The 72,089-nt window shown below is 42.8% G+C and overlaps 1 long non-coding RNA gene and 3 other non-coding genes across 4 annotated transcripts; 3 read left to right on the top strand and 1 right to left on the bottom strand.

The window, feature by feature from the left end:
* The first annotated feature begins 11,993 nt into the window (after positions 1-11,993).
* Positions 11,994-12,075, top strand: trnal-cag (transfer RNA leucine (anticodon CAG)). The gene has a single exon. It is a non-coding gene; the product is annotated as a tRNA-Leu (tRNA).
* A 3,307-nt stretch (positions 12,076-15,382) lies between these two features.
* On the top strand, positions 15,383-15,464 carry trnal-caa (transfer RNA leucine (anticodon CAA)). Its single transcript has one exon. It is a non-coding gene; the product is annotated as a tRNA-Leu (tRNA).
* Positions 15,465-17,071: 1,607 nt separating this feature from the next.
* Positions 17,072-17,144, top strand: trnav-aac (transfer RNA valine (anticodon AAC)). The gene has a single exon. It is a non-coding gene; the product is annotated as a tRNA-Val (tRNA).
* Positions 17,145-23,870: 6,726 nt separating this feature from the next.
* Positions 23,871-64,932, bottom strand: LOC140456807 (uncharacterized). Its single transcript, XR_011953143.1, has 9 exons — positions 64,832-64,932; positions 61,978-62,060; positions 59,373-59,480; positions 56,156-56,264; positions 51,015-51,121; positions 26,222-26,291; positions 25,040-25,125; positions 24,286-24,346; positions 23,871-24,012 (listed from the first exon to the last, which is right to left on the bottom strand). It is a non-coding gene; the product is annotated as an uncharacterized lncRNA (long non-coding RNA).
* Positions 64,933-72,089: the final 7,157 nt, after the last annotated feature.

Genomic DNA, 72,089 nt, shown 5'->3' with positions numbered 1-72,089 from the left:
AAAACAGAGCGGGTAACAAACGTGTGTACACCTTCGTTCTGTCTGTAAGCAAAAAAGACCTTGAGCCTCCAGATTCCTGTCACTGCAACTTCCAATGTGTTCCCATGCCTCCATTTCAGTTTGGTCTGCTGCAGAGCTCCCGCAGAGCACAGCGCGATTTGGAAGAGCGGCACGTCATTTCCTGCTGAGACACAGTGCAATCTTCGATACCCAGAATCGAGTTCAATCATTTTAGACCCTGTCCACCTTCTTTCACGTTCCTGCCCCACCTAAACATACCATTCGTTCCAAAGGCGGATCGTTTGGCTCGAAAATCTCTCCCCAGATGTACTCGACCTGCTGGTTTTGTTCCGTTATTTCTGCTTTTCTTTTGATAACTTTATTTTGTTCTGTTTGCCAGCCTTCAGGAACCGTGTGTTTGCACTGCAGGGTGGTCAGAGGAAATTTACCAACGTGGTGCTTGAGCTCGACCATTCGCCCTGCGAAGATAAGTGAAAGTGAGGGCTGCAGGTGCCGGAGCTCAGAGTCGAGAGTGTAGTGCTGGAAAAGCACAGCAGGTCAGACAGTATGTGAGGAGAAGAGAATCGATGCTTCGGGCACAAGCCACCGCCATTGCATTACCAGCCGATGCCTGGAGGAAGAAAGTCTCATATTCCACCTTAGGATCTTGCAACCACATGGGACAAATTTGTATTTTAATAGCTTCCTCATTTCACCTCCCCCCACATTATCACAGTCCAAAGCCTCCAACTAGGCACTGCTCTCTGGACCCCGCCAACAATCCCCCCTCTGAACTATCACATTCTCCCTCACCTTCATCCACCTATCACTTTCCCAGCTACCTGACCGCCAATCCCATTCCCCTACCTAAACCCCGACTCATAAGCCTCATTCCTGATGAAGGGTTTATGCCCGATACATCGATTCTCCTGCTCCTCGGATGCTGCCTGACCTGCTGTGCTCTTAAAGCACTACACTCTCGCCACTGCAAAGATAGATGAGCTGGACTGGGGCTCTTTATCTGAGAGCGGAGAAAGCTGAGAGAGGAAATGATTAACGTGCACAGAATGGGGATAGATATGTGTGACAGGAATAAACTTCTTGTGGGAAGGGTCAATAACCAGGGATATAGATAAAACGCGCGAGAGAGGATGTTCAGGGAAGATTTAGGAAGAATGTTTACATCCTGAGAGTGTTGTTTGTCTGGAACTCACTATGTGAACGTGTGGTAAAGCTAAGGGTCATCAAAACACTTCAGGAGTATTTAGCCGAACACTTGAGGAGCTAGAGCATGCACAGATAAGGATCAGAAACTGTAAGCTGGGGCGAGGATAAACAGATGTTTGATGAAAGACTTGAACACCGTAACGTTGGGTGCAGTAAAATGGAGGCTCCGTGACACAATGAAAGACGTGTTGGACTTTTACTGCACTATTAAGATTGCGTTTCAAAGTTTTTGGATTTCAGTTACACCAGAATCGGAGTTTCGTTCAGATTCAGCTGAATGAATGATTGTTCTGCTAATTCATCATTAGTTCCCGTCGTCTGGTGTTCTTGTCCATGCTACTGACCAGAGAAGATTCCTGGGAAATGAGTTTTATGGGAATCATATCATTTGAAACATGATCAGCCCAGAATCGACTTCTCACTCACAAAACCTACTGCAGAAGCCCACTGACACTAGACACATTTCCCTCGCACAGTCGCACAGCGTTTTTCGGTTGATTCAGTGTCTTTTTCCCTTTGTGCGACAGGTTGATGTAAATGCTGGGAAAAGGCATCGATGTGTTCGGTCAGCCATGGTGACATCAAATGGCGGGGTCGCGCTGGTGGGCAAAATGCCTTCCTCCTATTCCTCTCTGTCTGTGCTGTTTCTGACAGAGGGTTTTAAACGATAACATGATGAGGACCCTGTGAATCTACACCACGGAATACCAAGGACCTCCCTTTTAACCCACTGCTCTCACAGCTGGAATACACAGCTCCTGTTGCAGCTTAAGATCAGACAGTGGAGGATTCTCGCAGGCGCTCTATCAGACTGCATTCTTCTTCACACAGGTTTCCAACTGGACACATGGAGCAAACGGCAGTGTGGATATTGGGGATTCAGGGAAAAAATTCCCCTTTGTCTGGCTACAGTTCTGGCCACGGTAATAAACATGAATTTGGGACATTCAGTACCTCACTCTGGATTCTTATCACTTTACAATTTGAACTGAAATTCAATTTACTCTTACATGACATTCCTATAACTTCAGTATTCATGAAAACATGTCCTTGGACGTAGCCCTGGTGAAATTGATGATGAGTGCAGTATGTTTCATGTTGCAGAAGAAAGTTAGTGAAGAGTCATTGAATCGTATTCTGCGCCAAATTGAAGCCGACCAAACGAGAAGCCCTGTGACAGCGATAATATAACATTGTCTGTAAACAACGTAGTGACCCATGAAAACCCAGTTTTCAATCAAGTCTAATTTGCGCAGGATTTTTCTGTGTCCCTTTTCCTGAACCTGATGCTCGAATAGTCACAGGTCCATATCAGTTCCTACTCCATTTGCTTCGATTAAATTTCAGAGCCACTGCAAATGTAGAACAGGCGGGTCGATGGTCCCAGAGGTACTTTGTAGGCTTGCTGCCGGCGGCTCCAGTGGAGCAACTGATCAGCGCTTGGTGCTTAACAGCGTGTAAACATGCCGCAGTAGTATTTTCGATCCTTATCTAAAGCTGCTTTTACTGACGTTAATCAGGAATTCTTGGAGAACTGGACTGAAGCGTAGTTGAAGCATAATTTCGAATAAAGCAACATCTATTCTAAAACTCCAACTTCCGATTTGTGGGATTGTTCTGTCTTTGCGAAAGGTATCAGTTACTAACCGTAAAACTGCACATACTCCCCGGATGATTATCCATCTGTGGTGCGAGAAACAGAGGTGATATTTTTGCTTGATGACCTTTTTCAAATCTCTGACACTGACATTCTTGGAAAGGCTGTTAAACTCGTTTCATATAATCTTGTTTGCTGCAAACTCACACAGCTCATTATATCGTTCGAAAAGAATTAGATTTATAAATTTGGGTAGACTGAATGTTGTTAGTGAATCTGGTAAAGTCATGACAAATAGTTTTGTTGCTGTGCAGGACAGAGGGTTCCAACAGGAATAAGGACGAATCTTGTCGCTGGACTTTTGGGAGGAGATCAGTGAGTATTAAATGGACTCAGTCCAGTTCCTTGTCATTGTGAACAAGTGTTCAAGGCAACAGATGACAATGATAATGATGCTTGACATCGACAGGTCCATTACTACTCACTAGAGTCCCCATTGTATTCCAGATTACGTGAGCGGTGGAAATTATGATCCTTATGGCAACCTGAGACAGTGCAAAAATTAATCCCATGTTGTTCGTCTCACTCTATACCATAAACCAGTTAGCCAGCGGATTGAGCAAACCTGCCTCCATTCAATGCAAAGCTAAAACAAATAGCTCAGTACAGTAACAGTTTGTAGTAGTTCACGCAAAACCAGCGGCTACACTTTTCAAACACCAACAATTCTTCTTACATTTAACATGTTCAGTTGCCAGTGTTATGCAATTTCTTTCCAATGCATGTTAAGCCATTCTTGAGTATGTCACTTTTGCCTCCCCATCCAGGCAGCCCAGAATCCCTGTACCTGTTAAATTCGCTCCTTGTGTGTCTGCACGTGGCCTTTCAAATGGGCTGGAATCATCTTCGGAAATGTTTTTTTTCTTTCTGAAAAACCATCTCTGATTTCAATAACTCTCAGAATGAAAATTACCTGATGTAAACTTCTTTGACGTTCCTCGCTGGATTTAAAGCTCCAATCTTTAGTTATACACGCACCGGTACGAGGGAATTTCCCTCCTATTTGCCCTTACCAACCTCACATCAGCTGGAAAACCTCCATTAGGATGCAACTCAGTCATTCCTGATTTGTGTCATGTGATTCTACATCTATTCCATCATCCCATTGAATCCCTTCTTTTCTTTTCTCGTGGCTTAATCTCGCAGTAAATCTCATTCCGTCTTCTCTAACGATTTTGTGTCAAGGGAACTCTGACCATATCCTTCCTTACCATAGTCCATCCCGCTCCCACCCCCAACGCCCGTGTATTTCATCATGTCTTTATAACGCAGTAAATTTCGTCCTGAGATATGATGTTGGGTCTAATTCATCTCATGAATACTTACGACATTATTGGTACAGGAAAGGTGTGGGCTATTTCACTTACTGCCGAATCGGTTGGCTGCAGCAACATTGGGTCAAATCGCAGTCACATGGGTGATTGTTCTTAATTTTATTTCTTCTCAACGTCTGCTGAAGTAACACTGTGAGGAATCAATTAATATTGTAAGGCATTCATAAGGGGGCGTGTTAAATCTGAGGTTATAGGAATACAGCAGTTTTGTTTAACATAGACCAGAGATGGTTCAAATCTCGGCACATGAGATTGACAGAGACCGATGTTGAGCGAAATCGACTGTCTTGACAAATGCCAGTGTTTTGAAGTTTTGGGTGTAATGTACTTTTAATGGTGCTGAAATGTCTGGCTAGCACAAGGAGTCCAGAACAAGGGAACAACATAACATTTGATCGAAACAACTAAGAGCTGTGTTACATGGATACAAAAAACAAATTCGAATTCGGCCAATCAGTTTCAATTATGCCCCAATCAAGTTTGAATGTGGTATTCTTTACAATGTTAAAACCATTAAAACGATCCGACGTTTTGTGGGACAAGTATAGGACATTTTGAACAGTTATCCAGAGCGGCAAAGAACAGCAAAGAGAGCAGCTCAAAGACCAACAGATGTAGAATCTTAGTAAAATCTCCAAGAGGTGACTATCTGGAGAAATAGATAGCATAGAAAAAAAGCATCAACACCGACCTGAACAAATAAATCTACAGATGAAGATACAAAGAGAAGATTCGACAAATGGTTGGTTTATAAATTTGAAATGTTTTGTAAATGTTAATGGGGTCGTGGATGGGGAAGGTGTTGTAGACCAGAAGGTTAAAGACCGGTTCAGAGAAAGGAGTTGTAAGTAGTTTTAAGTTGTATTTTCTCTGTCAAATGTTTAAAAAATAAAGTTTTTATTTTTAACTTTAAATCGTGATTTTTGGGATAGTTCTTTGCCTCTTGAATTTTAACAGAATACAGCACGGGGTGAATTCTTCCTGTTTTGCTGGTTTACATTAGCAGAGGGGGTTTACCCCGTCACGTAACACCAGATTGTGTGGTTGCTTTGGTATTTCGCTCATTCGTGCATTTTGTCTCATTACCGATTTTCAAGTTGTCCCGTCTACACAAAAGGTCTGTGCTTTTGCACCATTGTACAAAAGATGCAGTGTGTCTAAGCGACAGGCCTCCCTACAATAACATTCGACGCTGATTCAATCTATCTATCCTGATATTGACCCATGGAAACAGCAGTGCCCACTCTCCTCCAGTCAGGAAAACAATCCCTTCACAGTTAATGTTACATCCCGCTCTCAAGGGGCTTTTCATTCCATTGCTTTCAATTCTTCAAATAATCCGTTTCAACAGATTTTGTCACTGAGTCACTTCTTTGTTTGTGTTCAACTCCTGTGAGCAGAGGGTCCTAGTTGGAGCATGATAAGCCCAAAACACAGAGGGCTGACCATACTCTGCACTGTACTCTGCTATTCATCCTTTCACTAACAGCAGGTAGACGTATTTATGCTCTGCAAATTTTCACGCCTGTTTTAAGAAGTAAGATAAACAGTTCCTGGTTCCTGCTTTTGTTGTCACGCAGACCAAGATTATAAATGCTGGGCACATGCACTGGTCGAGACTGTTTGCTCTCCCACATCCGTTTTCTCCCCAGGAGGTATTCAGATGATGGTCTGAATCGCTTTATTCTGTTCCCTGTCACTCTGGGATGATGTGAGCTGTGAAATCTACTCTCTGAGCTGGCGGTAACGTGATAAAGCTTATACATCTCAGGTGCAACGTACCTGAGAGACAGGACTCGCTGCAGTAACATTCCATGCAGATTCAGACAGCCGAGCCCTCGCTGTGACTTTGAGAAGGACACAGACACAGATGACTGGGAGAGATTCTCTCTTTCCCTGCAGTTCTTCGCACTTCTATCTGTCTCAGATGGCATTATTTGCACAAGGTTTCCAAAAGAATATTAAGTCCTGTGCATGCGCGATCTCTCTTTTGTACAGCTTTCGAGAATTTCCATAACTCTCACTACATCTAACCCTCTCCCGCGCTTCACAACCCTGTGTTTGGTAGTGGGCTGAAAAGCTCCTTCATGTTTCTGTCCCACAACACTAGTTGCCAATTGAAGATGAGTTCGTCCAGCTGCCAATGATGGGAGCCCACTCGCAAAAGAAGTGGCTAGCACAGCCTCCGGGGAACCGGAAATCAGAATGGAAAGGAGCTGTTATTAAAACTCAGGGTGGCCTTCACTCCGAAACAACAGAAAAAACCCTTTTTTTTAACACAAGGAAACTCACCTGATTTATGGATCATGCTTCTGTTGCGGTTCTGGCTTGTTAGTCTTGGGTGTGATATCGCCTCGGGTGGGTGATGTACGTGTAAGAAGCCACACTTGAGCACTGGAGCTTTGAATTTGGTTCTATTTTTGACCGACAAGGTATAATTTTGATGAGCTCGAGTTAAGAACAAGGTACTGAAGCTTAAAAACACACAACAGCAACTTCTTGGAGGTCGTTACAAGACTGAGAAATAGATTCCCTAATTTCAAATGATGCTGATCCTGTTAATGTGGATTTTGCCGAGTGCACATCCTGTGCGGAGTAACCTGAAACCCTTAATCTGTCCAAAATTTTGTTTTACTTATGCTGTGATCTGCATGTCCTTGATTAGTATGATCTGCCTTTACCAATCGCAAACAAAAGTTTTCACTGTACTGAGGTTCATGTAACAATCAATCAATCAAAAAAAGTGAATCAGTCCACCGCCATAGGCATTTCCTTATTGTCTGAGGGCTGCATGGCCTCACTTTGTACTGTGACATATTTTGTTATTCTGAGTGAAATCACAGTTAAACCAACAGAATGTGGCAAGTTAGTCAGAGGTTATATTGACACAGCCGATACACATCTGCACCACAGAGTGTCACACAATAATAGTGAAGACCTTTTGAAATCATCCTCTGAGAAACATGCCACAAAGCCAGGAGAAATGCTGAAGACTGAGTGAAACTGCTATGGTCAGCGCGAACAGTGCGGCCCAGAGGGTGCGTATTGGGCTCATAACCGTGAAATTAATGGATTGAAAACATCCTCTACTCGTTGACAATTCCATGTTTCAGTGTGTGTACTGTACCCGCCAGTGTTTCTTTATAATAGACCTCCATTCTACGCATTACATGTTGTTTCACTTTCCGCTTCCTTTCATTCAATGTATCTGAAATGAATATTTCATACCGATACACACGGGAAATTTACACAAATGAGGAAACACACTTGTGAAGTTCTGGAAGCTCTTTACCTGTTCTCTGTCGGTGTGCTCTGATCTGATTCGCAAAATCTCTTGCCAGAGCTGGGAATAAATGGTGAAGGTGAGACACATCAGTTGTAGAGTGCTCTATGCGCATGACACCCTGCAGTTATTCCCCACGCCGTTTCACACAGCATTGTTCTCCCTGTGAAATGAAAAGCTGTGAATTATAATTTGATCAATTGTCAGAGACAGAATTGTGGTACAGGGACAGCTCTGCATTTTTAAGACATTCATCATCAACTGTGAATAACCACAGGGATATACAAGCGTCAGAGAGTCGTGAAAGACTCGATGGGCTGAACAGCTTCTGTCGGCGCGTGAGTGACTCCACACATTGATGCTGCCCCTCTTCCTGTCTCTGGAACAGAGTGGCTGATGGTGAAACAAAGTATCATTGTTAACCCTACCTTCTGCGTTAAACTGTCTGCAGCCCCGCAGCTCAGGGACGTGGGGTTGGCTGTCAGTGAGTGAGACTTTCAATCGGATTTTCTTTATCTGGGAAAGTTGAGGCTCAGATGATAACTGCTGCCCGAATGCAGCAAAGAAGCCGATGCTATTGTTACAAATGCCTTTCTGCAAGATTGCTGTGTGAAGATGGATTTTGAACAGCAAACAGGCTGTACAAAAATGCCCTCACATGAATTTACTTGAGGGTAGAGAGTCCGGAGTCCATTTGTGTCTTACCCGCCAGCTCAACATCTTTATCGCTTCTCAGATAAATGATATTTGCAGGAAGCTCCCAATCAAACTTGATGATTCCCAGCACTTGAGGGAACTGGCTGTGCCGATAAGAGCGAGGTTTCGAGTGTGTCCGCGCTTACCTCCCCTCACACTGCTTGTCGGTGGAGGGAAATAGCTGAATGCTCTGCCGATGGAGAAAACTTAGTGCAAACGGAAGGGATAAACAGAACTGTCCCGTGAACAAGGAGATGGAATGACAAGGCGATATTCTTTAAATACTTGGATGCTTAGAAATCTGAGAACAAATTGGGATGTAGTTGGACCTGAACGAATCTCAGCTGGTTTGGTGTTGGCAATGTAAGAGTGTCTCGGGCATGATCTTCACTTAAAAGTTTGTGTTAATACTGGCATGGGAGAATTTCTTACTTCAAATCGCCATCGAGACTTGGTTGTTTGATTTCACTTTTGCTCGTTCGTCCTATCAACTGTTTGATAAAAAGATGTAAATCATTAAGTTGCACCCTTTGAAATACCTTTGAGTTTTGGGGTCAGAAGTGTCATTGCAGTGGACATGGCACAGTATCACATGTGGTGAAAGTGAAACAAGTGTTAGAGGATGTTCACCCACAGAACCTCACTCTGAGTAAATCCACCATCTGGATATTCACACAGTTCTGGGGGTGAAACTTCAGGAAGTGGGGACGTGAAATGATTGAAAACAGCGCGGAACAGGTTGATGAGAATGGTGCTGTGTACGAGGAATGTCAACAATAAAGGTCATTTGGAAAGTTGGGACAGGTCTCCTTGGAGAGCAGAAGGCCAAAACCTGGCCTGGTTAAACCTTTCCAAGACATGAGTGGGTTAGACAGAGGGAATAAGGAAGGGGGAATGATCCCTCCGTCTGAAAGGATCGAGAACGGTTCGGCAGAGTTTTAAAGACATTAGTAAAAGAAGAAAAATGTACATGAGGAGAAATGTTTTCACAGAGGGAATGGTTAGAGTCTGACATTGACAAAGACGCAGTTTCAATCGATTTGCTGAAAAGCGAATTCAATGTTCATGTTGAAAGTAAAAATGTGTAGAGTTACAGGGAGAAGGCAAGAGAATGATACAAAAAGAGAAGGACATTTATCTCTGTAGAGAGCCACCACAGCTAAGGTGTTTTGTTACACATTTGTGATTCTGACTGGAATCAAAGTTCGACCAACAGGATGGAACGGTGATATTGGCAAAGCCGGGACACATGACACAACAGAATGTTATCCAGCACGTACATGTCACAGGGAGGATGGCGCTGTCTGAAAATCCTGCAGGATATCCTGCGGATCAGACACAGGAAATTTCACTATTCGAACCGAATCAGCCCGATGAAGGGGAGCCAAGGAGCCGGAGGCTCCTGCTTCAGAACTCAATGACGAAAGACGCTTCGGCTCGAGTCCCCCCACTGCAGTTTCTGTGGCTGCGGCGTGTTCAAATAAAAAGCAAAACCGGGAGTTTGCTTTGTGGAGACAGGCGTCAGTGTCCATCTTGTCATGATCGTGTTTGCCTCCCACACGGTAAATCGCGGGCTCATGCTGCTTCAGGTTCCAGGCAGGTTGAGGTATTAACAAATTGGGGACGATTCCTGGAGAGTTAACTGTGGTGTGGGAGAGTACAGATTTTCTCAAAGTGTCTGTGCTGTCATGGTAGTGCTCGACTCCCGCAGGGAAAATCGCAAACAGATATACTGCTGCATTATGTTCCAGGCAGGTTAAGTATTTACTGGAACCGAATGGAGACTGTTATTTCATTGCTGTTGTGAAACAAAGTCCAGTCGCAGCCGTTACGCTGCAGGGAATGTCGTCCCAGCTTATTCCAGCTCGCCCGACGGTCCAAACATTGACGACATCCTTGTCTATATTTTGTGATCAATTTCAAATCTTTTTTTTCACGTTTTCAAGATGTTAATGACGCTGGAAAACAACAAGCTATTGGAAACAGAAAGTTGAAACGTAGAATTGCTTCAACTTTCAGTGCTGGATGCGACTGAGCGGCAGTTGGGAGGCCTCGGCTGGTTTCTGTAGTGTAGTGGTCATCACGTTCGCCTAACACGCGAAAAGTCCCGAGTTCGAAACTGGGCAGAAACTGCCTCGTTCTTCAACTGCAGCCTTTCACATGCACAAAAACTCAGCTTCCTTGCTTGCTTTCCCATCTGCAAACCTGCCTTCGAATTTGCTTGAACGAATCAGCTCTCGTAGTGAAATGTAAAGCAACTCCATTTAATTACTGTGCAAAGCATTATAACGTTTTTCTCCAACCTGATTCTGATCATATGCCATTCTGTTTGAGAGTGTAGATGCCGCGTTCTGATCCTTCCACGAAAAGCAGTACCGCATTTGCATTCCTTGCGCAGGCGGCCCGGTTCAAAGGCAGGGAAGAAGCTGCTGCGCTGGTGTCACAGCGCACCACGAATTCCTGAACTTGTCTGTCTGTCAAACGTACCACAAAGTCGTCTCTGATAGGCCTCATTTGGAAGCTGTCTGTCGTTATTCGACGCGCGAGAGTTGGCACCAGAGGTCCTGAATCATATTTTGGAGCAGTTCGCACGTTAGTGGCTCATTCAATCAGCAACAGCAATGAAACAAACATACACTCTGAGAGGAACCTCCGGACCTGTGCTGTCATAGCGTCGCTAGTATTAAGGTGCGACCCGAGATCTAAGCCATGTTGGAACTGAAACGGAGGAATCGACAGAGAGGCTACAGAATGACATCGCATCCATTTAATTTTCTTTGAATCACTGACGAGCAGGAAAATGTTCACGGGGAGGGCGAGTGGAGAAGTGTGGCAATTGAAGCTCTGGTGAAACTCCTTCTTTGTGATTCACTCAGCAAACAGAGACGTGAAGGTGACTCAGGCGTGAGAGCTCTTCACATCGAGAACAAAAAGCAATCAAGGGCAATTAGCACCTCTTCCGGAGTGGCGGTGGGGTGAGGTAATTACCTTTTGAGTTCTGTTACTATGTTCAGAAACTGCCTTTTAGATTGAGGTGAACAGAAACTCCATTTCTAATAAGCACCATGGAAGTTAGCAAAATGTATTGAGTCGCTTCTCGTCGATTCCCGCACAGGTTTCCGACTCACTTGGTATCCATGTGGCTCATGTCCAGGAGTGAACATCTCTGCAGCAAATTGCCCGTTTAAGGTAAAAGGCACGGAAAGTGTCATCTCGAACAGGCTCCGAGGTCAGAGCATCCTCACAATGTGATCTGTCGCTCTCGGAATGTAATGCGACTTCCGGTTTTAGGGTAGAGAACTTTCTTTGGGACCCTTATTCTGCAAAACAGACACAGTGACTGAATAAATGCTGCACGGTATGATTTGGAACACGGCCTGCTCAGCTTTGTGCATTTTCCCTGTAGTCCGGCGTGTTTCGTGTTCCGTGTAAACGTGAAAGTCGTCCTGTTTCGAGCAATGGGTGAAATCATTTAGCAGAGCAAGAATCGAAATTGCAGTAATGTCAAGCAGCTCATGGTAATTTGACCAAATCATAAGCGAACATATATTGTCACGCACTCACAGATACATATGTAGCTGAAAAGAGTCCGAGAAGATAGACTCAGCTTACCATTGATTTTTGTCTGGATTGATGGGCTATCATTATCTGCTGCGAAATTGACATTGGAGCCGGGCACATCCCAGCAGCTGTGCGAGTCGGAGAGGGATCATGGAACCCTTTTCATGTGACTTTGCATCTGTTGTTATGCAGGGGCACAATTGGAAATGCAAGACAACGGGCAGTTTGGCTGGCTGGTAGTGTGGCCGAGCGGTCTAAGGCGCTGGATCCAGGTTCCAGTCTTGAAAGGGGCGCGGGTTCGAATCCCGCCACTGCCATTTCTGCTGTTTAGCTGCAGCTTGTCAAAATGCTGTTTCGGTCCCCACTGTATTGATGTTGAAAACAAAAGTAAAATGCGTTTGCTTCCCGGGGAATTAACTGTGTTGTGGGATAGTGCCACGCGGAAAATCGCAAAAAGCTCTGCTGTTCCATGCAATTTGTGCGTTTACTGGAACCGAATGGAGACTGTTATTTCATCGCTGTTGTGATGAAACACTGCAGAAACGAACGAATTCCTTACTTTTGCTCCGACTGACCATACTCCGTGAAATTTTCCCAGACCCTCAGTTGAGGATTTTTGCTGCTGGAAGTTACCTCAGAAACCCTGTTAACTCATAATGTGGTGACTCGACTCGTCGTTATTTGGTTTTCTGGCCAATGGGAAAATCGATCCAATGAATTTCGATGTAATATGTTATTGAATTTCTCCCATTTCCTTTATTTCCGTCCTGGAGATATCGGAAGGGAAAGGTAATCTAATCGAGACTGTGATTGGTGAAATTCACTTTTTATGGCCCGTTCTTATTATGTTCTTTCTTTCTCTCTTTCCAGCATTGTCTGGGAAGTGTTGTTGCACTAAGGCTGCAGTATGTTTGAAAGAGTAGTTTGGAATTGCCCTGTTGTTAGTTGTGAGATAACTTTATGACTCATGCCCTCGGACTGTCTCACATTTAGCATTCATGCATCTCTCTGTCTGAAAATGCATTCGGCATGCCAGTTTTGTTTTTTTTTCTTTGTTAAATGCTTTCTGTTTTGCGATTCGCTCAGTACATTACGAGTTAACAGGGTTTCCGAGGTAACTTCCAGCAGCAAAAATCCCCAACTGGGAAAATTTCACGGAGTATGGTCAGTCGGAGCAAAAGTAAGGAAGACGTTCGTTTCTGCAGTGTTTCACAATACTACCTTTCCCGTGAGCAGTCGAACAGACTAAACGATTGTGCCAAAGACTGCGACGGCAAGCTCTGCTAAAAAGTAATCCTTTAAAGCCGGTGTAAGCAACACGACGGTACTGGGGTACACCGCGTGGAAACAGATACTTCGGTGTATCTCGTCCATGCTCACCACATAGCCAAAATTAAACAAGTCCCGTTCCCCAGCATTTGGCCCCTATCCCGCTAAACCCATCCTATCCAGAAACTCATCCGATTACCTTTGCAATTTTCTGAGTGGAATCGCCTCCTCCACTTCCTCTGGTAGCTCATTCCAAACACGCACAACCTTCTGTGTCGGAAATGTGCCTCAGGTCCTTTGTCAATTTCAGCCCACTCACCTTAAACCGATGCTCTCGATCTTTCAACTCACCCCAACTTGGGTAAAACACATAAATACTCAGTTTACAACCCTTCCGTAAGATCATGTCGCAGCCGTTATGCTGCGGGGAAAGTCGTCCCAGCTTATTCCACCTCGCCCTACGGTCCAAACATTGACGACATCCTTGTCTATATTTTGTCATCAATTTCACGTGGTTTTTTTTACGTTTTCAAGATGTTAATTACGCTGGACAATAACAAGCTATTGGAAACAGAAAGGTGAAACGTAGAATTGCTTCAACTTTCAGTGCTGGATGCCACTGAGCTGCAGTGCGGTAGCCTCCGCTGGTTTCTGTAGTGTCGTGGTCATCACGTTCGCCTAACACGCGTAAGGTCCCCTGTTCGAAACTGGGCGGAAACTGCTTTCTTTTTCAAGTGCAGCCTTTCACATGCACAAGAACGGAGCTTCCTTGCTTGCTTTCCCATCTTCAAACCTGCCTTCGAATTTGTTGAACGAATCTGCTCTCGTAGTGAAATGCAAGGCAACTCCATTTAATTACTGTGCAAAGCATTATAAAGTTTTTCTCCAACCTGGTTCTGATCATATGCCATTCTGATTGAGAGTGTTGTTGCCGCGTTCTGATCCTTCCACGAAAAGCAGTACCGCATTTGCATTCCTTGCGCAGGCGGCCCGGTTCAAAGGCAGGGAAGAAGCTGATGCGCTGGTGTCACAGCGCACCACGAATTCCTGAACTTGTCTGTCTGTCAAACGTACCCCAAAGTCGTCTCTGAAAGGCTTCATTTGAAGCTGTCTGTCGTTTTTCAACGCGCGAGAGTTGGCACCGGAGGTCCTGAATCATGTTTTGGAGCAGTTCGCACGTTAGTGGCTCATTCAATCAGCAACAGCAATGAAACAAACATACACTCTGAGAAAAACCTCCGGACCTGTGCTGTCATAGCGTCGCTAGTATTAAGGTGCGCCCCGAGATCTAAGCCATGTTGGAACTGAAACGGAGGAATCGACAGAGAGGCTACAGAATGACATCGCATCCATTTAATTTTCTTTAAATCACTGACGAGCAGGAAAATGTTCACGGGGAGGGCGAGTGGAGAAGTGTGGCAATTGAAGCTCTGGTGAAACTCCTTCAAACAGAGACGTGAAGGTGACTCAGGCGTGAGAGCTCTTCACATCGAGAACAAAAAGCAATCAAGGGCAGTTAGCACCTCTTCCGGAGTGGGGGTGGGGTTGAGGTAATTACCTTTTGAGTTCTGTTACTATGTTCAGAAACTGCCTTTTAGATTGAGGTGAACAGAAACTCCATTTCTAAGAAGCACCATGGAAGTTAGCAAAATGTATTGAGTCGCTTCTCGTCGATTCCCGCACAGGTTTCCGGCTCACTTGGTATCCATGTGGCTCATGTCCAGGAGTGAACATCTCTGCAGCAAATTGCCCGTTTAAGGTAAAAGGCACGGAAAGTGTCATCTCGAACTGGCTCCGAGGTCAGAGCATTCTCACAATGTGATCTGTCGCTCTCGGAATGTAATGCGACCTCCGGTTTTAGAGTAGAGAACTTTCTTTGGGACCCTTATTCTGCAAAACAGACACAGTGACTGAATAAATGCTGCACGGTATGATTTGGAACACGGCCTGCTCAGCTTTGTGCATTTTCCCTGTAGTCCGGTGTGTTTCGTGTTCCGTGTAAACGTGAAAGTCGTCCTGTTTCGAGCAATGGGTGAAATCATTTAGCAAAGCAAGAATCGAAATTGCAGTAATGTCAAGCAGCTCATGGTTATTTGACCAAATCATAAGCGAACATATATTGTCACGCACTCACAGATACATTTGTAGCTGAAAAGAGTCTGAGAAGATAGACTCAGCTTTTGTCTGGATTGATGGGCTATCATTATCTGCTGCGAAATTGACATTGTAGCCGGGCACATCCCAGCAGCTGTGCGAGTCGGAGAGGGATCATGGAACCCTTTTCATGTGACTTTGCGTCTGTTGTTATGCAGGGGCACAATTGGAAATGCAAGACAACGGGCAACTTGGCCGGCTGGTAGTGTGGCCGAGCGGTCTAAGGCGCTGGATCCAAGTTCCAGTCTTGAAAGGGGCGCGGATTCGAATCCCGCCACTGTCATTTCTGCTGTTTAACTGCAATGCTGCAGCTTGTCAAAATGCTGTTTCGGTCCCCACTGTATTGATGTTGAAAACAAAAGTAAAATGCGTTTGCTTCCCGGGGAATTAACTGTGGTGTGGGATAGTGCCACGCGGAAAATCGCTAGAAGCTCTGCTGTTCCAGGCAATTTGTGCGTTTACTGGAACCGAATGGAGACTGTTATTTCATCGCTGTTGTGATGAAACACTGCAGAAACGAACGAATTCCTTACTTTTGCTCCGACTGACCATACTCCGTGAAATTTTCCCAGACCCTCAGTTGAGGATTTTTGCTGCTGGAAGTTACCTCAGAAACCCTGTTAACTCATAATGTGGTGACTCGACTCGTCGTTATTTGGTTTTCTGGCCAATGGGAAAATCGATCCAATGAATTTCGATGTCACATTTTATTTAATTTCTCCCATTTCCTTTATTTCCGTCCTGGAGACATCGGAAGGGAAAGGTAATCTAATCGAGACTGTGATTGGTGAAATTCACTTTTTATGGCCCGTTCTTATTATGTTCTTTCTTTCTCTCTTTCCAGCATTGTCTGGGAAGTGTAGGTGCACTAAGGCTGCAGTATGTTTGAAAGAGTAGTTTGGAATTGCCCTGTTGTTAGTTGTGAGATTACTTTATGACTCATGCCGTCGGACTGTCTCACATTTAGCATTCATGCATCTCTCTGTCTGAAAATGCATTCGGCATGCCAGTTTTGTTTTTTTTTCTTTGTTACATGCTTTCTGTTTTGCGATTCGCTCAGTACATTACGAGTTAACAGGGTTTCCGAGGTAACTTCCAGCAGCAAAAATCCCCAACTGGGAAAATTTCACGGAGTATGGTCAGTCGGAGCAAAAGTAAGGAAGTCGTTCGTTTCTGCAGTGTTTCACAATACTACCTTTCCCGTGAGCAGTCGAACAGACTAAACGATTGTGCCACAGACTGCGACGGCAAGCTCTGCTAAAAAGTAATCCTTTAAAGCCGGTGTAAGCAACACGACGGTATTGGGGTACACCGCGTGGAATCAGATACTTCGGTGTATCTCGTCCATGCTCACCACATAGCCAAAGTTAAACAAGTCCCGTTCCCCAGCATTTGGCCCCAATCCCGCTAAACCCATCCTATCCAGAAACTCATCCGATTACCTTTGCAATTTTCTGAGTGGAATCGCCTCCTCCACTTCATCTAGCAGCTCATTCCAAACACGCACAACCTTCTGTGTGGGAAATGTGCCTCAGGTCCTTTGTCAATTTCAGCCCACTCACCTTAAACCGATGCTCTCGATTTTTCAACTCACCCCAACTTGGGTAAAACACATAAATACTCAGTTTACAACCCTTCCATAAGATCATGTCGCAGCCGTTATGCTGCGGGGAAAGTCGTCCCAGCTTATTCCACCTCGCCCTACGGTCCAAACATTGACGACTTCCTTGTCTATATTTTGTCATCAATTTCACGTGGTTTTTTTTACGTTTTCAAGATGTTAATTACGCTGGACAATAACAAGCTATTGGAAACAGAAAGGTGAAACGTAGAATTGCTTCAACTTTCAGTGCTGAATGCCACTGAGCTGCAGTGCGGTAGCCACCGCGGGTTTCTGTAGTGTAGTGGTCATCACGTTCGCCTAACACGCGAAAGGTCCCCAGTTCGAAACTGGGCAGAAACTGCTTTCTTTTTCAAGTGCAGCCTTTCACATGCACAAGAACGGAGCTTCCTTGCTTGCTTTCCCATCTGCAAACCTGCCTTCGAATTTGCTTGAACGAATCTGCTCTCGTAGTGAAATGCAAGGCAACTCCGTTTAATTACTGTGCAAAGCATTATAAAGTTTTTCTCCAACCTGGTTCTGATCATATGCCATTCTGTTTGAGAGTGTAGTTGCCGCGTTCTGATCCTTCCACGAAAAGCAGTACCGCATTTGCATTCCTTGCGCAGGCGGCCCGGTTCAAAGGCAGGGAAGAAGCTGATGCGCTGGTGTCACAGCGCACCACGAATTCCTGAACTTGTCTGTCTGTCAAACGTACCCCAAAGTCGTCTCTGAAAGGCTTCATTTGGAAGCTGTCTGTCGTTATTCAACGCGCGAGAGTTGGCACCGGAGGTCCTGAATCATGTTTTGGAGCAGTTCGCACGTTAGTGGCTCATTCAATCAGCAACAGCAATGAAATAATTTACACTCTCAGAGCTGCAACTGCCTCACTTCTCCACTCGCCCTCCCCGTTTACATTTTCCTGCTCGGCAGTGATTTAAAGAAAATTAAATGGATGCGATGTCATTCTGTAGCCTCTCTGTCGCTTCCTCCGTTTCAGTTCCAACATGGCTTAGATCTCGGGGCGCACCTTAATACTCGCGACGCTATGAAACACAGCGTGGTAACAGGCCATTTGTTTGAAAAAAATGACCCTCTAAAGAGTAACCCACCCAAACACTTTTCCCGATCATATTTCTTCACATTTATTTCTGACTAATACACATATCCCTGAACACAACGTGCGGTTTAGCATGGCCAGCTCACCTAACCTGCATATGTTCGGATTGTGGGAGGACACCACAGCAAAGTCACATGCACTTGGGGAGAACGTGCAAAGTCCCCACAGTCACCCGAGGAGGGAATCAAACCAATGTCCCTGGCGCTGTGAGGCAGCATTGTTAAACACTGAGGTACCATGTAATCTTATGCAATAAGTAAAATCAGTGAAAGATACGAAAAAATAAGTTTCAAATGAACACTCTCCGATAATGTCAAAGTATGTCAATCTTACATTCAATACGAATAGGTGTATGGAAATAAAAAAAAATCCCGGCAATTCATGTATAAACAATAATTAAAAGTTTAATTTGATCAAAGGTCATAACAATATTTAGATGAATTGCAATTTTTAATAACAAATGTCGGTAATTAGCTGACTAATGAACACTTCAAAGTGGCATATATTTACTTAACGCTGAAGAAAGCGACTTGTTTTCCCCCTTGTTACACAGCAGAATAACAATGTGTGTGTGTGTTCGAAATGTTTGAATCAAGCTCTTTCTAACAAAATGACTGATGACTTACGATCACTTAGACTTGTCACCTTTAAAACCACAACATTCTCAAATATTTTCCAGGAATTTACAATCAGAAGAACTAGCTAATTCCTTTTCATAGGAACCCAAAGAGAATAAGTAGCGGATATTGTGAATTAGTGAGTCAACGCAAGAATTCAACTGAAGACAATATCCCTTCTTTTCAAAAATGTTCAAAATTTTAAAAAATCAAAATTTATTGCCATTGTTGAATGAAAGAAAAAAGAGATGCTAATTCTTTTTCATTTGATTTTGTTGCATGAAACATCCGTAAATCGTACTATAATTACAAACACAATAAATGTGAGCATTGAAGTTAAATATAATTAATTGAATTCAACTATGTTTCAACAGGTAAAATAAAAATTGATACTTACAATGATTGACAGATTGTGCACTGCAATCTCTTTACAGTGGTTCATGTACTGTGCCGTAAATCCACATTTGCGCAACCTACTAGATTGAATAATTATTATTTTTTATTATAAATCAGCAACGATTGAATTATCAAAGTCTGTCAATGCATTAATGAATAATGAAAAATCTCTTTTTGCAAGTGATTGAGCAATGTCTGGAAATGAACTGGAATTAATTCAGTGAAAAGTAATTACATTTTCCTGAATTTTAAGGCTGAGATTACCGTGATCATTCAAATGAGCAAACATCAGATATTTGCAATAACGTTGGATGGGAAGTCATTGGTTCCTTTGTGGGGTAGGTGACCTGAAAAATAAAGGTATTTTCATACTGTACTATTAGCACTAAGACATAATGAATTAAATCTAAATGTGAATCTCACTATACTTGTTCAAAAGACTTTTTTTTATAAATAATTGTGCCATTATTGTAATGGCAATGACTTGATAATGAATGCTGTCTTTTGAAGAATTAAAATGAATCAATATTTCAAAAGCACTTTGCTGTGATGTTGATTGGATATTTATTAAGATCAGTAAACTGAGGAATAAAACATTGTACCTAGCTTTATGGATTGAAGAAAAATGTGCCATTCAGTGATTATGGAGCAAAAATATTTTTTTAAGTAAAAAATGTACGTAATACAAGAATTGTGAATTTCCATACACTGGATTCCTTGTAGAGATATGTTACATCAATTTATATGATCAATATTATGATCAATGTTTAAAGACTTGTGTCAGAATTAGGAAGAGAATTAGTAAGTCATGAAAGTGAGCTTGAAACTGAACAATGTAGTCAATGATATGTGCGATTTTAATAATATTGTCATTTTTGTACAATGATGAATAATGTTGGAATAGAAATGACAAAAAATCAACATGGTCAAAGCAGTTCTTTTCTTACAATGAAATGAAAACAATAATCATTTTGTAGCACGCATGATTTGAACTAGCAGTTTTTTAATGTGACATATACAGTGAAGACTAACCCTTTTGCAAAAATGTGGGAAGTTCACAAATTTAAAATGCAGTATTTGTTCAATTTGTAATAAAAATGGTTATAATTTGAATTGTCTCTTGTACACACACAACAAAAAAGGAGCTTAAAGATTGTTATATTGACAAAGATTTGCTTCCCAACATTATTGTAGTATAGTCAATATCCGGGATAAAGTAGAATTATTGGTTTAAACAATACAAATCAACATTAACGACTGAGCTGAAATATAGCACATCAATTGCATTAACTGCATAGAATAGTAAATAAATGCTTACTGTTGTCATTTGTCCTAGAAACAATAAGATACTCACTCAGGTTATTCCACTGAATAGTAATCAGCTGATGATGAATATCTTTATGTCGCTTTATGTGCACTGTTTTGTGTGAACATTGATTTCAATAAATTTAGATATTTACATGAATTAGGAACAGACTGATAACTGGGTGTGAAAGATCTTATTTAAGATGAGACAATTTTTATGTATTCATGAGGTTTGCTGAACAAAACAGTGTTAAGTCATCATGCAATAAACTGGATTAGAGAGAAATATGCAAATTCAATTTTCAAATGAATGCACTCGGATATTTTCACAACATTTCAATCTTACATTCAATATAAATAGATGAATGGAAAACTAAAAGCAAATTTCAGACAACTCATAAACAGATCAATAACTAAAAATTGATATATAGTAGGAAGTGGCATTTGTTTATTTAACTGAAGGAGAACTTAATTTTTTTTCTCATACTTATCCCTTTGAAGCATCAAGTTCTATGTGCAGTCTGAACTCAGTTCTTCAGAACAAAAGAAAATCAAGGAATATCTTTACTTTGTATATTTCATCTTTGTGAGTGCAACATTATCAAATATTTTGCAAAGAATATTGATTGAGTGGAATTTGATACATTCTGTTATTAGCGGACTGAAGAAAATATATAGCAGATACAGTGATTATTGGAATGAACAACAAATGAAAACATATCTAATGTTGAATTGAAAGGCAATTCATTCGATTCTTAGATATTTTCTTCTCGCATTCAGAGCTGCTCTGGCACAGCTCTGTGCAAGATGGGAATTGAAATTGTATCCTCTGGTCTGGTAACAGAGACACGACCAGAGTTGCACAAGATTCCTTCATAACATTCCCAACCAGGCTGGGCAGGGCTGAAAACTAATCAGATGTTTATTGTGATAACTGGATTGGAATTAAATGGTTGGATACTGTGTGCAATCTTCTGAAAATTCAGTAGTAATTTACAATAATGATGGGTGTTAACAAATGTCTTAATTTAACATGATTTTTATGATCACTTGTGGAACGACAACTTGACAGAATTGTGTGATTACTGTGCATTATAAATAAAAATGAATATAATTATTCTATATGTTCATAGGTTCCACATTTTCTGAAATGTAAATTACAATGTTTTTGATCTACACGTAAATTGGAACAAAATGATGAATTGGTCAATCAATGTGCCTATTCAACTTTCATTCTTTCTGAAATATACGATTTCTAAGAAGTCACCATTTCCTGTGGTTGTTTAATGAAAGAAGAGAGATGCCAACCCTTTTTTGTGTGCTTCAAAAAATTCATGTGGATTTCAATGATTTTGCACGTGAAAAATATTCAATTGTTATTGTGATTAAAAACACAATAAATGTTAATATTGAAATGATTTCCAATCAAATCAATTCAAAAGTGTTTCCAAGTTTAAAATGAAAAGCAATATTCAGAATGATTGAGTGATTGTGCATTGCAATGTCCTTGCATTAGTTATTATATGAAATCATAGTTCCACATGTACACCCCTTACTGAATTGAACAATTATTAGGTTTTGGCAACAAATCAATTTGAAATATTTTATTAATGAATTTAAGAATAATGAGGTATCTCCTCTTACTATTCCACTGAGTAATGTTAAGAAATGAAGAGAAATATTGCAGTGTAAATGAACTGGTGTTCTCTGAATTTCAATGGCTGAGAAGACTGTGATCTTTCAAATGAGCAAAAGTCAGATATTTACAAATGATGTTGCAATGGCAATTATTGGTCTTTTGTGGGTGTATTGGCCTTATCAAACAAGTTTTAATGTTGTAGCACTCACACTAAGAAATATGCAAGATATTAAAAGCACATTGTACTTGTTATAAAGCCTAAGTTAAAGTATTGCGTAATTATTGTAATTGACAATTGTTTCTAAAATCCTGATAGATAAATTGCTTAATATTTTGAATGCACTTTGCTCTGATGTCGATTGTATATTCATTAAGATTAATAAACTGAAAATTAAAATATAAAACGTGGTTTTAATAATTAAAAAATCTCAGCAACAATTGAACATCGTTCGACTTTTGTTTGGTCGGTTCGTGTCTATTTTATTAATGTAAATGTTTAGATAAATGTCAGAACGAGGAAGAAAATAATGAGGATGGGAAAGTGAGCATTATTATGAACTAAACATCGAGTTAATGACATTTGGTACAGGAAGTCATTTTGTAGCAAAAAACTAATAATTGTGATTATTGTTCATTGACAACTAATGTTGGAAGAAAATAAAACTACCTCAAAATGAAATTAAAATAAATATCATTTTGGAGGTCACATGATTTGAAAAACGGAAATTGTCACTTAATGTGACATTTGAGCTGAAGAATCGTTCTTCCCCCCGCCACCCACATGTGTAGTCCTTTCAATAATTTAAAATTTAGTATAAGTTGAACTAAATAACAAATGGATGTTCCTCCATTGTTTTCTTGAAAACAAAAATTAAAAAAATTAACATGAAAATGATATCGCTCTGCAAGGAATAATTTCACAGATAATAAGTGTTTGTATTGAATTTAAACGTCACCATAGCAGTCGGAGTGATTTCCCCTGACAGGGAATGAAGACTGAGGAGATAGGCCGAACTCAGGCAAGTGGAACTCATGCTGCAATCAGTTAATGCAGGGATCATCCCCCGAGGCCAATCTAGGAAGGGAGGTCCATGACACAATGTAACGTGTACAGGAAAAAGCAGTATTTTTACACACCTTCTGTATTACAATGTCCACATGCAATGTGGTTACAGTCCTTCCCTCATGATACAGACACCCGATCCTGTAGAACATCTAATCTTGGATGAACATCGCTATGGATAGCCTGAGCTTCCTATTGCTTCATGGTGTTTTACAGGTGCTATAATCTCCAGGCCTTGGGATCTCTGTGCATTTTATTTCCTCACATTACAAAATTAATTGCTGCAGTCCTTTGGGCCTCTCACTATGCCTTATTCACGATTCTCAAGAATATGTAATTAGAAATTTTTTAAATGTTCTGAGCAACTTTAAAATAGTAACTATTTCTGACAATCAAACCCTGTCTGTTTCCCTGACAGCCGCTGTGGAAGTTAGCTGGGCTCTATCCTGCAGTTGGTGTTTATTCATTCACTGGGACAATTATTCTTTCATTTATGAAAGTCAGGGTTGGTCATTTTTCGGTGTGCCTGCATTCTCTTATCACTATCTGGAATATGACTGTCTGGAATAGCATACTTATGGACTTGGAGTAGGATTGTACAAAATGTTCTTTTTTTAACTTAAGACTGAAACAGACTGTTCGTCTTATTTATCTCCCCTCCACCATTTTGTGTTTTAATTCCAAGGCAGGCTGCTCGGGGCTTCCCTACAGCAGCAAATCAATGAGGATTTCAGCATTAAAATAAAAATCAACATTCGCAACCATTAGGAAACAGTACCATTCAATATGCTTACGTCACTGAGACTTAATTCCACACTTAAAGCCGACTATACTGATTTGATCAATGATTACATATTAGATATAAGTAACAATTAGTGTTAAACCTAGTCATTGTAATCTTAAAATGATTAGAAATGTCATATTACAATCTGCAACATGTAGAATTGGAGTCTAAAACAATCAGACGTATCTTCATTTGTAAGGCTGAATATGAATCCAATGCTTTCTGTGAACATTCAAATGAGAAGATATCAGATATTTCCTGTCAGTGTTGGATGAGGAATCATTGCTTGGTTTGTGGTTGTGTTGACCTGGAATAAAAGATAATGTTTTCTTTGTAAAATTGGCACTACGAAACAATGATTTAAATTAAAATGTGAATCTCACGATATTTGTTACAAAACCTACATTAAATTACTGTGTGATTGTTGAACTAACAATGAATTAGTAATCTATTTTAGAACACTGACACATTAAGTGATTCAATATTTCCAAACGGGTTTGCTGTGATATGGTACTAAGCACATATGCTCTTACTTAAAAATTAAAATCATGGCAATTGAAAGAAAGATAAATACACATACCATGCGCTTATTGTAAATTCATGCAAAATTCAACTGCGGAATATGTTTAAAGCAGTTTTTCCTGAAATGAAAAGATAACTAGAATGATTAGCAGCAGGATGTAATCGCAAAAAAAAATATTCAATGTGACTATTCAGCTGCAGGCAGCTCCCCTTCCTTACACACATGTAAAACTTCCAACAATTCAAAATTTACTGATAAAGAAAAGAACATACGCATGTAAATTCTTTTTTCTTGTTGACAAAAAAGTCACAAATTTGAATTTATTTTAGCTTTAAAATATTTAACTATTACTTTGATCAGAAATACAATAAATCTTCATGTTGAAGAAAAATCAAATCAAATCAAATCAAAATACACATCGATATTCACAATAATTGGGAGAGTGAACACAACAATATCTTTCCATCAGTTAATGTACTGAGCCATAATTCCACTTTATATCCCTTACTGGATTGATCAATTATTAGATATTAACCATAACTAAATTATTAATATGCTATCATTGAACTGAATATTAATGAGAAATCTCATTAATGTTTGAACGAGCAATGTGTCAACATAAACAGTAATTATTAGTGAAATGTGTAAGATATCTCTTCATCGATGAGGCTGAGATTACTTTGATTGTTGAAACGAGTATCATTCAGATATTTATAATGAGCATTGGCTGGAAATCAATGCTTTTTGGTGTAGACCTGAAAGATTTTGTTATTGTAGTATAGGCAGTAAGAAATTATGATGTGCATCTCACCTTGCTGAATATTTTCAAGTTTTCTAACAGGTTTCTGGTCCAATCTTCAGTTTAACATGGGTAATGTTGGGTCAGAACATCAATAACTGCAAACATTTTAAACACATCTCCATCAAAGTTGCTAATCTGATAATTCAGAACAAATATCAAAAAATTACCTCTGTAAATTTAATTGACTATATTTTTAGTTTGTAGTCAAGTTCGTTATCTACTTATTTCCTTCCTATTTCTGACACCAGTGGCTAAATATTGATTAGATGAAATGTCATATGAGATAGACATTAGCTTTCTCTCAAAGATCTGTACAGCACAGGAATGGGCCATTTGGCCCAGAACGTTGTGCTGAACATAATGTAAAAGAAACTCATCCCTTCTGCCTACCCTTGGTCCATACCCTTCCAAATTATCGAAATGAACGTTAAAGAGCCTTAATGTATCTGCTTCCACCACCAACCCTCGAAGTTCATTCCAGACACCAATCACTCCCTGTGTACAAAACAAATTGCCCCTTACATGCCCCTTGAACTTTCCCTCCTAACCTTAAACACATGTCACATAGTTTTTGATGCTTCAACTCTGGGAAAAACTTTCTGACCGTCAACCCTATCTACGTATCTAATGATTGTACAGACTTCCATCAAGTCTTCCCCCAGTCTCTGCCACTTCACAAAAAAGCAATCTGAATTTTTCTCGCCTCTCCAAATCCAGGCAGCATCCTGATAAACACCCTATGTACCCTCTCCAAAGCCTCCATACCCTTCCTGGAACATGGCGAACAAAAGTGAATACAATACTTTAAGTATGCCTTAACCAAAGTGTTAAAATGTTACAACATGACTTCCTGACTCTTGTAACCAGTTCCCTGACCAATAAAGGCAAGCATGCCATTTGCCTTCCTAACCACCTAATTACTTGCATGGTCACTTTCAGGGAACCATGGTCTTGAACGCCAAGATCCCTTTGAATAATAAAGCTGTCAGGGTCCTGCCATTAACTATCTACTTTTTTTTAACATTTGAGCTTCCAAAGTGAAACACCTCACACTTGTATGGATTAAACTTCACCTTTAATTACTCTGCCCATATCTGCAATTTATCTTTTTCCTGCTGCATTATTTGACAACACTCTACATTGTCCCCAACTGCACTGAACGTTATATCATCTGCAAACTTATTAACTCACCCAATTAGATTTTAATCCATGTCACTTCTATATAATTGCATCGCAAACAGAAGGGTTCCAGTACAGATCCCTGTGGAAAAAAAGACAGAAAATGAGGGAAATGCAGAATTCTTGAAGAAATGAGGTTTTTTCAAAGACAGAATAATTCTGATGAATAATCTTCTAAAGTGTGATTTTTTAAAAAATTAACCCAATATTTTAATTCTGAGTTTATTGATCTTAATGAACATCCAGTACAAACTGCTTTGAAAATATTGTATCATTTTAAGTGTTGCGTTCTCACATTAAATATTATTTAATTGTTATTTCAATTATCACACGATCACGAGATTAACATTTTCGTTGAATCCATTATTTATTAGAGCCAGTATCATATTGAAATACTGACATTCTTTTCAGGTCAACACACCTGCAATCAACCAAAGTTCTCTCACCCAACACTCATTCTAACTCTCTCATTCTCTTTCATTTGAATTCTCGTATTAATGGAAGGATCATTAACCAGTCTTATCAATTAAGAGATTGCTAACTATTTTTTACATAAATATTTCATTTTTTTCCCAACATATTGCACAATTACATTGCAATAAGAGTTTTCTCATCATTCTTAATTTTGTTATCAGCCATTTTAAAACTAATTATTACCAAAATCTAACCGGTAATCATTGTTGAAATCCAATATCTCCAGCTGTATATGTGGAACTATGTTTCAGTACATCAACTGATACAAACAATATTGCACTCTACAATCTCTTAATCTTAGCAAAAATAATTTTCAGTGTCGAATCTTAGCTGGATTGAATTGGTTGTAAGAAAAAGTGCAGTCTGAAGAAAGGTCTCTCGGCCCAAGTGTTAACTCTCTCCACAGATGCTGCCAGACCTGCTGAGTTATTTTCCAGCAATTCCTGAGTTTGTTTGTGATTTCCAGCATCCACAGTTTTGTTTACGTTCTTGTATTGATTGTATTTCACTTCAATTCCAACATTGCTACATTTCTGATTATTACAATAAGAGCTAAGTATTTTTCATGTGAAGCATTATTTAAATTCACGTGTTCCTTGTGTAAATAAACCAGATTTAACAAATGTTTGTTCTATGCTTTTACAATAAATCTTGAATTCTTAGAAATCACATTATTTTGAAAATGAGGGAAGTTGTTTTTCGCTGAGTAGTCACATTGAATGACTAATGCTTTATTTCCAATTCATGTGCAATAAAAAGCAGGTTAATTTTAATTTATGCAGATGAATAACTGCTTCAAACAAATTGACTTACTTGATTATCATGAGATTTATGTTTAATTAAGACCATTGCTGCTTCGTTCCATCATTATTAGAAATTACTAATTCTTTTTATCGGTCCATTACACAATGGAACTGTCTAATACAATCCGAGTCCAATTATAACAATAAATATCTGAGCAGTTTGCCCTGTGAATAAACACAGTAAGTATGTGCCCTTCCTGCATGTGAATATTATGGAGGGCTCTGGTAATGTGTGTACTAGTAGACCAGGAGCCATGGGTTCAATTCCCACCTTCAACAGAGATGTGTCAAAACACCTCAGAGTTGATTAGAAAATACCTAAGTGTCGACTGAATTGCTTTTCAATCAACATTGTCTCAACTTGCAACTGTTGTTCATTATAATGATCACAACATCTTGAATTTATTTGCTTCACATCACTGATGAAAGTATGAATGTTATTACGCTGCTTCTAAATACCTCTCAACTTTTAATAACTTTGCAGTCTTAAAGATTCTACGCTGTAAATAATATTTAAGGTGAGGGGGAAAGATTTAAAAGGGGTCTGAGGGGCAACTTTTCCACACAGTGTGTTTCACATATTGGGATGAGCTGTGAGAGGAAGGGCAGTGGCTGGTACAATTACAACATCTAAAAGACTTTTGGACAGTTTATTGGATAGAAAACGTCCAAAGGGGTATGGGATAAACACAGGGAAATGGGACTAGTTTAGTTGAGGAAACCTGGCCGGAATGCCAAGTTAGGCTGAATGGCCTGTTTCCCTGCTGTATCAATCTAGCATTCTACAATTCAAACTTCACTGTGATTGGTAAAGGAAAGAACAACCGGGTGTTAATTCTATTTTGTATCCATAAAAAAGTGACATGAATTTTAAATAATTTTGTCACATGAAATAGTTTGCTCTTATTGTGATTAGAAATACAATGAATGTGAGCATTGAAGTGAAATATAATTTAATCAATTCAACTGTGTTTCCATGGTTAAAATAAAAATTGATATTCACAATCATTGTGAGTTTGTACATTGCAATATCTTCACATTACTTCATGTACTGAGCCATTATTACACATTTATACCCCCTACTGAACTGAACAATAATTAGATATTAGCAACACTTAGATTTTCGAAAATCTATCAGTGCACTTGTAAGAAGGAGAAATTTAATTTTGCTACATGACTGTGTAATGTGCAGACATGAACAGGAATTATTGCAGTGAAAAGTCGTTACAGTTTTCTGAATTCATAAGGCTGAGATTACTGTGATTATTCAAATGAGCAAAAGTCAGTTTACAAAGCGTGTTGCATGCAAAATGATTGGTTCCATTGTGGGATAGTTGACCTGAAAACAATAGTATTGTTTCAATTGATTAAATTAAAATATGGATTAAAATAATGTATGGTTCTGACGATACACGTTAGAAAGACAAACAAATTATTCTGCCATTATTATAAGGATAGTGAATTCCTAATAAATGTTGTATTCTGAACAAATAAATTGACTCAATATTTTAAAAACACTTTGCTCTGATGTTGATTAGATGTACATTAAGATCGGTAAACTGAAGACTGAAATATAATACCTCGATTGATGGATTGAGGACAATAAATGAGCCATTCAATAGTTATTGAAGAGAATTCTTTTTTGTCAAAATGCAGACAATACAGAAGTAATGTATTTCATTCAATTAGTTTACTTGTAGAAACATGTGATGTGATTTTAATTTATGTAATTTTATACTGATCGATGTTCAAACATTTGTGCCTGAATTAAGAAGAAAATAAAAAGATAATGAAAGTGAATATGAGAGTGACCACAAGATACAGTCCATGATATTTGATAGAAAAAGGAATTTGCATAATCTCATGACTATTTAATGTTAATAAATAATTTACTTCTCAGGTACTGAAGCAGTCCAAGTCCAAGTACAACAAGATCTGGACAATATCCAGGCTTGGGCTTACAGGTGGCAAGTAACATACATGCCACACAAATGCAGGCTATCACATATAAGACATAACCTAACCACCATCCCTTGACACTCGATGGTGTTACCATGACTGAACACCCACTATCAACATTATCCAGTGGATAATCATTGATCAGGAAAGGAATTGGTCTCACCACATAAACACAGTGGCTACAAGAGTAATTTAACTCCTGGCTCCTGCAATCCTGTCCACCACATAAACACAGTGGTTACAAGAGTAATTTAACTCATGGCTCCTGAAATCCTGTCCAAACGCTACCAGGCACAAGTCAGGAGTGTGACGGAATACTCCCCACTTGCCTGGATGAGTGCAGCCCTAACAACACTCAAGAAACTTGATACCATCCGGAATAAAGCAGCCCGCTTGATTGGCACTGCTGCTACTGAGCATCAGTGATGGTGAGGGTGGATGATTGTGGATGTCCTAGCTACAATCTCTGCCTCTTCTTATTAACAAAGATAAAAGAATCTTACATTGCTCAACTTTCTCATCAACAGCCCTCTTTTATATCAACCAGCAGCATTTCCACCAAGAGCAGCTTCTCTTAAAATATTTTGACAGTAACTTGTAATTAACTGGTTACTACAATTACAACTGAAAATGTGTTGCTGGAAAAGCACAGCAGGTCAGGCAGCATCAAAGGAGCAGGTGAATCGACATTTCGGGCATAAGCCCTTCTTCAGGAAGGTCCTGAAGAGGCAGTGAACCACATTTTGAAATGATCTTCCTGAACATAATATAGATCAGGTTAAAACTGAAGTAGGTGTCTTACACAACTTGCTGCAAGAACACAGACAGTAGAATCTGAGGTGATCATGAGTATGTGGAGGTGAATGTGGGAGACAAGCTGGGACTGTATTGGATTAGTCACGGTGAGAGGGGACAAATGCTGGATGCAGGGTTTCAGCAGCTGATGGACTGAAGCTCAGGTGAGCCATCGGAAACTGAGCAAGTGACCACCATCTAATAGGACAGAGAAACTGATCCATCAGCCTGAAACTGACTGATCACGTGGCTGTCAGTGACTCCAACACAAGGGAATGGAAACATTGCTCAGAGCCTGTTTCTGTAACATTCAACACAACCAGGAAATGGAAAGTGAATAATGAGCTGAAAACAAGGCCACTGCTCTGTTAGAGTCAAAATCATTTAATGTTCAGTTATTGAACATTATTGACTCTCAGACTATTCTAACCTGCAGAATCACAGGAAAAGGGGAAAGTAAACAACATTCTTGGCAAAGACAGAATGAACCAACTGCTTGTATAAACATGCGATGTGGTGGTGGGCGGCACAGTGGTTAGCACTGCTGCCTCACAGCGCCAGAGACCCGGGTTCAATTCCCGCCTCAGACTGTGTGGAGTTTGTACATTCTCCCCGTGTCTGCGTGGGTTTCCTCCGTATGCTCTGGTTTCCTCCCACAGTCCAAAAATGTGTAGGTTAGGTGAATTGGCCATGCTAAAATTGTCTGTAGTGTTAAATGTAGGGGAATGGGTATGGGGTGGGTGCACTTCGGCGGTTCGGTGTGGACTTGTTGGGCCAAAGGGCCTGTTTCCACACTGTAAGTAATCTAATTTAATCTAAAGGGCCTGAATCCTCCACATACTGACAAACACAGGTACCATCAATTTTCGATAGACAATGAAATTCTTCAGAAAAACCCTTCCCTGCTGATGGTGTGTGGTAGAAAACATTCTCAGTGAGAACTGTCACTTATTTCCTTTGAAAAGAATCTCAGTTTCCCCTCAGAAAAGCAGGTGTGTCCCTCACTTACAGACTGATTTACAGACAAAGGAAACCTGATCAGGGACTCGCAGGTTAATTAAGCTGTTAGTGACAGTCCATTGCACACAACAAGAGCTTAGACCACAACAGATTCTATGAAACCAACAATGCAATGAAAAAGGTGAATTAGTCTTTATAATCATGCAGCCTCTCTCAATCAAATAATTCCAGTCAACTTCTAAATATTTTAAAACTATTAATACCAATGTATACATATTTATTTCCTTTCCTAATTTCCTCCAAAACATCTGATTATTCTCTTCAAAATATATTTTAAATGGTCAATTCATAATCACAATTCATTTCCGATTATTCTTAGTGCAAAACAACTTGCAAACTAAAATAATTTTCATATCAATAATGACACTGGAAACTTTGTTATGTAGTTCAACCATATTTCCAAATATTGTTTTGGTTCATTATTGCAGTGAAGCTAAAATTAAAGTCTATTTATTTTCTCTGATATCCTTCCATTACTTTATTCCCTAATAACAATGCCCATGGTGTAATGGGTGACAAGCATTAAATAAAATTGAATTTTCAATGCAAAACCTGTACAAATAATCACATATTATTCAGTTCATTCATTATCGTTGATTATGAGGGTTATTTTCACTGTATGATCACGTTAAATTCACTTAAATAATCACAGTAGAATTTTCCCCTTTAAAAATATGTAAAGTGAATGTCAAATTATTAATGTTTCAAGTCAAACCAAATTCACATTTTGTTCTGTTTTATTCCAGGAATGACGGAATATGTTACATTATTATGGGAAACAGGAACAAGTGAAGGTGGTGGCTCTCAGACATGAGGCCTTAAAGCCAAAGGGCCAGGTGGTAGTTACAGTGGGGGGAGGTACCTAGTGCCCCACTCTCCTCAGAAGGCAGTGAGGATGGTGACACTGACTGGAACGGGTTAGATGACAAAGCACCCACGTGTGGACAGAGGGATGGCAATGGGTGGGATGACCCACCGCCCTGTAAGGCCCAGAAGGCCGTGTCTATGGCACCACTGGACATCAAAGCTCAAACTTGGACAGACAGGAGGGGGACAAGAAAGCGAACTGACAGAAAACCAAACTGAACCGTTTACCTGGCTATACGATAGATGTTGGTGTCTGAACACCCAGCCTGATAGAGAAATGGTTATAATGGGCCTTATTGGGAGAATATGGATGAATTAGTTGAGGTACAGTCTCACCGATGATGGTGTTAGGCCAAAATCTTTTAGGCCAAGATGCCCGGACGTGTACAGCAGAACCTGTCTCTGCAATGAGAGGGTGAGGGTGTGAGCCGACACCGCCCAATCACAGCTGATCAGTGCCTCCAGGCATTTACAGATATTGCAGGGACACACTAGGGAGGGGACAGACTGAATGGGCTAAAATAACCTTGGTGACTCAGGGACCCAAGGGTAATATCGAGGATCATACAGAGAGGAAGCTTGAGGTGTGTAAGGACCATGGGGGATTACCAAACCCCAATCTGTGATGATGACATCAGTTTGTTGTTTTTAAACTGGGACCCGATTTAACTGTAATTATAAACATGGGACTCCCAGTGGGAGATAATTCTAACCACATTCTGAATTGGGCCTTGAGAGCTGAGGCAAACTCAGAAACACAGGGGAATAGCTGCAGTACAAGGAGGGGAACCAGACCCACAATGTTACAAGGGAAGCAGGAAAGGGCACATAGCCAAGGAACGTAGGCAGAGAGAGGGAGATAGATGTTCACATTGTGTGTGTGCATGTGTTCACTTAGGCACATGAATATGCATTGACGCTGTGTTTGGGAACCAGCAGAACAAAGATTAATACAGGAGTATCTATATCAGTTACTGACACGGATTTGCCCCTCACCCCTCAATTACTAAAATGAGAGCAGTTGGACAGGGAATCGAGGAAGCTGGATGAAATGAACCTCTCCCGACGCAGATCACGGATATGGCAAAATATATTCAAATATGGGAGTGTGAAACTGAGGAAGGGACCATTCTGGGAGTTGTCAGTTTCGAACAGTTAGGACCAACTATTGATGCGGAGACACAAACTCTAATATGGGAACAACCTGGCCAGGCCCGGGACAGGAAGCAAAGGAGAGGTGACATCTCCAGAGTAGTTACCTTGCAGGGAGACTGGAACAGTCAGGGAATCTGGGGAGTTATAGCTATGACCCAAACAGCAGTGTAGGTAACTCAAACAGGAATGTGGGTTATTATCTGTAGATCCTGTAAAGATCGAGGGCCCTCTCACTCCCCACACAAACCGGATTCCATGAAAGCTGGGGCTGAGGAGGCAATCATTGTGACAGTTACAGATTGAGAGAAGCAGGGAATAGTCAGACCAACAGTATCCCAGACTAACTCACAGAAGCCAAACGGCTCATCCCACCTCACTATTGATTATACCTCCCTCAGTAAATCTGCCACTAAAGAGTATCCTACAGTGGTGAACCACACCACTTTATTTAGTGGATTAAAATTGCAACAGGATACAGTCTCAGCCCTTGATATCGTGAACGGGTTCCTGTGGACCTAGAACGGTCAGAATTAGCTCGTATTTACTGTCTGAGGAAAGCAGTAGACCTGGATCCAGTTACCTCAGGGACCTCAAAATATTCCAGTATATCCCACCGATACATGGCTGATGGAGTTCGTCGATTTAATCTTACCAACACCTCATTACCTCAGTTGGAGAGAAAGAACATATCCGGATATTACACAGAGTATTGGGTCAGGTCAGGCAGGCCAGGCTTAAAATTAACCCATAGAGCGTGGGAAGGTAGGGAGAGATGTACCTGGGACATCACATCAGGAAGATCAAATCAGGAAGGGAGGGGGACAATCCCAGTGGAACAAAAGACCATGATTTCAAAACTATCTACCTGCACACCATGAAGGGGATAAGGCAAACTTTAGGATTGTTTAATTATTGGAGGACTTTTTTGGAGAATTACCCAGAAATGGCAGAACCATCACGAGCCCTGACAGAAGCACGGACATTAGCCAGGTGTCAGGGAGTCAGCATATACACAGATAGACAGCATGCCTTTGGTATAGTTCATGACCAAGTGATAGCCTGGGCTCGGTGAGGGTACATCACCCTGTCTGTGGGCACGTAGAGCATGAAGGATAGGTCAGAGACTTAGTGGAAGCAGCTAACTTTCCCAGTGAAGCAGCAATAATGAAGATTATAGCTCAAGGAAAGTAGAAACCTCACACCAACGGAGCAGTGAGTATGTGGGTAAGGCAGGTGAATAGACAATAGACAATAGGTGTAGGAGTAGGCCCTTCTGCCCTTCGAGACAGCACCATCATTCATTATGATGATGACTGATCATCCTCAATCAGTATCCTGCTCCTGCCTTATGCCCATAACCCCTGATTCCACTATTCTTAATAACTCTATCCAATTCTTTCTTGAAAGCATCCAGAGACTTGGCCTCCACAGCCTTCTGGGGCAGAGCATTCCATACACCCACCATTCTCTGGGTGAAGAAGTTTATCCTCAACTCTGTTCTAAGTGGCCTACACCTTATTTTAATCTGTGTCCTCTGGTTCAGGACTCACCCATCAGCGGAAACATGCTTCCTGCCTCCAGAGTGTCCAATCCTTTAATAATCTTAGATGTGAAATACTGACTGAAACAATGCAGACATTTGAGGAGATGGCAATGGCCGTAGCTACAGAAGTGAGAGAGGAAGGTTTAATGATATTCCCAGAAACAGTCCTACAACAGGAGAAACAGGAATGGGAAAAAGGTGCGGCAGTAATAGGACACAACAGAGTCTGGATGATCCAGCAGTGCCACTACACTGTATAAGACAAACATTATTAAAACATATCATGGGCTGGCCCATATTGGGGAGGATAAAATGCAATATCAGATGATCCACGACAATCCTTGCCTGGAACAGGGAGAAATACAGCAAGGTTTTGTTGAAGGTGTGTAGTCTGTTCACAGTGTGAGCCAGGGAAAACAATAAAATGGAGGCAGCAGCAGGGACCCAGGGGCCCACGGGAACAATTACAAATGGATTTTACACACACACCCATCCCAATCCCAGGGAAGGAAATCCTGCTGGGTTTTAATAAATAGGTTTACTCAGTGGGTGGAAGCATTCCCCTGCAGATCCTGACCACGGGACAAATGTTACAGGGAACATAGCTAAAGAGCTATGTGCCCTGTTTGGTACTGAACAGAAATCCCATCCCCCATACCACCCCCAGAGCTCTGGGACAGTAGAAGGAATGACGCAGACACTGAAAGCTAGTCTGGCTAAGGCTCTCTCAGAGACAGGACAGCGATGGGTTAGAGTACTCCCCACCAGCCTAATGAAACTAAGGACAACCCCAGCAAAGCGGACGGGACTGTCCCCCTTTGAATTAGTGACTGGATGGACTATGCAGATGCCACAGGGTATGGTAGTGGGAGGGCCGGAGATGTGTGGTAGTGGGAGGGCTGGAGATGTGCAATGACAAGGATAGGGTTAAACCATTTGTGAAAGAACTGGCAAAGCAGCTGCATGAGCTGAGAGAATCAGAGACTGGCAAAGGAAACATGGAAATATCCGAGCTGACATTCCAAACCCTGGAGTTCAGGTCAGGAGGAAAATATTACTGGAACATATGAAGTAAACACATCAAAATGCTGGACTTACCTGGGGGAGACAGAGAGGGACCCCTCCCATCATGTATTAGTAAGGAGCTCTGAATAAACGTTGGTCATGCTGCTCAACACAGAACTCAAGGCTCCTCTTTGATATTTCTCCCAGCAACAGTTGTGCAGAGGCATGTTGCTGGCTGGAGCTCTATGGCTAGTGCTGTTCCACAAGGATCAGAACTAGGACATCTGTTGTTTGTAATGTATATAAATGAAAAGTTTGAAAATGTAAACGATTTAATTAGCAAGTTTGTAGATGGCACAAACTTGAAGTTGTGAATCGTGAAGAATGATGGCAAAGGGTACAGCAAGAAAGAGATGAGTCAGAAAGTTTTGTGGAGAAATTGCAGATATATTTTAATTCAGACAAGTGTGAGGTGATGCGTTTTGGAAGACACAAAGCAAGAGGAATGTATACAATAAACGGAAAGGTCCTGAGCAGCCCTGATATACAGAGGGATCTTCAGTTGCAAGCTGAAAGATCCCTGAAGGTGGTGAAGGTGGTGAATGGCAGGCTTGCCTTCTTCTGTCAGGGGAGTGAATATAAAACTATAATCAGGCCACCTTTGGGGTATTGTGTGCCGTTTTGATCACCACATTATAGGAAGAAGGTGAAGGCTTTTGGGAAGGTGGAAACAGGTTTACCAGGATGTTGCCTAGATTGGGAGAGGTTTGAAAATCTTGGATTGTTCTCTTTGGAAAGTCAATGTCTGTGGGGTGACCCAACTGGCACAGACAGAGTTTGTAAATCATGGTTTACTACAGAAATTGTATCTCTTGTTAAAAAGAAGAAAGAGGCTTATGTGTTGATAAGGCAAAATGGTACAGGTGAAGCAATAGAGAGTTACAGATCAGCTAGGAAGGATTAAAAGAGAGAGTTAAGAAAAGCAAAGGGAGGACACGAGTCATCTTTAGCAAACAGAATAAAGGATAACCCTGAAAGTTTCTCTACGTATGTGAAGAATAAAAGGATGATTAGAGTAGGAATAGGGCTAATCAAAGACAGAAGTGGGAAGTTGAGTGTGGACCCTGCAGAGATCGGAGAAGTGCTAAATAAATATTTCTCATCGGTGTTTAGACAGGAAAAGGAGGATATTGTAGAGGACAAAAATGAGGTACGAGATATTAGACTAGAAAGGATTGAGGTTAGTTACGCACAGGTGTTATCAATTCTAGAAGGAGTGAAAGTAGACAAGTTCCCAGGACGGATGGGGTTTATCCATGGATTCTCTGGGAAGCTAGGGAGGAGATAACAGAGCCTTTGGCTTTGATATTTGAGTCATCATTGTCTATGTGTTTAGTACCCGGGGACTGGAGGATTGCAAATGTTGTGCCCTTGTTCAAGAAGGGTAGCAGAGATGACCCAGGTAATTATAGACCAGTGAGCCTTATTTCCATTGTAGGAAAGGTTTTGGAAAGGATTATAAGAGATAACAGTTAGAATCATCTAACAAGCAACAATTTGATTTCTTATAGTCAACATGGTTTCGTCAAGGGCAGGTTGTGTCTCACAAACCTCATTGAGTTTTTTGAGAAGGTGACCAAGCATTTCGATGAGACTCGGGCAGTTGACGTGGTATACATGGACTTCAGTAAAGCCTTTGATAAGGTTCCACATGGTAGGCCGATGGAGAAAATGCAGAGGCATGGAGTTGAGGGTGATTTAGCAGTTTGGATTAGACACTGGCTTTCTGAAAGAAGGCAGCGAGTGGTGGGATATGGAAAATATTCAGTCTGGAGCCCAGTTACTTGTGGTGTTCCACAAGGATCTGTTTTGGGACCACTGCTGTTTGTCATTTTTATAAATGACTTAGACGCAGGCATAGGTGGATGGATTAGTAAATTTGCATTCGACACTAAAGTCTGTGGAGTAGTAGACAGTTTGGAAGAATGTTACAGGTTTCAGGGGGATTTAGATAAACTGCAGAATTGGGCTGAGAGGTGCAAGTGCAGTTCAATGCAGCTAAATGTGAGGTGATGCACTTTGAGAAGAATAACAGGAAGGCAGAGTACTGGGTCAATGGAAAGATTCTTGGTAGTGTGGGTGTGCAGAGGGATGTTGGAGTCCATGTACATAGATCCCTGAAGGTTGCCACCAAGGTGGATAGTGATGTTAAGGCAGCATACGGTGTGTTAGGTTTCATTGGTAGAGGGATTGAGTTCTGGAACCGCAATATCATGCTGCAACTATACAAAATGTTGGTGTGGCCACAGTTTTAATATTGTGCACAGTTCTGGTCGCCCCATGACAAAAAGGATGTGGAAGCATTGGAAAAGGTGCAGAAGAGATTTATCAGGATCATGCCTGGTGTGGAGGGAAGTTCTTATGAGGAACGGCTGAGAGACTTGGATCTGTTCTCATTGGAAAGAAGGCAGCTAAGGGGGGGGATTTGATAGAGACATGCAAGATGATCAGAGGATTAGATATGGTAGACAGGGATAGTCTTTTTCTTAGGATATTGATGACAGCTTGCACAAGAGGGCACAATTACAAATTGAGGGGTGATAGATTTAAGACAGATGTCAGAGGCAAATTCTTTACACAGAGAGTGTGGTAAGTGTGTGGAATGCCCTACCAGCTAAGGTAGTCAACTCAGCCACATTGGGGAGTTTTAAACAATCCTTAGATAAGCTCATGGATGATTTTGGGATAGTGCAGGGGACGAGTTGAGAAAATTCCACAGGTCGGTGCAATATTGAGGGCCGAAGGGCCTGTTCTGCACTGATATGCCTTTGTCTAATTCCTATTAAATATACTGTCTTTTTTTGGTAAGGCAGAGATTTGTGAAGAAGAGTCTCTACAAGTAGACACTCAGCTACTTTAGAGACACTTTGAAACTCTCGCCGGCTGTCCAATAATAAAGCTACTGCTGTTGTGCAGAAAACTTGCATCGTCTGGATTTGTGGAACAAAATAGGCATCAACAATGAAGGATATGAGTGATGTTCAGACTGTGGCGTACAGACTTACTGGAGTGGTTCACTGATGAAGAAAATGCCGTCACTGGATTGATTTGAAGAAATTGCGATTTTCTTTGAAGTGAAGAAGTTGGATATATATTTGGTAGAGCTGCATAAGATTATAACAGACCTAGATATAGCAGACAAAAATATCTGCATTCGATAGGTGATGGCACAAGAGTTAAGGTCAGGTGTAAGGTTTTGAGACAGCGGGAGATGAGCAAGTGTTTCTGCTGACTGTATTGGCTGGGATTATGCAGAACATGTTGCCTATTATGGTGGTGCAAGGAGAGAAGATCAATGATTGATATAAACAATTAGATCAGTTCTGAGGGAAATAACCTTGCAGAGTTTGGGGTACGTATGGGAATGAGAATATTGGATTCTGCAACAGAGAGCCAGCTTGGATTTGATGGGTCTCTTTCTGTGCTATAATCTATTTTATTTGGACTTGCTTAACTTGCTCTGATCACCGATGAAGTTGTCATTTAGGTAAATCTGCTCAGTGTTCCTACTCAGACCAATACAGGCTGTCCCTCCACAGCAGGAGATAATGTTTACTGTTTTATACTGGGTCTTTGGGGGGGGGGGGGGGGGGGGGGTGAGGAGGCAGGCTAACGGTGTGTGTAACAGTCTGCCAACATTTATCTGAAATGGCAAAACCCCAGTGCAGCCACACCAGGGATCGACTCTGGAAATGTGGGGAATGCCAGAAGGGAATTTTTTACCCATCCCACCTGCACATTGGCCAAACCAGTCAGACTGGGGAGTTGTTCACCTGCTGTGGGTGGGTGGGGGGTGGGGGGGGGAAGAAGGGGAGATGGGATTCACTCAGGCATCTATCCTGCTGAGACACCAGTCAATGTACTGATAGCCACAGTTGAAGGATTTTTTTTCTCTTTTTCACGCCATGTAATGAACAATGGCTTTGGCAGCTCATAAAGTTGTGCACTGGGTACAGATTTTTATTTTCCTTTATTCATTCACAGGATGAGGGTGTCGCTGGCCCGGCAGCATTTACTGCCCATCCCTAATTGCCCAGAGCGCAGGTAAGAGTCAACCACATTGCTGTAGGTCTGAGGACACAACGTAGGCCAGACCAGGTAAGGATGGCAGCTTCCTTCCTGAAAGGGCATTAGTGATCCAGATGGGTTTATCTGACAATCGATTAATGGTCATCATTGGACTCTGAATTCACAAGTATTTTTTTTTATTGAATTCAAATCCCCCCCATCTGCTGCAGTAGGCTTTGAACCCAGGTCTCCAGAACACTATCTGGGGTTTTAGATCAACTGTCTCACGACAATACTACTCGGCCAATACTTCCCCACATCGCTGTCCATCTGCACAGAGTGAACCGTGATTGTCTGGTTCATCAGAACCGATTAATCACACATACGTTTGCTCAATGATTGCAGGAGTTGGATGTTGATTGGCTGTTGACATCCATCTCTGAACCATGTATTCTGGGGTTTGTTTCTGATGATGATTAGAAGCATCATCAGTCTTGTTATCTTTTGGGGATAGCTTTCTGTTAAATGCATAGCAATCAATTCTATCTCACAACTCTCAGGCAGATTAGTTTTTGTAGAAGAACTCTCCTTCCCCCCAACCTCCTCCATCCTCACCTCCAACAGTACAATAATCTCAGAGTCTCTTTATGATTATGAATGAGACAATCTGATCAGCCGCTTCTTTCCCTACTCCTCTGTCAACTTGGATCTTAAACTCCCCTTACTGCAGGTGTGATCCTGCATCATTGTACAGTGTTGCTCGTATTTCATGTCTTGGCCTATCAGTGTTCATGATATTGCATGTAGTATATGGGGCCAACAGTGTAAGAGTTTAGCTCTTTCTTTCCAACAACAGCAGTAAAATTGTACTCCAACAAAACTTACAGAATCACGGCCAAGCATATCCCCCAACTTACCTCTTACCATCAAACCAGAGTATCAATCCTCAGTCAACTGAGAGAATTCAGGAGGGCATGTCAGTAACAGCAGCATGAATACCTAAAAATGAGGTGGTAACCTGATGAAGTTCCCAAAGAAGACTACTTGTGTGCATAACAGCATAAGCAGCAAGTGATAGACAGAGTGAAGCAATCCAGGAAACAACAGAACAGATCTTAAATCTGCAGTCCAACCAAATCCAGTTGTGAATGAAGTCAGAGCACAGCTGGAGTTCTGAGGACAGGTCTCTTCAAGATATTAACCAACAAGAATGTTAGACTGGATTAATTATCATAAAACTCAAGTCCGTTTGATATTCATATATTTACAATCAGTGTTCAATTCACCAAATGTAGCTGAATGTAAAGATAATCTTCAAGTGACTGTAACAGTGGAGACATCTGAATACTTGATCAGCAAATTAAAGCCTGTTGTGTTTAGATAGTAATAATTTTAAAGAGATTTTATAAAGTAAGGTGACTTGAGAATAATGGAAGAAGTTGATTGGTGGGTAGCTGATAAAGTTGCTTTAATCTGAAGTTAATTTAGGATTAGTTAACAAATAAACACATGGTAGGGAATCTCAGCCCCGTGGAGTGCACATCCAGTTCCATGTGGGAAAACCAGGACACTTCTTGTGTGAGTGACAACCACAGGAACACGGAGGTGACACTGGAAATGTCAGGATCACTCGTTTGACCACGGTTAAAGTACTGCACACACTTCTGATCCCCTTATTCCAGGGTTAATGTGATCACACCAGAGAGGGTACACAGGAGATTGATCAGAATGTTTCTACAATTGGAAAATTTCTGCTCTGAGGAAAGGTTGGATAGGCTGGGGGTGATTTCGAAGGAGGATGAGCTGAGATTTAATTGAAGTGATAAAATGCTGAGGAATTCAGATCGAGTCGATAGGAAGGAGCTATTCATTAACTGAGAGGTCAGAAACTGGAGGTTTTAGATTGAAACTAATTCCCAGAAAGAAGGGGACGGGAGAATTCATTTCGCTCGGAGATGGTGGGCAGCAGGAACTCATTGATGGGGTGGCAGAGGCAGTAACCAACATCACATTAGAATAAAAGGACATGGATCTAACTGAGATGCTGGAACATGCAGGGCTGTGGACTAAAGTCTGCAGAATGGGATCATTGTGATTGATTTAACATTTCTCCAGAATATTAAAGTCAAGTCCAATTTGTGAATTTATGAACATCATCCGACCTGAATTCCAAATGTCAGAATAAATTTATCAGAAATTTACAGTACAGATCAAGGCCACTTGGCCCATCCTGCATGTGTTGGCTGTAATAGAATGACCCAGGCTTTACAGCGTTCTGTACTCACCAATGAGAGCAACAATTTCAGACTGTGAACTCTGCCCTCTATGTTGTTATAATCTGTTTTTTCAATGTATTTCTTTGACAGCTGCTCACCTTGTTTCTTGGTTTCTTTCCCAGCCCTAACTCCATTCCCCATGGCCTTGAGGGACTACCATTTCTGCAATTTAATCTCTCCTGCCTTCCCCCGTGTGACAGACTGTCTTTTTGTCCTTGTCTCACCCCCACCTTGCACACAACTTGTTACATTTCTGATGGTTCCCAGACCTCTGTGACTTCACTGCGCACCCTGGGTCAGGGGCACGAATTTTGAATTCTCTTCCTCATGAGATAATTGGAAATCTTTCTGGCTGCAGTTTCCCCCAGATTTTATTTTGAAAATAAAAGAGGATTTGCGTCAGACTCAAGTATTTGTGAGCCTTCATCCACAATCCTGAGCACTTAGACATAATATGTGACCCTCCCACAGATGTGCAGGTTTGATGGATTGGCCGTGCTAACATGGCCTGTAGTGTGTAGGTTAGGTGGGTTGGGTTAGCTATGCTAAATGTGGGGTTATGGAGGTAGGGTGGGACAGCAGGTCATTGCAGACTCGATGGACCGAATAGTCTCTTTGTGCGCCTAAGGGATTCTGTAATTCTAACTAGCTGTGATTGTTGTCACATTTTCCTAAGTCCAGGTTCATTCAACCCAGGTACACATGCTGCCTTTTGTGTTTCTGTGTGTGCCCATAGTGTTAGGTAAGGGGTAAATGTAGGGGTATGGGTAGGTTGCGCTTCCGCGGGTCGGTGTGGACTTGTCCACAGTCTCCATGATTGTGCAGATTCAGTGGATCAGCCATGGGAAATGCAGTGTTAAAAGGATGGAGTGCTTCAGGTGGGATGCTCTTTGGATGGTTGATGGGGTTTGATGGGCCAATGCTCTCCTGCCACACTGGTGGGATTCTATTCTATGATTGTGGATAAAGGCTATTCTATGATTGAGGATAAAGCAGGGTGTCCTTGGAGAGGTGGTAATAACTGGAAAGCTGAATCCAAAAATCACCACCTTCACCAAAGGAGATTTTGGGAAAATGACAGATAGTCAGGTGGATTAGCATTCCAATCTTAGATAGTGAGGAAGCGTGTAGGAGATAATGATTTTGCAATTTTAAACTGAGGGGAGACAGTGATTTATGGTTTTAGATTGCGTCGTACATTCGCAGTGTCCAGAGTACGCTGTTGTGAATATCCATCCTGTACTTTATTACAAAGCCAAGGTCACTGACAATGAAAACCAAAACACCCAGGAAACATCGCCTCCCCTCGTCATCTGATAAAAGAATTCTGATAAGTCTGGTTGACCATAGAACAAAGATGGAAAGTTGGAAGATTAAATCCAATCCCAAGATCCAGTGCTTAAACAAAAGGAGACTACAATAGGATGAGGCAGGAGTTGGCTAATGTAGACTGGAAACAAAGACTTTTTGGTGGGAAAGTTGACGGACAGTGCGGGAATATCAAAGCAATTTTTTGAAGTGCTCAGCAAAATTATATATCAGGGAAAAGGAAGGACTGTAGGAAAAGGAATAATCTGCCATGGGTGGCTCAGGAAATAAGGGAGTCTATCAAACTGAAATAGAATGCATACAGATTGGCAAAGACCAAGGAGATAAGAAAAACTTTAAAGATCAACAGAAAGCTAGATGGGATTGGGGGAGAAAAGTGATTAAGAGCTATCCCCAGGGCTGGAATAACAGTTTATACTGCAAGAGGGAAACATATTGTTTGGGGAATATATGGCCTCTGTAATTGTTGAAGCACTTACATGTTACCATAGAGATAATCCTGATCAAGTTAAAAATCACAGCAGACTCCAAAAGCTTGTACTTCCAAATAATCCTGTTGGACTATAACCTGGTGATGTGTGGTTTTTAACTTTGTCCACCCCACCCCAACCCCAGCTCCTGCACATCAGAATCCTGATAGATACCCCACTGAAACTGAAGTGCCTGTCAGATACTTGAGGGAGCCACGGGGGCATGGGGGAGGTGTGTGTGATTTAACCACAATGTGCTGAACTGAACTAGACTTTCTAACTGCCGTTGCCAATGAGATAATACTGAGAGACAGTCTCTATTCAAAGTCTCAAACCACAAAGGTATAAGAGTGGGAGCGGGGGGGGGGGGGGGGAAAGAGTTAACTGATGCTGCCTGAAGGCGTTTTGTATGTACACTATCCCTGTAACTGCAATGTCTCATCAATAAAGACTCAAAGAAGACCTCTCAGAGTTCTGGACCTATTTATTCCTATCCAGCAGGGTTCAGGAATATGAGGACACAGCAGTCAGTCTTCACAGTGAAGGATACGAAGAACATGCCAGTAATTGATAAGGAGACTGAGGAAGGTGAGGACCCAGATAATAACCATTATCGTGAAAGAGTTACAGCTGGGAAAGTTAATGGAGCTAAAGGTAAACAAGTCTCATTGTCCTGATGGAATACATCCCAGGATACCAACAGAGTTAGGGGGTGAAATAGCAAATGCACTTGGAGTCATAGAGTCTGACAGCAGAGACAGGTCCTTTGGCCCAAACTGGCCCATGCCGACCAGAATGTCCATCCACACTAACCCCATTTCACTGCACTTGGCCCATTTGCTTCTGACCCTTTCCTATCCATGTATTTGTCCAAATGTCTTTTACCTGTTGAGTGTTCCTGCCTCAACCACTTCCACTGGCAGCTCATTCCATATACATACCACCCTCTGTAAAACAGTTGCCCCTCAGCTTCCCTTTTATTCTTTCTCCTCCAACCTTAAACTGATCTAATCAATCCGTCCAATCCTTGAGTTCCTGGGAAAAAGACTGAGTGCATTCTCCTTATCCATGCTTCTCATGGTCTTATATACTTCTAGAAAAGAACCCCCTCAGTTTCCTCTGCTCTAAAAATAAAATCCTCACTTGTCCAACCTCTCCCTATAACTCAGACCCCTGAGACCTGGCAACTTCCTTGTAAATTGTTCTGCACTTTTTACAGTTTAATAACTGAAACCTACATTACATTCATCATATTTCCAGTGTTTCCCCACGGTGCTGGAACCGACGTGACAATGCCAATGGATTACAATCCATGATCGAGAATGAACTCCTTTACAACAATCCCGTTTTCATAGTGTTCCCCATGGTGCAGGTATCCTTGTGTCTTTCTGGTTGCATGGTCAATTAAAGACTTGTCCTTCTACAAAGCAAAGTTGTGGCTTAATTGTTCCTGGGAAATGTGCCAGGATTTTCCAGACTTTCACAGACAAATGAAATCTCTCTCCACACTCACCATGCTGACATGGACTTGGCTGTGTCTCAGTACTTTTGCAGTCACACCGAGATTTGAAATATTCGCCCACGGACTGAATGCACACCTTTCCTTCCAGATGAAAAGGCCAATGATATTCAGATCAGCACGGATCAAGTAACTATCAGATCTGAACATGAAGTTCAATTTGTATTTCTCATCCGCAAATCCACCCTTTCAATACAATACAACAGAGCACACAAGTTACCACTGTTAATACAGGATGGAAATTCAAAAGCCAATTGTAGTATTAAACTGTAGTTTCCTTGTTCCCCCAAAGCTTTAAACCTCAGTCTCACTATTTCTCTCTTCTGTGAACTGAAATCCAAACCAATCCCCCCACTCCTTTCCTCCACACCCAGTTCTCACACACTCTCTCTTCGAATTCAGTTTCCGAGCTCCTGATGAGAACCATCCTGCATACACTGCTTCCTGCACACTCTGGCTATCTGACTAAAATCTGACTAAAATGAGCCAAATTAGAATTCTAATTGCAGGCCCATCCTTGTCCCTTTCCATAACAACCCTGAATCTTCACAACAGAGTTCTGATAACTTTCTGCAAAACGCTGCACCACTGATAGTCTGATCACATGTCAGGGTAGCAAGAGAAGGGCCATTCCCCAGGGTCCTGCTCCCAGAGGGATGAAGCTGCTAATGATAGATTAATCCCTCACACCCACAGCCTAATAACTGACCCAGGCACTGACCGATGCTGCACATAGTCCCACAATTGGCCTCCACTGCATTTGTCTCCCCTCCTACAGCACGTGCTCCCGATCATACACGAGTCCAGGTGATTGACAGCAGTTGCTGCCCAATATATGAGAATCCCTACAGTATGGAAACAGGCCCTTTGGCCAAACAAGTCCTTACTGACCCTCCAAACAGTAACTTACACAGACCCATTCCCCCTAACTAATGTAACTAATACTATGGGCAATTTAGAATGGACAATTCACCTGCCCTGCACATCTTTGTGATTGTGGGAGGAAATCGGAACACCCGGAGGAAACCCGCTCAGACACGGGGAGAATGAGCAAATTCCACACAGACAGTCGCTGTGGCCGGAATTGAACCCGGGTACCTGGTGCTGTGAGGCATCATTGCTAATCACTGAACCGTCTCTATCGACGGGAGGGGGCGGGGAGGGAGGACTGGGATAACGGGATTGTAAACCATGAATGAATGTGGTGAACACTGGGGGATGGACAGGTCAGTGAGAGACAGGATCAATGCAGCAGCAGGAGGGGATCCTGGACAAACTGAGCAATGGGAGAGTCTGACAGGAGAGAAACTACAGGAAGGTTCTGTTTGGAGGCTCAGGCAGGGACAGCTGGGAGACAGTATGGCCTGGTGGCTTGGGCAGGTTTACTAATCAGCCTCTTCAAAGATGCTGTTACTCAACTCTGAGCCTGATCCTCCTAGTCCAGAGGTAAGGACACTTACATTATTTCCTGGTGGGCAAGGGATACAGGGACTGCCTTTCAAAAGGAACTCACCTGTGTTGGTGACATGAACAAGACTCAATACAGACTCACTGACAAAATGCTGGCGTACTTGAACTCCATCCAGAATATTAACACCTATAATTCGGCAACGCAGACCCCAATGTACAGAGTTAAATCCTGGATACTAATAACAGCTTTGTGCATGGGAAACGATATCTCATGAATTTGACTCAGATTTTTTGAAGAAGTAACAAAGAGGATTGCTGAGGTCAGAGCATGGACATGATCTACATGGACTTCAGTAACATGTTTGACAAGGTTCCTCATGGGAGACTGGTCAGCAAGGTTAGATCGCATGGAGTACAGAACTGGCTCGAAGGTAGAAGGCAGAGGGTGCTTTTCAGGCTGGAGGCCTGTGACCAGTGGAGTCTCACAAGGATCGGTGCTGGATCCACTACTTTTCGTCATTTATATCCATGATTTGGATGTGAACATAAGAGGTATTGCTAGTAAGTTTGCAGATGATACCAAAATGGGAGGGGTAGTAGACAGTGAAAAAGATTACCTCAGAGTACAAGAGGATCTGGATCACATGGGTGAATGGGCTGAGGAGTTCAGTTTAGAAAAATGCGAGCTGCTGCATTTTGGAAAAGCAAACTTTAGCAGGACTTATACAGTTAATAGTAAGTTCCTGGGGAGTGCTGCTAAACAGAGACATTGGAATGCAGGTTCATAGTTCCTTAACAGTAGAGTAGCAAGTAGATAGGATAGTGAAGGCCACAGTTGGTCTGCTTGTCTTTACTGGTCAGAGCATTGAGTATAGAGGTTGGGAGGTCATATTGCGGCTGTACAGGACATTGCAAAAGTTGCCGAAACAATATTCCATAGAATTCTGTTCTCCCTCCTATCAGATGGATGTTCTTAAACTTTAAAGAGATCAGAAAAGAATTATAGCATGTTGCCAGGGTTGAATAGGCTGTTTTCCCTGGAGCGTCAGAGGCTGAGTGGTGACCTGAAAGAGATTTTTAAAATCAGGCTGGGCATTGATACGGTAAATAAACAAGATATTTGCCCTGCAGTGGGGGAGTACAGAACTAGGGGACTGGGAGGGAGGGTAGGCAGATCGAGAGGGGTGGGACCGAAATGGATGCGGAAAGAGGGGGGGATAGAGAGGGGTGGCACAGAGACGGGTCGGGACAGAAAGTGGGATTAGAGAGGAGGGGAACGCGGGAGGAGGAGGGGAACGTGGGGGTGGGGTGGGGGAGGTTGCGACTGACAGAAAGGGTGAAGGGAACAGACTGGCGGGGAACAGGCCGATTGGGGGGGGGGGTGAAGAGACAGGCCGGTGGGGAAAGGCCGACAGAGGGAGGGGGACAGGCCAACAGGGGCTGGATGAGCTTTGGGTAATGGTAGGTTACAGAGTTAGGGTGGAATGCTGTTCCGATGGTTGGTATGGTCTCATGGGCCGAAAGGCTTGCTTCCACACTGTAGGGATTCTGTCACTGAGTATAGGGATTAGGAGGGCACGTTGTGGCTGAGTAGGGCATTGGGGAGGCCAGTTTTAGAATACTGCATTCAATTGTGGTCTCCCTGATTTCAGAAAGATGTTACCAGAATAGGACTTAACCTCTTAATGACAAGTTCCTGGGAAGTGTTGACAGACAAACAGACCGTGCAGTGTGGGTTGATAGTTCCTTGAAAGTGTGGTTGAAGGTAGACAGGTCGGTGAAGGTGGTGTGCGGTATGCTAGCTGTCATTGAACAGTGCATTGAGTATAGGAGTTGGGACATCATGTTTCGGTTGTACAGCGTATTAGCTCGGCCACTTTTGGAATCCCCAGACTGCTTTCAAATCCAGTCTCCCTGTTCCAGGAAAGATGTTGGGAAACTTGGAAGAGTTCAGAAAAGTTTTTCCAAGGTGTTGCCAGTATTGGAACATTTGAACCATAGGGAGAGGCTGAATAGGCTGAGGCTATTTCCCTGCAGCACTGGACACTTTCGGTGGCTTTATCGAACTTTATAAAATTATGAGGAGCAATGATAGGGTGACTAGTCATGGTTTCTTTTTTTCTCAGGGTAGGGGAGTCCAAACAAATGTGAATCTTTTTTCCAAGGAGGAAATGACAAATTCTAGAAGAGAGATGGCAAGTTTAAAGGATATGAAAACCGAACCAACTGAAGATGCTGTAAACCAGGAAGAGAAACAGAAGTTTCTGGAAAAGCTCAGCAGGTCTAGCAGCATCTGTGAAAAGAAATTAGAGTTAACGTATCTGAGGAAGGGTGACCAGACCGAAACTTTAACTGATTTTTCTTCACGGATGCTGCATGACCTACTGAGCATTTCCAACAACATCTGTGCAAGTTTAAAGGGAGTTGTTTGGAGTATATACCTGAGACGAACTTTATAAAGTGCGAGTGAGACCACATCTGGAGTAATGACAGAAGTTTTGGTACCTTTATTTAAGGAAATACATCATTCCATCAGAGGCATTTCACAGACGATTGACTGGGATGAATCCTGGTTTGCAGGGATTATCTTTAAAGAAAAGGCTGAAGAAGTTGGGACTTTACTCACTGGATTTGGGAAGAACGAGAGGGGATCTCATTGTAACATGTAGGATTCTTAAGGAGTTTGACAGGGTAAACAATGGGAGGATGTTTCCCAACATGAGGGAGTCTGGAACCAGATTCTGGGTCAGTCACAGAATCACGGGTTCTGTTTTGGATACATCAAGTTTAAGGCAACACCGACACGGGTCAGGGGTTTCAGTAGCAATGGAGCTGGGGTGAGGTGGAGACAAGCAACATTTTAAGAGATTGTAATTCCTGGTGTTTGTAATTGTGTAGATGTCTGATCAGAAGGTCACCTTGGGGTCAGATATGACAGCAATAGTGTCAAGAGTGTGGTTCTGTCTCAGACAGTTCCCAGGGAGAGGGAGGGGCTCAGCAGTCAGGGAAAGTAATTTGTAATAGCAACTGAAGGCAATGGGTTTAACCATTACAACGTTCCGTTGCAGGAAATTGCAGCCAATCCCGTAGTGGGAGTGTGATGAGCAGTTTGATAACTGAGTAATGGAGAGGGATGATGGGGAGGGAGAGCTGGGCATTGTCAGTGTCCATGTGAAACCTAACACGGTGCTTTTGGACAATGTCACCTCCTGGCAGTATGTAGGTGAGAAACAGGAGGGACCGAGGAGAGATCCTTAAGGGACACCAAATACAAGGAATTCAGAAAGGAAAGGGAGAGTCAGGATGGAGTAGGTTTTTCAAACAATGTTGGGTTCAAATATTAGTTTGTAGCAGAATGGGAGAGACGGACATAACTAGAAAAGACAGACAGGTAGAACAAGGAACAATATCTGTGAATTGGGGAGGGGGGGTGATGAGGAGGAGGAGCAGCCCAACTCCAAAAGCACTATTCCTACATCAGTGACATCACCCAACTCCACCCTAGTCTCAGCTCATTTACTGAAACACTCGTCCATCCCTGTGTTATCTCCAGACTTCATTATCCAAACACACTCCTGGCCAGCCTCCCACATTCAACTTACATGTAATCTCGAGAGTTATCTAAAACCCTACTGCCCAAGTGCTCACTTGTACCAAAACTTGTTGATCTATCAAAAGGCTCCTATTAACAAGCAACAATTTAAAATTCTCACCCTTGATGTAATTCCTGGCTGTGAACATCCCTGTCTCCCTGCACCACACAACCTGTGAAACCCTGACAACTCATTTTCTTTCAGACTCCCAACGATGTGTTTATTCATTGCTTCACTGGTCTGGCTGTTTCTACTGTTGCCAAGGCAACACGGTCTGGAATTCCCACCCTAACTGCCTCAGACCTGCTTCCCTCCTTCAAAGGTATTCCTGAAAACCTGCTTATTTGGCAATTCTTTTGATCACCTGACCTAATATCCCCATCTTTGGCCTTATGTCAGAAGTTCTCAATAGTATTTCTGTGGAATTATAAATATGATTAAAAAAAAACTGTTGATGATTTGCACACACATTGTCAACTCTTCACTGTCGCTGAGTGAATAATCTATAACAGCTCTTACCCAAACACATTGTGGGAACACCTTCACCACACGAACTGCAGCTGTACAAGGAAGTCAAACATCACCTTCTCTATAGGCAATGGGGCTTTGGCATTGATCACTGGTATCTGTGGAGGGAGAAACACACAGTTGATATTTCAGGGAGTGCAAAATGCATTATAGGGAGGGAAAATGGTGCAGAATTTGGGATTTTCAAATTTGTGTTTTACAATGTGCACTAAGTTCTGTAAAACCTCTCATCACATACTATGAAAATTTCGTTCTCTTCCTGGTCAATATGTCTTTCCTTTCCCCTGCCCTTCACCTTCACACATTTCCAATGCCTTGGTCACAACAACACTGTGCTGCCAGTGAAGTTTATGACATGGTTGAGTATTGCCCCGCCCCTCATTCACTCCGATTGGTTGAAGGACCAACTAGCACCTCGAGCCCCGTTCCCCAACTCTTATTGGTCCTGCGCTGACATCAATAATCCGAGGCCCATTGTGGGCTGGAGCATGCTCAGTGCTTCCTGCTTTTGTTGTTCATCAGGTCTCAGAGAGAGAGAGAGGGCTCATCCCTGTTTCTCCTGATGTCAGACAATAACAACGACTACCTGCATTGTATGGAGCCTTTCACATTGGCAAATCTCCTAAAATGCTTCACGAATGATGGAAACGTTGATTAAAGAGAACGATTTTTAGATACATATTTAAGGCGGACAGAGGGGTTTAGGGAAGATATTCCAAAGTTTGTGTCCTCGGCAGCTCCAATCGTGGAGTGATATAGGTGGGCAACAGCTTACAATGGAGACAGTTAGTGGCTAACCATAAGTTCACAACCTCATGTCATAGCCCCCTACCCCACACACCAGGCCTCGTTCTCACAGCCTGCCATTACACACTACCTATGGTTAGCCACTAACAGTCTCCATTAACAGCTAATGACCCTCCCCCAGCCAGATCGTTATCCACTCCTTTATCCAACCACTCTTCTCACTCTATCCCCACCTATCCTTTACTCCTTTTATCCTCCCCCCACACTACCTTCTGCACATAAACTGACCTTTTTTTCTCAGTAATATCTGTTCTGTGGAAGGGACACTGAGTCTGAAACTTTAACTCTGATTTCTCTTCACAGATACTGCCAGACCTGCCGAGCTTTTCCAGAACCTCCTGGTTGTTGTTTCTGATTTACATCTTCCGCAGCTCTTTTGGTTTTAATTTACCGGGAGTTTGTAATTCAGGTCCCACAGCCTCTGTCCCAGTCTCTGCTGTCTCTCCCACCCCCACCCAGTGACACTGCACCTGCACAGCTCATGGACATGTGTTGTCTTGCTGGCCACACCCCTCATTCAATCCCATTGGCTGCAGGACCACACAGATTCTCCTCGCATTGGTCTGGAGCTGCCGTCAATCAGCCGGGCCCCATTGTGATGAGAGTGGAGGGCTAATCCCTCTCTCTGCCCTGGGATGAGCTTCATCATTCACAGTGAATGGGACAGTATCAAAGAGCACAGGGCCTGGGGCTAGTCAGCCCATTGGGGCTGTACTCTCTCCCTCTGGAGATGCTGCAAATCTGTCCCAAGTCCCCTCAGCCCCCCAAATCTTTCCTAAAAAAGTAAAATTCTAAGTCTGCTTCAGAATACCTGCTGAATCTGTGTCGTTCAGACTGTTCCAGATGCTCAGAACTTACTGAATAAAATAGAGTTCACATTTTCACCTTGTATTATTTGCCAATTACTTGAAAGTAGTTACTAAAAATTGTGACAGTGTGAACAATTGCTCTCTCTGCAAATTCAAGACCTTGGAACCAAATCTGCACCAGATCGAAATCACTGCTTCACCTTCTCAGCTCCAAGGATAATTATCTGTGCTTCAGCTAGCTCTCTGCAAAAGAGAGGAATGAATCTTAATTTATTAAGATCAAAGAAACAGACCTTCAGTCCAATTCGTCCGTGCCAACAAGGAATACTAAACTAATGGATTGCCATTTACCAGCTATTGGCCTGTATCCATCAAAACCCTTCCTATTCATGTACCCAATTGGAAGCCTTTTAGATGTTGTGATTTTATCAGCCTCCACTACTTCATCTGGTAGCCCCTCCCATACACACACCACACTCAGCTTAAAAACGTTGCCATTTAGATCCCTTTTAAATTGTTTTCCCTCTCAACTTAAACCCAGGTGCTCTAGTTTTGGACCCACCTAACCTGAGGAAATCGGACCCCGGCTGCTCACCTTATTCACACCCCTCGTGATTTTATAAATCTCCATGAAGTCACCTCTCCGTCTTTGACTGTCCAGAGAAAATAGCCCCAGCCTATTCAGCCTCTCCCTGTAGCCCAAATCCTCCAATCCTGGCAACGTTTTTGTAAATCTTGTCCAAACCTTTTCAAGTTTCATAACATCCTTCCCAGAACAGAGTAATTCAAACTGAAAACAGAATTCCAGAAGTGGCTTAATCAATGTCCTGTCCAGCCACAATATGACATCCCAGCTTCTGTATTCAATGCATTGACCAATAACGGAGAGCATTAATGGAGTCCCATTTGCCAGCGGTTCACCCGTATCCCTCTAAATCCTTCCTCTTCATGTACCCAATCAGATGCCTTTTAAATGCTGCAATTGTACTAGCCTCCACCCCTTCCTCTGGCAGTTCATTCCATATTTGCAATGCCCTCAACATGAACAAGATGCCCCTTAGATCCCTTTTAAACCTTTTCCCTCTCACCTTAAGCCTGTGCCCTCTAGTTCTGGACCCACCGAACTTGGGAAAAAGTCCCTGACTGCTCACTTTATCCACGCCCTTCATGATTTTATAAGATCACTTCTCAGCCTCCAACTCTCCAGGGAAAATAGTCCCAACCTATTCAGCCTTGCCCAATAAGCTCAAACCGTCCAACCCTGGCAAAATCCTTGCAAATGTTTTCTGAACCCTTTCAACTTTCTCAACTTTATTCCAAGAACAAGGAGATTTGAACTGAAAACAGAATTCCAGAAGAGCTGTAATCAGTGCCCTGTCCAGCCACAATATGACATCACAACAGCTGCGTTCAATGCATTGACCAATAACGGGGAGCGTACCAAATGCTGCATTCAGTACCCCGCCTCCCTGTGACTCTACTTTCAAGGAACTAGGAACCTGCACTCCAAGGTCTCTTTGTTCAGCAATGTTCCCCAGGACTTTACCATTAAGTGTATAAGTCCTGCCCTGATTTGCCTTTCCAAAATACAACAGCTCACATTTATCTAAATTGAACTCCGTCTGCCATTCCTTGCTCCAATGGCTCATCTGATCAAGATCCTGTTGTATTCTGAACTAACTTTCTTCATTGTACACTACACCTCCAATTTTGGTGTCTTCTGTAAACCTCATATATTCACATCCAAGTCATTTATTTAAGGGACCAATATCCATCCTTGCAGCACATTGCTGCTCACAGGCCTCCAGTCCACAAAGCAACTCTCCATCATCATCCTCTGTCTCCTACCTTCAAGGCAGTTTTGTAATGGCTTGTTCTCCCTTCATTCCATGTTATCTAACCCTGCGAACCAGTCTGCTTTGTGGAACCTTGTTGAATGTCCATATAAACAACATTCAACGCCTGGCTTAATCAATTTTCTTTGTCACTTCAAAACACTCACTCAAGTTAGTGAGACACAATTGTGCATGTACAAAGTCACATTGACTCTCCCTGATCATTCCTTACCTTTCCAAACAGATGGATATCCTGTCCCTCAGAATCCCTTCCAACAACTTGCCTGCCACTGACTTCAGGCTCACTGTTCTCTTGTTCTATGGCCCCTCCTTACCACCTTTTAAAAATAATGGCACCTCACCTGTCGCTATCAATGATACAAATACCTCAGGAGAGGCCCAACAATCAGTTCCCTAGATTTCCAGAAAGTTCCAGGATACACCTGATCAGGTTCCAGGGCTTTATCCACCTTGATGCGATTTAAGACATCCAGTCCCACCTCCTCTGTAACATGGACACTTTTCAAGTTATCACTGTTTATTTCTCCAAACTCTCGAGCTTCCTTATACTTCACCAGTAAAAATGACGTGAAATATTTGCATATCTTTCACACCCCCTGTGGTTCCATAGACAGCCTTGTTGACCTTTAAGGGGTCCTATTCTCTGGTCCAGTTAATCTTTTGTCTGTGATATATTTGTTTAATCTCTTTGGATCCTATTCCAGGACATCCCAGAAAGGCCTACTTCAAGGACCATAATTTTCCTCTGACTTGATCAACAATGCCCTCCAACACATACCCTCCACTTCCTGCAGCTCCGCCTTTACCCCACCCCTCCAGCCACAATAAAGAATATAACCCTGCGGTCTTCACCTTCTACCCCACTAATCTCCAGATACAGCGCATTCACCTTTGTTATTTCTGCTACCTAAAGTCAGACCACACCACTAGAGGCAGATTTCCCTCCCTACCGCTATCTGTGTTCCGCAGAGACCATTCCTTCTGAGCCTTCCTTGTTCGGTCCACACCCTCCCACCAACCCACGCTCCAAACCCTTGACCCTCCCTTACCGCCATGGGAGATGTAAAACATGCGGCCACACCTCCCTCTGACTTCTGTCCAAAACCCCAAAAGGATCTTTTCACATCAAGCAGAGATATGCCTGCACATCCCAAAACCTCATATACTGCATCGAGACACTATGGGAAATTTAACATGGTTCATCCAACTAAACTACACATCTTTAGACTGTGGGAGCAAACTGGAACACCCGAAGGAAACCCTTACAGACACTGGGGAGAATGTGCCTACTCCAACACAGACAGTCGCCCGAGGCTGGAATCAAACCCAGGTCCCTGGTGCTGAGGAAGCAGCGCTAACCACTGAGCCACAATACTGTGCGATCTTTGGTGCTGATGTGCTGCCCCACTGATACCTCAGTCACTCACCCTGCCTCATGTCCTGATGACGGAGTGAAATTATCGCTAGACACTTAATCCAGAGACCCAGATAACGTTCTGGGGACCCGGGTTTGAATCCCATCACGGCAGATTTTGGAACGTGAATTCAATAAATATCTGGGAAAAAAAACCTAGTGACGACAAGGAATCCATTGTCAATTGTTGGAAAAACCAATGTGGTTCACTCACGACCTTTAGGGAAGGAAAAATGCCATCCTTACCTGGTCTGGTCTGCATGGAACTCCAGACCTATAGCAACGGGGTTGACTCTTATCCGCCCTCTGGGTAAACGCAGCAATAAATGCTGGCCGAGCCAGTGACTGCCTCATCCTGTGAATGAATAAAGAAAACAGGTCAGGTTTTGTTCCTTCTCTAGTAGGTACATCCTACAAACTGAATCTGAAATGTTCTCGTACACACTGAACAAATACCTTTCCATCCAAGCCCTAAACACTACAGCACTCCGAGGCCATGTTGGTAAAGTTAAAACCACTTATCATTGTATCCATATTGTTCTTATAGATAACTGAGATCTCTCGGTAAAATTGTGTCTCAATTCCCCGCTGACTATTGGGAGAGAATCTATAATACAATCCCAGTAAGATGGTCATCCCTTTCTTATTTCTCAGTACCAACCAAATAACATGCCTGGAGGTACTCCCAGGAATATCCTCCCGAAGCCCAGCCATAATGTTATCCCTAATCAAAAACACCTCTCTCCCTGCTCTGTTGGCCACTTTCTATCCTCGCTATAGCATCTATACCCTGGAACATTAAGCTGTTAGTCCTGTCCATCTCTGAGTGATGCTTCTGTAATTGTGGTAATATCCCAGTGCCATGTTCAAAACCATACCCTGAGCCCACCTGCCTGACCTGTCAGGTTTCTTGCACTGAAATAAATGCAGTGCAACCGGTCCGTCGCACCTCATTCTGTGACTTGCTCTTGCCTGCCTTGACAGTCTGACTGGTGAACAGTACCAGCCTCAGACTCACCTCTTTTCTCACTCTCTCTTTAGGATTACCCCGACTCCCTCACTGGTTTAATGCCTGCGGAGTGGCACGAGCAAATCTCCCTGCTCGTCAGGACCCCATGCTTTCCCCTTCCTATGCCATTGGTACCAATATACAATGTCCTCCCACTGGTTATTTTCCCTTTTGAGAATATTCTGCTCCCTCTGTGAGACATCCTTGACACTGGCACCAGGGCAGCACCACCCCATTCTGATGTCTCACTGTCAGCAGAAACGGCAGACTGTGTCCCTGACTAGAGAGTCCCCTATCACCATCGATCCTGTGGAACTGGATATACCTCACATTATGTTCGAAGCCAGTCTCAGTACCAGTAACTTGACTGTCAGTGCGACTTTCCCGTGAAAGTCTATTACCACCTTCATTTTCCAAAACAGTATACTTGTCTGAGATGGGGATAGCCACAGGAGACTCCTGCAGTACCGACCTACCCCTCCTAGCTTTCCTGGAGGTAACCCATCTACCTGACAGTATCTGCAGTATCCTGCATTCCTGAGACTGCCACCTATCACACCCCTCAGCTCCTGTCAATTCCTCACTGCCTTTAATCACTCCTCCACCAATCCATGCGATCCAATAGGATTTGCAATCACACTTCCTGCAGGCATACTCATCAGGGTCATCGAAACTCTCCCTAATCTCCCACATCCGACAGGAACAGCACGCCACTCTACAACAGGCTATCTCTCCACCTTAACAATCTACAGACCAAGACAAAGGTACAGTCTTACTGCTCGAAAAATACTGCCCGAGAATAACTTAATGCTTAAGTTTTATATCTTAAACATTTAATCAAGAGACCATAAGACATTAAAAAGAAATCCTCACCTGACTCACTATTGTAGATTTAATAAAATAAAACCGACTAAGATTGATATTTGAAGAGACTGAAACTCACTGAGCTGATCCCCGGCTCTGAGTACTTCCAAGAGTGAGGTCTCTCTGAGGACAGCTGTGAAATATCTCTGTTTTTCTTCTCTGCCCACTCCATTTCCAGAGAGGTTTTTAACTTCACAGCAAGTCAGCTCAGAGAGGTCACTGCTTGGTTTTATTCACTGGGGGTATGCCTTTGATGCCCAGACCAGTATTCATTGGCCACCTTTACTTGTCTTGGAGAAAGTGGTGGTTAACCGCCTCCCTGAAATGCTGCAGTCCATGTACACCACAGTGATGTTTGGACAACAGTCCCCCTCTGGCCCCACAACCCTCCCTGTCTCTGTAATCGCCCTTCGGCTTCAGAAATTACATGTCCGTGGCATAAGATTTTTATTTGGATTCATTTTTGTTTCATAAACACCCCCCCCACCACCACCAAAAGTGAAATATTTCACTCCCAAACAAATTTCTGTTGATTGACCTTTTGGAGAGGCTGACACATGGACGTTGCAATATTTTATCTCACATTGTACACGTAGAATGATGGAACTTTCTTTTAAACATTGCTAAAAAGGGAGGCAATGGCTTAATGGTATTCCTGCCAGATAAGTGACATGTGCAATGTTCCGAGGATTACGGATAGAATCCCAACATGGCTGATGGCAGCATCGGAATTCAATACAATCTAGAATGGAAAGGAGAATGATGACCATGAAACTATTGTTGATTGTAAGAAAACCCATCTGGTTCACTAATGTCCTGTAGGGAAGGAAAAGGTCATCCTCACCTGGTCTGGCCTACATGTGACTCCAGACCCACAGCAATGTGGTTAACTCTCAACTGCCCTCAGGAAAAGTACTTTAAAAACTGTTAACAAGTACTCCGCAGGTAACACTTAAAAACTGGCTGTTCACATTGGGACCATGTGAATTTCTGAACGGCCTGAACTAAAACTGAGTTTCAGCTTCACCTTCTCCCTATCTCACATCAGTCTGTTTACACCCAACTCAAGAACACTCTCATTGAGCCAAGCAGCCCTCACAGTGCAGCCCTGTCATTTTCATTGTCTGCTCACACCTACACTGCCCTCAGCCTCCTGGACTGTTCTAATGCATCTCAATGGGAGCTCAGGGACAGCACCTCATCTTTCAGCTCAGCCCTTTGTAACCCCAGAGTCAACATGGACCTCAGCAGTTTCTGAATGAACAGACAGTTGTCAGAAGCTGGAACATTCCACCTGAAAAGGTACTGGAATTTGAGTCCAAAAGGACTTTTAATGGGAAGTTTGCAGGTAATTGAAAATATGAAGTTTACAGGTTAACATCATGAAGTGGGTGATTGGGTCTAAATTTGAGAGTTCTTACAAAGAGAATTTGGATAAATCTGTGCTCCCTCTCAGGCTAATACCTCCTTCCTCAGCTGCAGGGCCCAGAACAGAGCACACACCCAAAGGATGATCCAACCATGAATTTGTACATCTTTCTGCTTAACAAAAATATTGGAGATATTTTTTCACAAACAGAACAGACAAACCTTTCTCCTTCCACAGTTAAATACCAATGATATTCAGATCCTGATGACTCCATTGACTGTAAAAACTTGATTTTGAGATCCCAGGCTCAATTATTCTGATTTAATATCCTATGAAATGAATTCACAAAACAAAACTCTCAGTCAGTGCAGGAAGAATATAAAGACATACTTTTTTCTTGGTATGTGCTTGATGTGTAAATGCCTCTCTTCAAGTTGCATGCCCCCCCCACCCCCCAAATCGTAGGAAGGGGACATGCACATACGCCTCACTGTACCTTACCCCCAATAAAAATGGCGGCCATATCCCAGGACCTTTCACCGCCTGAGGGCCGCAGCCATTTTCCCATCTGCTGCAAACGCTGGATTAAGAGTTGCTAATTCAGACTTACGAACCACGCAGTGTGTAATTAAAACTTCCCAGTCTAAAGTGACTCATTATCTCCCTGTCTCTGAGGCCAATCTCCCCTTCCCTGTTTGCGTCTCCCACATTCACCGACGGCCGAGTCACGTGGCACTGCACAGGCAGAGTTACTGGTGACGTGTCATCCCACTAGCCACGCCCCTCATTCACTCCCATTGTTTGGATGACCAGCTGGTTCCACTTGGTCCACCAGTCCCACCATTTTTTCCTATTGGTCCGAAGCTTCCACCAATCAGCTGGACCCCATTGTGAGGTCAGTGGTGGGATCCTCCCCCTGTCTGAATCAAACCTGGACTGTGTATGGATGGTGTGAATCAGGAACAACAAGCAGAAGGTGCTGGAAAAGCTCAGCAGGTCTGGCAGCATGTGGGAACAGAAATCTGTCCAGTGGCCCTTCCTCAGATCCGATGGGAGCTGGGAAAATTAGAATTCTGACAGTGTGGAAACAGACCATTCGGCCCAAAGGCTCCACAGCGTCTCTCCGAAGGGTATCCCATCCAGACCAATTCCCCTGACATATTACTGTATAGTTCTCCTGACTAATGAACCTAACCTACACATTCCTGAGCATTATGGGAAGTTTAGCTTAGCCAATTCAACCAACCTGCACATCTTTGTACTGAAGGAGATAGGGGTTAAAGAGTAAATAATAGGCAGGGAAAGAACCAAAAGAGAGACCAGAACATTTGGAAAGACAAAGGAGTGGATTACGATCTGGCTGGGAGGGTGCATAGCTGTTAATGGAGGGGACAGGAACCTGTGTCTGGCAGCATCTCAGTGGAGGTGGCAGAAATGGCGACTGATGATCCACGTTCTGCTGCAAAAACAGATCCCGAGCTTCCAGCTGTCTACCACTTTAACATATGAGTCTGTTCCCTGGCCAACATCTCTGTCTTATGCTTACTGCAGTGTTCCAGTGAGGCCAGAACAGACCAAATGGCCCCGTATTTCAAGGACTGCAATTTCCCCTCCCATATGGTCAATACCATCCAATGTATCTCCTCCACTTCCCGCACCTCTGCCTTTGAAACCCACACCTCCAACTGCAACAAGGATAGAACACCCCCCGCCCCCACCCCCAGTCCTGACTTTCCACCCAGATACAACACATCATCCTCTGCCATCATTCCATCACCTACAATCAGACCCACCACCAGATTCTTAAGGGGTTTGACAGAATAAATAATAATGTGTCTGAGGGCAAACACTGAGAGGGGAGTCTGAAACCAGATTCTGAGTCAGTCACAGAATCAAGGGATCTGTTTCGGATTTGTCACGTTTAAGGCAACACAGACACGGTAAGGGGTTTCAGTAGCAATGGAGCTGGGGTGAAGAGGAGACAAGCAACGGTTTGGAATTCCTGGTGTTTGGGATTGTGTGGATGTCTAATCAGAAGGTCAGCTTGGGGTCAGATATAACTGCAATACTGTGAAGAGTGTAGTTCTGCTGCATAGTTCCCAGTGAGAGGGAGAGGCTCAGCATTAAGGGGAAGGAATTTGTCCGGCAACGGGTTTAACCATTACAATGTTTTATTGGAGGAAACTGCACCTAATCGAGTAGTGGGAATGTGATAAGCAGTTTAATAACTGAATAACAGTGGAGTAGTTGGGAGGGATGATGGGGAGGGAGAGCTGGGCATCGTCAGTGTACATGTGAAACCCAACATGGCACTTTTGCACAAGGTCACCTCCTGGCAGTATGCACATGAGATACAGAAGGGACTAAGGACACCAAATGCAAGGAATTCAGAAAGGAAAGGGAGAGTGGAGATGTAGCAGGATTTAGGGAGAGAAGGACGGAACCAGAAAAGACAGAACAAGGAACAATATCTGTGAATCGGTGAGGGGGACTGATGAGGAGGAGGAGGAAAGAGAGTTGGAAAGTCTGTCGTTTAGTGAGATTAGGTTAAAGGGTCAAGGTGAGCTCTGATAAGGCTTGACAAGAGACTGGAGGAAGATATAAGTTTAGGACAAAAACCAGGAACACTACGTGACGCAGCTTGGCTTGGCGGGCTAGTGGGAGGGAGGGAAGCAGCAGATCGGATTATCTCAGTCTTAGTGACAGAGAAACTCCATGTGCTCCTCACTCATTGTTGGAGAGAAGGATGGAGGAGACAGGATGATGGACAGTGTTTCACAAAGAAACAAAACCAGGGTTAGTGATATTCAAAGTGAGTGTACAAACCTAATGTATTTAACCTTTATCCAAAATATTAAAACAAACGACTGAAGTCCTGGTTCGAATCCCATATTGGCAGGTGGTGGAATCTGAATTCAAGAAAAAAATAACGAATTAGGAATCTCCTGATCTCCATAGAACCATTGTCAATGGCGAAAAACGTCCTGCCAATCTGACAGTGGCCCAGGCAGCGACTCACTGTATTAATCACTGCAAAGTCTCAACAAAGGAATGAAACTGGATGGACCACTCGGCATCTAACAAGGCACCATTTAATACAACCACAGAATCAGCCCTCTCGATGGTGCAACGTCCTCCAGACTAATATCTGGATTTTGGGGCCAAAATGTGCAGAGCTGTCTCACAGACCAATCAAGGAACAGCCTGACATAGTCATACTCATGAAATCAACCCTTACAGACAATGACCAGACACCACCATCACCATCCCAAGATATTGAGATTGTGGTGCTGGAAAAGCGCAACAGGTCAGGCAGCATCCGAGGAGAAGGAGAATCGACGTTTCGAGCCTAAGCCCTTCATCAGCCTGACCTGCTGAGCTTTTCCAGCACCAGACTCTTGACTCTGATCTCCAGCATCTGCAGTCTTCACTTTCTCCTGAAATCTCTGGATATGTCCGGGTCCCACCAGCAGGACAGATCAGGCAGAGGTGGTGTACAGAGAGGGAGGATTTGCCCTGGGAGTACTCAGCATTGACTCCGGAGACCAGGAAGTCTCATGGCTCCTGCTGATTACCACGTCCCGTCCTCCCTTGGCTGATGAATCACTTCTCCTTCATGTTGAACAACATTTGGAGGAAGCACTGAGGCAATAAAATGGTGTCAAACGCACTCTGGGTACAGGATTTCAATGTTCACAATTGAGACGAGCTCTGCAACAGAATTACTGACTGAGCTGGCCAGGTCCTAAAGGGTATAGCTGCTCAACTGAGTCTACAGCGGGTGGTGAGGGAACCAACAAGAGTGTAAAACATACTTGATCCCATTGTTATGAATTGACCAGCGGCAGATCCATCTGGCCATGACAGTATCAGTACGAGCGACCATCACACATTCCTTTTGGAGACAAAGTCTTGCCTTAAAGTTGAGAAAAACCTCCATTGTGTTGAGTGACACTCTCATCGTTCTAATTGGGACAGACTTCGAAGAGGTGTAGGATCTCAAACTGGATCTCTCTGAGGCACTGTGGGACATCAACAGCAGCAGAACTGTACTCCAGCACAATCTGTAATCTCATGGGTTTGTAAATCCTGCTCTCACCCATCACAATGGACAGGAAAGGAGGGCATGCCATGAGCAGCACCAGACAGACCTAAAAATGAAGTGCCAACCTGGTGAAGCTACCAAACAGAACTACCTGCATATCAAACAGCATCAGCAGCAAGCAACAGAGCTAAGTGATCCTACATCCAATGGAACAGATCAGAGCTCTGCAGTTCTGCCACACCCAGTTGTGAACGGTGATGGACAATTAAACAAATCACTGAAGGAAGCATCACAGATATCCCCACCCTTACTGATGGAGGGGCCTCACACATCCACGCACCAGATAAGATGACAGCATTTGCTGCAATCTTCAGCCAGAAGTGCAAAGTGGGATGATCCATCTCAGCCTTCTCCAGTGGTTTCCAACATCATAGATGTGAGTTTTATACCAGTTCGGTTGAGTTTGAATAACATCAGGAAACGGTTCAGTAGTGCAAAGGCTATGGGTCCTGCTAACATTCTGGCAATAACACTGATAGATTGTGCTCCAGAACTTGCCACCCACCAAGTCACGTACCGCTCCTGCACTGACATCGACCAACAACGTGGAACATTGCCCTGGGATGTTCAACACAAAAACACAGGGCAATCCAACCCAGCCAATTTCCATCTATCAGTCCACACTCGATCAGCAGTAAAGTGATGGAAGATGTCATCAACAGGGCTACCAAGCAGCAGCTGCTCAGCAACAGCCAGCTGAGTGACACTCATTTTAGGCTCCACCAGGGCCACTCAGCTCCCGATTGTGTTACCGCCCTGATTCACAACCTGACAACAAGCTGAATCCCAGAGGCGAGGGGAGGGTGACAGCCCAGTCCCACTCCAAGATCACTAATTCTCGCTGATTCCACCCTTGTCTCAGCTCATATACTCTCATCCACCTTGTGTTATCTCCAGACTTCATTATCCAAACATACTCCTGGCCAGCCTCCCACATTCAACCTCCCTGTAATCTCAAGAAAAACTAAATCTCTGCTGCCCAAGTAATCCCTCGTACCAAAACTTGTTCTTCCATCAAAAGGCTCCTATTCATAATCAACAACATAGAGCCACAGAGACGTACAGCTTTGAAACAGACCCTTCAATCTAACCCATCCATGCTGACCAGATATCCCAACCCAATCTAGTCTCACCTGCCAGCATCCGGCCCACATCCCTCAATTTAAAATTCTCACTCTTGATTTAATTCCTGGTTGTGATCATCCCTAGCTCGCTGCATCTCACACCCTTTGAGACCTCGACAACCCATTCTGTTCGAGACGCTCAATGACCTGTTAATTCATTACTTCACCTGTGTGGCTGCTTTTACAGTTGCCAAAGCAACAAGGTCTGAAATTCGCAGCTAAAACCTCACAGGTCTGCTTTCCCCCTTTAAGACATTCCTCAAAACCTGCTTATTTGGCAATGCTTTTGGTCACCTGACCTAATATCATCCTTCTCTGGCCTTATGTCTAAAGTTCCCAATAATATTTTTATGAAATTATAAGCAGGATAATAAAACTACAAACTGTTCTTGATTTGAACATTATCTTCAAATGTCTGTTGCTGTAATGAATACTCTGTAATGTCTCTTACCCAACCACATTGTGGGAGCACCTTCACCACACAAACTGCAGCTGTACAAGAAAGTCAAACATCACCCTCTCCACAGGCAGCAGGGCTTTGGCAATGATCACTGGTATCTGTGGAAGGAGAAACACAGTTGATGTTTCAGGGAGTGCAAAATGGATTAAAGGGAATGAAAATGGTGTAGTATTTGATAATTCGAAATAGAAGGAAAATGCACTTGCTAATTAGAAAAAAGAATTCTTGACTGTCAAAGATTTTCCAGAAAAAAATTAATAAGCAGCACATGGTCAGGGGCTGGGTGGCAGTGAAAAATTAACTTACAAAAATGTCTGTAAAAGTAATGGTAAAATACTTAACAGACCAAAAATACACCCATTGTTCGATACTGAGCAAGCTAGACATTGACAAAGTGGTCATGAGGGAGCCCAGAGATGAAGCAGAACAGTGTAAGCTGTTATGATCCCACAGTCATAGAGATGTAGAGCACCGACATAGACCCTTCGGTCTAACTCATCCTTGCCAACCAGGGATCCAAACCTAATCTATTCCCATTTGCCAGCACTTGGCCCATATCCCTGTAAATGCTTCCTAATCATATTATCTGTCTATTTAGATGCCTTTAACATATTTTAATTGTACTAGCCTCCCACCACTTCCTCTGGCAGCTCATTCCACCCACTGCAAGAAAGAGTTGTCCTTTAGGCCCCTTTGAAATTTTATCCATTCACCCTAAAGCAATGCCCTCTACTTCTGGACACCACCACTCCAGGGAAAACACCTTGTTCATTTACTCTATTCATGCCCCTCATGATTGTATAAACCTCCATAACATCACCACTCAGCCTATAGCACTCCAGGGAAAACAGCCCCAGCCTTTTACGCCTCACCCGACAGCTCAAATCCTCCAACCCTAACAACATCCTTCTAAGTCTTTTTTGAAACCTTTCAAGTTTCACAGCACCCTTCTGATAGGAGGCAGGCCAGAACTGCACACAATATTCCAAAAGTGGCCTAATGAATGTCCTGTACAGCAACATGACCTCCCACATCCTATACTCAATGCTCGAACCAATAAAGGAAAATACACTGAACACCTTCTTAACCATCCTATCTGCCTGCAACTTGACTTGCAAGGACTATAAACCTGCAGTCCAAGGTCTCTTTGTTCCACAAACCGTCTCCAGGGCCTTGCCATTCAGTGTATAAGTCCTGACCTGATTTGCTTTTCCAAAATGCAGCACCTCACATTTATCTAAATTAAACCCATATGATCAATATCTCATTGTAATCTGAGGTAACCTTCTTCATTATCCACAATACCTCCAATTTTGAATGACCTGCAAACTCATTTACGATACCAAATCATTTAAATGAATGACAAAAACAAATCCAGAAATAAACATCCATTTCTGAGTTTGAATGTGCTCTGTGTAAATCCTGCCCAATGACTCTGTCCCAGAGAAAGGCTGCACATGCACCTGGCTGCACCTTGCCCCCTACAAAGCTGGTGGCTCCACACGTGTCCAGTGAATTTTTGCCCCAAATAAAGATGGCGGCGCGCACTCATGCCTGCAGCCACACTGAGGCAATTCCTTGTTTACTGAAAACACGAGACTGGGACGTTCAAATTAGTGTTTTCCGATGTGCATATTTTGTTCTTAAAACCTCTCCACTCATACAGAATCTCTCTCACCTCCTGCTGTTCCACAGACAGCCTTGATTTTTGCGGGTACCTATTCTCTGCCTGGTTACTCGTTTGTCCTTAGTGTATTTGTACAATCACTTTGGATTCTCCTTAAACCTAATTCCTAAAGCTATCTCATGTCCCCTTTTTGCCCTCCTGGTTTACCCAGAGTATACTCCTACTGCCCCTATACTCCTCTAGGGATTCACACAAACACAGCTCTCTGTACATGCCATATGCCTCCTTCATTTTCTTGACCAGGCCCTCAATTTCTTTCGACAGACAGCATTCTCTACACCGACCATCCTTGGCCTTAACAGGAACATACTGTCTGTGTACTCTTGTTGTTGCAGGCCTATGGAGGCAATGGCAGATGAGGACAGAGAAGCAATCATTCCCAGTAATGAGGTAATGTTGGGAAAGATAACAGCCTAAAGGTAGATGGGTCTCCTGGCCCTGATGGATTGCATCCCAAGGACTAAAGGAGATAGAGGGGGGAGGGGGGAGGGGGGAGGGGGGAGGGGGGAGGGGGGAGGGGGGGTCAATAACAAATAGACTCGTGATAATTCACTAAAATTTGTTGGATTCTGGGATGGTTTTGACAGACTGGAAGCTGCAAATGCAGTGCCACTGTTTTTCAAAAAGGACCCGTTAGCTTAACTTCTGTAGTGGAGAAAATGCTTGAATCTCTCAAGGAAGTAGTGGTGAGATATCTGGGTAGAAATTGTCTCATTTAGCAGATACAGCATGGATTCAGGAAAGACAGGTCATGTTTAAGGATTTACTGGAATTATTTGAGGATAGGACGAGCGCGTTGGACAAGGTGGACTCGGTGGATGTGGTGCACCTGGATTTCAAGAAGGTATTCGACAAGTTGCCACACAAAAGGCTGCTGTATAAGGTAAAGATGCACAGCATTATGGGTAATGTATTATCATTGATACAGGATCGGTTAACCAACAAAAAATAAAGAATGGGGATAAACGGGTGTTTGGATTAGTGTTGGCACTACAACTGTTTGCAATTTACACAAATGTTTTGGAGTTGAGGACCAAGTGTATGGCGACAGAGTTCACATTTGATACGAAGGTGAGGTAGAGCAATGTCTGCAGAGGGCATTGTCAGTCTGCACAGGGATACAGATAGGTTATGTGAGTGGGTAAGGGTCTGGCAGATGGAGTTCAAAGTTGTGATATGTGAGGTCATCCATTTTGGTTGGATGAACAGCAAACTGGATGATGAAATGGTGAAAACATGCAGTGGCTGCTGTACAGAGGGAGCTGGGTGTCCTTGTGCATGAATCACAGGAAGTTGGTTTGCAGGTGCAGCAGGTAATTAAGGCAGTGAAGGGAATATTGTCCTTCATTGCTAGAGGGATGGTTATGCTGCAGCTGTACAGAGTGCTGGGGAGGCCACACCTGGAGTACTGTGTACAGGATTGATGTCCTTACATTAGCAAGGGTGTACTGGCACTGGAGGGAGAACAGAGGAGGTTCACTAGTTTGAGTTGGAAGTTGAGAGGGTTTGCGTATGTGGAGAGATTGAGAAAATTGGTGCTATAGTCATTGTAATTTAGAAGAATGGGAGGTTGGAGACAAAAAAATAAAATTATGAAGGGGGTAAGAAAGATGGAAGCTGGAATGTTATTTCCACTGGGGACGGTTGAAACGAGAGCATAACCTCAAAATAAGGGGGAGCAGATTTGGACTGAGTTCAGGAGGAGCTTCTTCAGCTAAAGGGTTGTGAATCTGTGGAATTCCCTGCCGAGTGCAGCATTTGATGTTATCAACTTGAATGCCTTTAAGGCAAAATGTAAATTTGTGAACAGGAAAAGAATTAAGGGTTATGGTGAGAGAGCAGGAATGTGGAGCTGAGGCCATGAAAAGATCAGGCCTGATCTTATTGAATGGCAGAGCAGGCTTGAGGGGCCAGTTGGCTAACTCCTGCTCTTATTCCTTATGTTTTAATGTTCCCACTTTCCAGCCATCCCTTTCCCTGGGAATAACCTCCCGCAAACAAATTTTGAAAGTGCTTCCCTTGTGCTGTCAAAATTGGCCTTTGTCTAATTTAGAAACTTAACTTATAGATATGGTCTATTATTTTCTGTAACTATTTTAAAACTAGTAGAATTATCAGAGAATCCCGACAGTGGGGAATGAGACAATTCAGCCCATCACATCGACACTGACCCTCAGAGCCTCCTAACCTCCCCCTGTAACGTTGCATTTCCCAGGGCCACCCAACCTACACATACGTGAACACTGTGGGCAATTCAGCCTGGATAATCCACCCAACCGACACATCCCTGAACACTGTGGCAATTCAGCCTGGATAATCCACCCAACCGACACATCCCTGAACACTGTGGGCAATTCAGCCTGGATAATCCACCCAACCGACACATCCCTGAACACTGTGGCAATTCAGCCTGGATAATCCACCCAACCAACACATCCCTGAACACTGTGGGCAATTCAACCTGGATAATCCACCCAACCGACACATCCCTGAACACTGTGGAAATTCAGCCTGGATAATCCACCCAACCTACACATCCCTGAACACTGTGGGCAATTCAGCCTGGATAATCCACCCAACCAACACATCCCTGAACACTGTGGGCAATTCAGCCTGGATAATCCACCCAACCTACACATCCCTGAACACTGTGGGCAATTCAGCCTGGATAATCCACCCAACTTGCACATCCCTGAACACTGTGGAAATTCAGCCTGGATAATCGAACCTACCCAGCATATCTTTGCACTGTGGGAGGAAACCAGAGCACCCAGATGAAACCCACGCAACAACCCCAATAAGGAGATCATCCCTTCCTTATTTCCCTGTTCCACCCAAATAACTTCACTGTACGTACTCCCAGGAATGTCCTCCTTAAGCACAACCATAATGCTGTCCCTAATCAAAAATGCCACCCCCCCTCCTCTTGTCCTCCTTTCTATCCTTCCTATAGCATCTATACCCGGAAACATTAAGCTGCCAGTCCTTTCCATCCCTGAGCCACGTTTCTATAATACCCATGATATCCCAGTGCCATGTTCAAAACCATACCCTGAGCTCATTTGCCTTCCCTGTCAGGCCTCTTGCATTGAAATAAATGCAGTGTAACTGCTAAATCCCACCTTGTTCTGTGCCTTGCCCTTGCCTGCAATGACTATTTGCCTTCTGAACTGTACCCCTCAGAGATACCTCTTTTCTCACTATCTATTTGCGATCACACCCACTCCTCGCTGGTTTACTGCCTCCCGAGTAGCATTAACAAGTCTCCCTGCCTCGATATTAGACACCTTCCAAATCAGGTACAATCCATCAATTCTACTCCAGAGTTGATCACAATGATCCAAAAATGTGAATCCTTTTCCCCTGCACCAGCTCCTTAGCCACTCATTGAGCACCTCCTCCTCCTCCTCTGTAATATGGACTTTTTTTCAAGATGTCACCATTTATTTCCCCACATTCTATATCTCCCATGTACTTCTTCACAGTAAACACTGATGCAAAATACTTGTTTCCCATCTTGCCCATCACCTGCAGCTCCACACAATGTCTGCCTTGCTGATCTTTGAGGGTCTCTATTTTCTCCCTAGTTATCCTTTTGTTCCTCATGTATTTATAAAAGCCCTTTGGATTATCCTTAACCCTATTTTCCAAAGCTATCTCATGTCTCCTTTTTGCCTCCCGATTTCCCTCTTAATTATACTCCTACTGCCTTTATACTCAAAGGATTTTTTGATTGGAATAAATGCAAAATATTACATCTTGATAAAACAAACGAAGGCGGGACGTACACTCATTAAACGTAAGGCGTTGAGTAGTGATATGGAACAAAGAGACCGAGGGCTTCACGTCTTTGAAGTTTGTGTTACATGTAGACTGGGTGGTTAAGAAGGTGTTCAAGCACACTTACCTTCATTGTTCACACCTTTGAGTATAGGAATTAGGACGTTATATTGAGGTTGTACAGGATGTTGGGGAGGCCTCTTCTGGAATTCTAAACCCAGCTCTGGTCATGCTGTTATAGGAAGGATATCATTAAATCGGAGCAGGTTCAGAAGAGATTTACTGGAATGTTAATGGGAAAGGAGGGATTGTGTTATCAGGAGAGGCTGGGACTTTTTTCACTGGAGTGTAGGAGGTTGAGGGGTGACCTTATTAAAAGGTTTATGAAATCGTGAAGAGTGTAGATAAAGGTGAATGGCCGGGAGAGAGGGGAATTCATTTTGAGAAGAGATGAGAAAGATTTGAGAAAAGACATTAGGGGTTTTTTTTAAATTTACATGTGTGGAATGAACTTCCAGAGGAAGTGGTTGTTGTGAATACAATTACAATATTTAAAATACATTCAGATAAGTACATAAATAGGAAATATTTGGATGGATGTGGACCAAGCGGAGGCAGGTACAATTAGTTCAGTTTGGAATTATGTTCGGCATGGACTGGTTGGACCACAGGGCCTGTTTCCTTGCTGTATAACATTAGGACTCTAATTCTCACTACCTCCAAATTCCTCCATCCTCACAACTCTCCCGATCACTGTCACCTCATCCAGCCTCACAACTCTTCCTTATTTATATGATGCCTCTCCAGCCACAGAACGCTCCCTATCTCTAATCTTCTCCAGTTTCTCAAATCTCTGCTACACGTGCCTTTCTTTAATTCCAGCCTTAAGGATACCCTCATTCACTCAGATTGGTTGGAAGACAAACTGGTCCTGCCTGGTCCTCCAGTCCCACCCTCTGCCTCCTATTGGCCTGCGCTGACATCAATCATCTGAGGCCCATTGTGAGGTGAGTGGTGGTATCCTCCCTCTCTGCCCTGGGATGAGCTTCATCATTCACAGTGAATGGGGCAGTATCACAGAGCACAGGGGCTGGGGGCTATTCAGCCCATTGGGGCTATACTCCCTCCCTCTGGAGATGCTGCAAATCTGTCCCAACTCCCCTCCCATTTGCCCATAGCCCCCCAAAATCTTTCCTTAAAAAGTAAAATTCCAAATCAGTTTATGAATAACTGCTGAATCTGTGTCCAGCTGCCATTCAGACTGTTCCAGATGCTCAGAATTTACTGAATAAAATAATATTCACATATTCATCCTGCATTAGTTGCCAATTACTTGAAAATAGTTATTAAAATTGTGACGTTGTTAACAATTCTTCTCTCTTTCTGTAAATTAAATACCTTGGAAACAAATCTGCACCTGGTTGAAATCATTGCTTAACCTTCTCAGCTCCAAGGATAATTATCTGTGCTTCTGCTAACTCTCCACAAAAGAGGAACACTTCTTATTTTCATTTATTAGTGTCAGAGAAGTACAGCACAGAAACAGACCTTTGGTCCAATTGGTCCATGCCAACTAGGAATCCTAAACTAATGGGGTCCGGTTTGTCAGCTATTGGTCCGTATCATTCGAAGCCCTTCCTATTCATGTACCCAATCGGATGCCTTTTAAATGTTGTAAGTCTATCAGCCTCCACTCCTTCATCTGGCAGCTCATTCTACACAGCTCAGTTTGAACACGTGGCCCCTTAGATCCCTTTTAAATTTTTGCCCTCTCAACTTAAG

This window comes from Chiloscyllium punctatum, chromosome 31 (genome assembly GCF_047496795.1).
Source record: "Chiloscyllium punctatum isolate Juve2018m chromosome 31, sChiPun1.3, whole genome shotgun sequence".
Lineage (NCBI taxonomy): Eukaryota > Metazoa > Chordata > Chondrichthyes > Orectolobiformes > Hemiscylliidae > Chiloscyllium > Chiloscyllium punctatum.
Note: the sequence above shows the minus strand (reverse complement) of the source record. Positions and strands in the feature narration are given on the sequence as shown.